Raw genomic sequence first — 65,291 nt, forward strand, 5'->3', positions numbered from 1 at the left:
ACACACACCCCACACACGGCCACTCAGAGAGAGGGAGAGAGAGAGAGAGAGAGAGAGAGAGAGAGAGAGAGAGAGAGAGAAAAGCATCTTCATTTGCTCCACAAGTCCAGTAGCAAGGGACTGCTGAAAACCCCAGGGAAAACTCGGATTGGCCTGTCCTTAGAGGAAGTCATCCTCTGATTGGCCAGACCCAAGTCACGTGTTCATCATTGTTCTCTAAGAGGGTTAGCAGTAGGAATTGTGGAACTGTGTTTAACAGAATAAAAGGCAAGGTTGTGTCTTACCAACCAGAGAAAGTGGCTGGGCCAGCAGGTGCAAAACACAACACTTGATCACATAGCTGCTGCAGGGAGCTGAACAGGCACCCCAAAGTACCTGTATTCATCCATAAACCCCACCTACCTACCCATTCCGACCACCCCAGACACCGTCAGAAGCCCCCCAAAATCCCTCACCCCACCCCCACGTGCTTACCTTTGTCACAACCCTGAACAGCTGGCAAGGCACGCCCCCTGCCAGACTTAGAGTCCTGCAGACAGGTACCTTCTCAACCCCGGCACAAGGGACAGACCAGCCTGGTGTTGGGTGTACCCGTTACTGTGAACACATCCTTGACAGATACACCTTAAAGGAAGAAGGGTTTCTCTGGACACGGAGTCCGAAAGGTTCGGCCCATGCCCTTCAGCTCCCACGGTATATAGCATGCAGAGACAGCAGTTGAGTAGAAGACAGTTCACCTCACAATAGAGAGAAAGCAGAGACAGCATGAGACCAGGTGTTTCCTTCAAAAGCATGCCCCTGTGGCCTGCTTCCTCCAGCTAGATCCTGCCTCCTGAAGTCCCCACAGCCTTCCAAAATAGTGCCACAAGCATGGGCTATGGGAATATTCCTGATCCAAACCATGCAGGATTTTGGACAATTTCTTCCACTTTGTCCCCCCAGGATGGGCCAATGCAAACCACCAGTCAGCACAGACAAAAAAGGAGGGGTGAAGGGTGCACAGTGGGGCGACCTCAGGCTCTGTTGACAATGCCATCAAAATAGGTGACAGGAAAGGAAGGGATGAAGGGTGCACAGTGAGATGACCTCAAGTTCTGTAGACACTTCCGTCAAAATGGGTGCACGGTCAAGAAACAGTACCCAGAGTTGCAGTATCTCCAGGAGCTGGCCAAGGACAGGGCCACAGAAAGTGGACCTTTGGATGCAGAAAAGATTCAAAGGTCTCCAGAAGCTGTCAGTCACCTGGGGACCACACCTGGGGACCTCAGCTTCTTGTGGCCTCAAAGGAGATGTGGTATAGCAAAGCCTTCAATACAGCAATGTCATCTGGGTGTAGATGCCAGAGGAAAGTACCAAGTACACACACAGGCATGCAGAAGACTTACCCAGGATGTGTGTGTGTGTGTGTGTTTATAAAAAGAAAGAATGTGATTATATCTATGCATGAACATGTGTGAGTATAACTGCATTGAGTAGGTGTTTGTGTATGAATGTATGAGTGTGTATCTGTGTGTGTAAGTGTGCGTTGTGTGTATAGACGTGTGAGTGACTATGGGTGGGTGTGAGTATGTGTGACTTATTTGAGTGTAGGTAGGTGTGTGTGTATAGGTGAGCGTGTGTGTATAAGTGTGTGTGTGTGACTGTGTGTGCATGAAGGTGTGTGAGTAGTGTGTACATGTAAATATATAAGTGTGTGTCTGTGTCTCTATGAGAATGTGTATAGGTGTGTCTGAGTGTGGGTGGGTTGTGTATATGAGGGGTGAGTGTGAGAATGTGGGTGAGGGTGTCTGTAGGTGTGCATGTGTGTGTAGGCGAGTGTGTAGGTATCGGTATGTGAGCATGTGTGTTTGTACATGGAAAGGTGTATGTATGTGTGGATGTGTGGATGTACGCACGGGTCCATGTGCAGTCGGAGGCCAGAAGAGAACACCGAGCATTCTGCTATATCCCTCACTCCCTACCTTATTCCGTTGAGTCTGTCGGGGAACCTAGAGTGAGGCTGGCTGTAGCCAAACCCTAATTATCCTCCTATCCACACCCCACCCCCACAGTGCTGGCCCACACCCATCTTTTTTAAGTGGGTGCTATGGATCCAAACACAGTCCTCATGCTTCTTAGGAGCACTCTTATCCACTGAGCCATATCCCCAGCCTTAGAACTTCTACAGAGAGAGGAAAACCTGAGGGAATCTAAATGTCTTTCAGAACTGATTTTAGAAAAAAATATGCTGTGCCACGAAACATGATGTAAGGCTGTTTTGTTTTTTAATGAGGTCCATGCTCCGTATGTACTGACACAGAGCGTTGTCTGGGTTGTTACTGGCGGGGGAAAGGGAGATGCGCAAACATGCATATTGCATGATACCTTTATGTTTCGTAAAACAACCATTAAAAATGCATGCGTCTGTGTGTATGGAGAGGCATGGAAATGGTCCGTGAGGATCACTTGCCGCCCTGAGAACAGCAGTTAGATGGACGGGATTCAAACGTGGGGGAGCCAGGCCAGGGAACTTTTTTTTTTTATTCTAAATTGTTCCACTCTGCAACAAAGAGAATCTATGCACGTAGCACTTGCATAATTGGTGGGTGGGGTGCGTGGCAGCCTTGCCAAGAATAATGGGAGGACGCCCCAAGAACCAGCCGACCACCTAAAAGGGACCCGCTCCGCAAGCGCTGGTGCCTTCAACAAAAGGCTGTGGCAGCTGCTCAGAAAAATGGGACAGATCCAAGTGAGAAAATGTTCTCAAAAGCTGCAAAATGATGCTCAGAGTGCAAGCTGTGGTTTTTTTTTTAAAGAAAGACAGGTTATTTTACACCTGGAAAAAAAAAATACCTTCCAAACCTCTGTGGAGAGGGAGCAGGTGAGCCACCCAGCACTGAAACCAGTGGCCTTGAGAAGCACCCCAATACTCCAGATTCTTTACCTTGCCTTGAAAAGGACACCAGCAGGGATCTGGGGACACAGCTCAGAGGGTAAAAGACCTGAGTTCAGATCCCCAGCACCCACGTAAAAATCCAAGGATGGCAGGACAGCCCTGTTGGGGAGGCAGAGACAAGAGAACCCTTGGAGCTTACTGGGTTCCAGATTCAGTAAGAGACTTTTGTCTCATTCTGAGGGAGGGGACATTTAAAATTCTCACATACTTCTTGCTTGAATTTTAACAGTAAGCTAAGATCAGTGTGTGTGTGTGTGTGTGTGTGTGTGTGTGTGTGTGTGTGTGTGATGCTGGGGTTTGAATTGAACCTCAGGCCTCACCTATGCTTGTCAAATACTCTAACAGTGAGCTACATCTCCAATCCTTTGAGCGACAGGGTCCTACAAAGTTACCCAGGTTGTTCTTGAACTTACAACCCTCCTGCCTCAGTCTTCCAACTCGATGAGACCCATGCCATCAGGCCCCTCCTACTATCACATTTAAAACCCTAATAAAGGGTCTGGGATTGTAGCTCAATGGTACAGCACTGGCCTGGAATGTGTTTGGTCCTGGGTTCCATCCCAAGCACTGTAAAACTAAGTCTGAATACGACAAAGAGACCAACCAACCTCACTGTGCCTGTGATAGCCCTATCCTGCTGGGCTCACCCCCTGGCTCTGTCTTGGCATGAACTGCCATGGCTACACACACATGACGGCTGTCAGCTCCACCCTGACAACACTGCCTCCAAGTCTAACATTGTAATTGTGGAAAAGCATGTATAAAATGAAACAGGCTCCCTCCAAACACACGCCCCCTCCCTGCCAAGGGCTCCGGAGCAAGGGGACCAGAGGGAGGTGGGTGACAAGCACCCTCCTGTCTCCTGCCTACACTCTGTGATTTAATATCATTTTGACATTTCTCCAGCTGAGTGGCAGCCAGGGCTCCAGTCGCATGAAATCAGGCAGATAAAAGCCAGAGCAGAGGGCGCTGAGACCTTGGCTCCCTGTCATTTTGTCACCAGCTCTCCCAGAGGAGAGCCGGCGCATTAAGCCGCCGAAGTCAATAACGAAATAGATCAGGGATGAAGGTGGAAAGAGATTGAGAACCCACAAAATTGCTCTTTGCTCAAGAGTCCCAGGGAGAAGGGCCACCAGGGGGCTTCTGTGCAATTGTGCAGGGGAGACTTTGGGGGTACCATCCCATGAGCTGAGCATCAGCCAGGACGCCACCACAAACAAGAGAGGCGAGGCGCCAAACACCGATAACCATCGTGATTGTCTTAGCTCTCTTATGCTCTTACTACGACAAAAACACCCCTACAAAATCACTCACAGAGGAAAGGGTTTGTTGTAGTTCACAGTTCGGGGCACAGTCCATCGTGGTGAGGACATCAAGGCAGCAGGACCCTGACACAGCTGGCCACGCGGTGTCCACCCCAGTTAGAAGGGTGCAGCGGATGCACACCAGAGCTCAGCTCCTTTTATCCATTTATGCAGTCAGCACCCATCCCAGCCAGGGAACCGTGCCGCCCGCAGCCGACTGGTTTTCCCACCCCAGTTACCACACTCCAGATAATCCCTAATAGGTATGTCCCATGTGGCTTTAGGTTTTAGCAAGTTGACAATTAGCTTCAACCATCCCAATGACAAATTTTGTAGTAAAATAATGATAAGTATGTAATCATCACTGCTTGCTTTTCTATTGATGCCCTAAATTCTCAATATATTTTTTTTTAGTTTCATACTCAAAAAATATCCTCTGAAGGTCTGAAAAGATGGTTCTATGGTTAAGAGCACTTGCTGCTCTCTCAGAGAACCCAGGTTCAATTCTCAGCACCCACATAGCAGCTTCACAACCATTTATAACTCCAGTTCCAGGAGATCTGATGCCCTCTTCTGGCCTCTATGAGTACTGCATACACATGGTACACATACATGAAGGCAAAACACCCATGCACATATATACTTTTTTAAATTTTTTGGTTTTTTAGAGCCAAGGTTACTCTGTGTAACTCTGAAGCCTGTCCTGGAACTCTCTGTAGATCTGGATGGCCTCAAACTCACAGAGATCCACCTGCCTCTGCCTCCTGATTGCTGGGCATCTACCACCACAACCCAGCAAAACATATACTTTTAATCTAAAAAGAAACAAGACGCTTTTTAATACAAAAAAAAACAAAAAATGCTTTTGTAAATACAAAGCAGGAAAAAAACACTTTATAATACAAAAGAGAAAAAAATGCTTTTTATACAAAAGGAATTTAATACAAAAAAGGAAGAAAAACACTTCTGCTAACACAGAAAAGAAAAAAACACTTTTAAAAAATTAAAATAAAAAAAGAATCTCTGAAGTATAATCTTGGGGAAAATGCGAGGCTCTTGGGAGCTAAGAAGGCTCCCGGGAGCTAAGAAGGCTCCCACTGTGAGGCACTCAGCGATAGACAAAGCTTTGAACCCAGACCTGCCTGTCTGTCTACAGCCCATGCTCTGAGCCATGCAGCCTCACTCCTTCCTGGAACCTGAGTCCCAAGACCCCCCTTGAGCTCTGTGTGACTGTGCTTCAATCTCCTGCTACTAGCCTGATCCAGCCTGCTTGGGGCTTCCTTGAGCCAACACTGGGAAAGGTGGGGACGCTGTTAATCTGCCCACTGAGAACTTTGCGCTGAGCTGGGGTGCGGCTGAGGACAGCCGGAGCAGGTGCCTACTCTCAGGGTAGTCCGTCAGGATTCATACACAGAAAACCGGAGGGGGACTGTTTTGGTATTTTTGTTTTTGGTTGGTTGGTTGGTTATGGTTTTGGTGGTGGTGGAGGGTTTTCGGGGGGGTCTTGTGTGTGTGTGTGGTTTCTTTTGTTTGGTTTTGTGTGGATGTGGTCAACCTCAGATGTCCCTCCCTGGAGCCATCAATCTTGTTTATTGAGACAGGATCTCTCACTGGGACGTGGGGTTTGCCTGGTGGGCTGGGCTGACTGGCCAGTGACTCCCAGGGATCCCCCTGTCTCCATCTCCCCGGGAACGTGGGGTTTGCCTGGTGCACTGGGCTGCCTGGCCGGTGACTCCCAGGGATCCTTGTGTCTCCATCTCCCCGGAGACATGGGGTTTGCCAGGGACGTGGGGTTTGCCTGGTGCGCTGGGCTGGCTGGCCAGTGACTCCCAGGGATCTTCGTGTCCCCATCTCCCCAGTGCTGGGATGACAAGCACTTGCCACCAAGCCTTTCTTTTCTCATGGACATTGGAAATTAAACTCAGGTCCCCACGCTTGCGCACTGGAACCACCTCCCCGCCCTGTGTTTGCTTGCTTCTGTTTTTTCCTAGTTCGTGTTTTATTAACATGCATTAACCTCACATACTCATAGGGTAGTCTGACCGTTCCATACACACGTACAGCACACACTCATCAAACTCAACTTTCCCCGCTCCCCCTCCCACCGCCTTCCCAACCTTTAGTGATCACCACCCTTCTACATTCGGGTCCACATTTTCTTCCTATAGATGAAAGCAAACACATCCCACTGGCCTTTCTGCATGTACTTATTCCTCTTAGCATAAAGTCCTCCAGTCTCATCCATTTTGCTGCAAATGTTTGGATCCCGTTCTCCTTTGTGGCTCAATGACAGTCCCTTTGAATATGAGGACACATTCTCCTTTTGCAGTGATGGGCACTTGGGTTGATCCCAATGGCAGCCATTGCACACAGTGCTGTCCTGAACAGGGCCAGAGATCTCCTTAGTTTGCCAGATTCCTTTGCCAAGGTCCCTTCCATGACAGGAGGTAGATTCCCAGAGAGGATGTGATACATGAAAGTCACCTCAACCCTGCCAGCCCGGGGCCACTGCTCCCCCGATCCCTCCTGAGTGTCATTGTCACAATACCTTGGTAGAGTCCTGGGTATGCAGACCAAACCCCACTTTGAGTGACACAGTGTTGGGCTGCTGGTTTGGCTCTAGCTTACTTTGTTTTTCTTCCCAACCAGCTGATCTGACCGCACATCAATCAGCTTGAACTCCAGGCTGCAACTGGTCCTCCATCTCTCTCCACCTGCCAACAGAAGGCTGCCCTGTCAATCCTCTTAGTGCCACGCACTGTACTCTCCCCCAAGCCTGTGTTGGGCCTGCTTTACCCTTCATCCAGTATCCTCGGTGAACAAGCACCCCTAAACTCCAGCAACCTCTGGTTTCCCCATGCTTGCTTTGCTTCTTCCTTCCGGAGGACCCAGGCTGTCACCAGAGACCAGCCTCTGTTACGTCAAGGCCTCATTTTCCCCATCTGTACCACAAGACCCAGACAGAGCCCACCCAGATGTACTTGCCTCCATCACTGAGAAGTCTCCGGGCCTGGGGCTCACAGAACAGGACAGTCCACCCCTGTGCTGCCAGCCCAGGGTCAGCATGTGGGGGGACCAGACTGCATCAGACCTGCCCGCTCCCAGTTCTGCTCATCATCCTCCTTCCTCCCACAAGCGCTTCTAGCACCTTCCACACTCAGCCCTAGGACTGCAACAACAAAGCAGAGAGGCAGATCTTCTGGCCAATATTCTGTGACCAAAAGTCCAGCGGTCAGAGTGACCACAGACTGTGAACCCACTAAGGGGTTGAAACCCTCAGGCTGTGACAGGGAGATGCAAGGAGAAATGAGCAAAGGAGGCTCTGGGAGAGAGTGACGCTCTCTCTGGGAAAGACTTCGTCAGTCCTAAGAAGACACAATAAGACAGACCTGACATCTGTCCCTCCTGTCCCAGCTTGCTCCCCTCCCCCTACTCCTACAAGCTTCTGACACTTCCAAGCTGAGAAGCATGTCCTCTGGCCTGTGCCAGGCCAGTGTCTTTCTCAGTTTCTCCATCACTTGACCCCGAGCCTAGGGAGAGGATCTGACCTGCAGGCAATGGCCACACCCACTTCTGATAGCTTACTGGACCAGAACAGAACACCTGACCCTAGTCCCTACCTGCCATGTGGACAACACAGAGATACGGTTGGATCAGATGGATAGAGTGGGAAAGCCTAGAGCTAGGAGAGGGAGAAGAGGCTGCCCCCGCCCCAAGCTCTGCTGCTTCCTTTACTGTCTCCTGCCCAGCTCAGCTTCTGGCTTTGACAAGACTACACTGGCGGATTTCTACCATGGCAGAAAAGACAGCTCTGCAGGCTACCCATGCTTCTCACCAACTCTGTCTCCTCATCCTGGCTCCCCTTGTCTATGCCCACCATTGTCCTCTCTGGGCATCATCTGGCCATGGCTGTAAATGCAGAATACACTTTTGTTTCCTGGCCATCCAGACCCAAATTATCACACAGAAACTATATTAATTACAATACTGTCTGGCTGATGACTCAGGCGTATTTCTAGCTAGCTCTTACATCTTAAATGAACCCATGTCTATTAGTCTGTGTATTGTCATGTGGCCATGGTGCTGCCTCATTTTCTACATGTCTTGTTTCCGGGCATCTGGCTGGCATCTGCTTGACTCCACCTGTTTTGTCTATATATCTCTGTTCAGATTTTCCACCTGGCTTTACTCTGTTAAGGCATTGGCCAAAACAGCTTTATTCATCAACCAATAAAAGCAACACAAATACAGAAGGACCTCCCACATCACATGGCTGTGAAGGAAGGTAGGGAGTTAAGAAAACAAGATTGCAGCCTGCATGTTAGGAAGGGACAAAGATGGGACAGTGTGGGACAACCAGGCTTGGGGATTGTGGAGACAGTGGGCATCAGCTCAGTTTGAGATGTTTTCTTGAGACATGCACTGGACTATGAGGGGATGCTTAGAGCTGACTCATTAGGTCACGTGACCAATGGAATCTCCAGCACTATGGGATCCTGATCAAAAGAGGAGAAAATGGAAGACTCATGTCTTTGCAGGTGCCTAGCTGGGTGCCCTGCTCCCTGCACCCTCCTACAGCCCCTACAACCCAGAGGCAAGATCTACAGGAAGATATCCTGCCTGTTTGGAATTCCGAGGTCTCTTGCTTCCAGCTCCGGGAGCCCCATCCCACTTGCAACCTCAAGCCATGAGCAGGCCTAGGGCAATGTGTAGAGCTGTTGCCCTGGGAACCTCAGATCTGTACCTAGACACGCAGAGATGGTCATACTTCATCTTTTTCTTCTAATGAATCAGAGTGGCTTTGTCAGAGCAGAACAGCATGGAGGGAGAATATACAGATGTCCAAGCTCTGACACCTGACCTCTGACTCTGTGGGATCACTGGTCCCTCTGGGTCCTCCACCGCCCAGCGGAAGGTTACCCCAGTACCAGCTGCTGCTCTCAGAGCCGTGGGTGTCTGTTCCCAGCACAGACAATAGAGGTCTCTTTGCTCTTTTTTTTTCTTTTCTTCTTTTCATTTTCTGTCTCTTTTCCCTGGTCTTACCTTGATGCCTGTAATCTGGGAGATCAGAGGGGTAGGCCTCGGAATGATGCCACGGCCCTCCTTTAATCAGAACCAATTCCTCTGTCCCAGAGCCCAGAGACCAGGCTGGGAAGGACAAAGACAAGAAGATACTGACCATCATTACCTCTTCTCTGCTCTGTGGAAAACAGAATGTGAGACCCAGGTACATTCTTCCCTGGGAGCTGTAGTAGGTGAGAGCCTGGGGGCAGCTCACCAGGGTCTCCATAGGAAGGGGGTGCCATACCAAGAGCCAGGGAGAGCTTGAGGAAGAACTACGGTTCCCTGGATGGGCTGGAGCCAGCCTGGATCCTCTAGTAAGGCCAATATACTCTAGGCCTTGAAGGGAAGGAAGGAGAAAGAGAAGGGAGGGGAGAGGGAGGGAGAAGGAGAGAAAGAAGTAGGAAGAAAAGAAGAGGGAAAGAGGGACAGAAGGGAGGGAGAAGAGAAGGGAAGGGAGGAGGCGGGAAGAAGGAACAAGGAGGGTCTCCCCAGTGAGAAGGTAGGCAGAGGAGTCCTTCTCTGTGGAATGAAGAATATTGGCTAAGCTCTGGCCACACAGATACCCTCCCCAGCAGTAGGATGACTAAAACCCCTGGGAGACAGCCCTGGCCCCTCCTCCAGGACCCAATCACCCAACCCCTGAGTGACAGACAAGTGGAGCAGAACTCAGGCTTACAACCCTAGGGACACACCTCAGCGCTTCACAGCTCCCAGCATCCCATAGTGATCTACAGGAGAGCAAGCACAGATTGGGGAGAGCAGAGAGGGTGGTTGCCATGTGGTTGGTTGTCAAGGGTTTTTCCCTGTTTCTGTTCAGGGGTGGGGATGGAACTCGGGATCTCACACATGCTAAGCACATTCTGTACCCCCGTGCTGCACCCTCAGCCTTGACCTTGTGTTTTTTACCAGCCTAGGCCAGAGTCACATCTGGGGCCTTTTAGCCTGCCCACAAGCTGGAGAAAAGATGGAAGCATTGACTCAAGAAACCCACTCACCGAGCATGGAGGAGACAAACAATTGTTGCCTTTGTTGAGAGACGCATGCATGGAGGATGGATGCATGAATGGATGGTGTGTGCAAATACGCATGGAGGATGGCTACATGGACGGATGGTGTGCAAGCATGCATGGATAGATGAATATGTATGTGGATGACAGATGTGTGGTTGGATGGATGGTGTGTGTGTGTGTGTGTGTGTGTGTGTGTGTGTGTGTGTGAATGGATGGACAATTGAATGAACGCAGGAAGAAATAATGAGAGCAGGAAAGGATGGACACAGTGAATAAGGGATCGTTTAGATTACTGGATAGGTGGCATCTGAGTGAATGAGGCTAAGTCCCACAGCTCCTCGGAGGCTGAGCTGGCACTATACCATCTGTCTGTGTGGTCCCACTGCCAGGTCTGCCTTAGGCTAATGCCATGGCCCGGGTTCCCAGAAGACTAGGCCTCCCCACCAAACCCTACCCCTAAGCTGACAAAACCCAGGCCTACAGTCAGAACCCTGCTGGATTTGTCATGGGATATTCCTCTTGATTAATCAGTGGTTCCCGAGGTGGTTGGTTTGCTTAGCTACCTGCCACTAGAAGGCTGGAGAGGTACCATACGCATTGGTGGTCTGCTTTGCTTTGGGCAGGACAGCAAAGAAGATGATCAAAGAGGGATTTCCCAAACCTGAGCCCCAGGTGGACCCTCCCAGACATAGCTGGGCCTGGGGACACCTGGTCTACAGTCACCAGGAGTTAGCCCAGCTGAGAGCAGGGGGGAGGTCGCAAGGAGCACCAGATGACCATCTAAGACACATACTCATCCTCACCCACCCACGGAGCAACCCTGTCAGTGACCAGAGAATGAAGACCTATTTATGTCTACTCAGGAGAAAAGTGACCAGGTCATCCAGGCCCAGCCAGTCACCCATCTCTCAAAGTCACTGCCTTCTCAGGGACAGACACAAGGGCCCTTTGCACGGCCATGGTCATGGCGGGACCAGCCTTGAGCTTAGAACCCAGACAATAGCTCACAGCCTCCATGTTCAGTCAGAGCCACCAGAGAACAGGTTGGATCCCTGTAACCTCTTTACACTCCAGGCCCCAGGATGCCAAGGTTGGTACAGTCATGGCACAACCAGAGGAGACAGAGGCAGCTCTTGGTTGCAACAAAGAGGGCAACTCACAGACTCCTGAGCTTTGTAGAATCCCAGAGAACTTCGAAAAAACTTGTTCTTTGGAGGCCTGAGGGAGAGGGGATCCAGGAAATCAAGGAGCTGGGGGAGGTTGCCCCATGAGCCCTACTGGTCACCAGGTGCGGTGTGGCATGCACCTGTATGTTGTCATGTTGACCATCACAACACAATCCCACTTTTCAGAGTGTCTGAGGGATGTGGTGCACCCATCACCAGCTGTTTTGTGGCAAGGCCCAGGTTCTACTCAGGCCTGTCCAGCTCTTGATGGTCCTTGAGCCTTAGAAACCACAGGCAGGAAATGGCCAGCAGCTACTAGCCCCATCAGGCAGAGCACTAGGAATGGGGCAGGACTGAGGATGGAGAAACTGAAGCTCAAACCATGGCATTGCCCTCCTGAGATGGTGTGGCCGATCCACCTCCACTTACTCATCTTTGGCGTGAAGAATGCCACCCCCCCTCCAGGCAATATGAGAGTTCAAGTGACACCTGTGTGCCTGCTTGGCAGAGCGCCATCCAGGGACAGATGAGTCTGGAGTGGAGGCTGACCAAGCCAGGCTTCCCACCATGACATCTGCCTACTCGGAATCTCCTAATCCCCCTGATCTTGTGTGCAAATTTCCCCCATCATCTCTGCCTTTATCCCTTCATCCCTCCTCCCATCCACCCCTCCATTTATCCCTCCATCCCTTCCCCATCACTCCCTCCTTCCTTCAGTCATTCCATTCCTTCCCTGCTCTTCAATCTCCTCCTCCTTCCATCTTCCCTTCCATGCCTCCCATCCCTCATTCCATCCACCTACCCATCCCTCATTCCATCCACCCACCCATCCATCCATCCATCCACCCATCCATCCATCCACCTATCCACCCATCCATCCATCCACCCATCCATCTAGTCTTCCTTGGAAACCCAGGAGTTCTCTGTGCCCAGCACTGAGCAGAGCCCAGCTGGGAGGGAGACTCTGACACTGACCAAAAGGCCTTTCCAACACAACCAGAGCATCTCCAGGCAGGGGGATGACTGAAGGTTGAGACCTTAACAACTGTCACCTTCTCTCTTCCCCTTCTGGTGGAGTCCTGAGAAGGCTCCAGGAGAGCACAGACCCTGGGTAGGCTAAGAGAAGAGCCATGGTTGTGGCTAAGTCCATAAGAGAGAGGCCAGAATGTTGGATGGGGATGCAGACTTTGGGCTTTTCTGAGGACCAGAAAGCTGCCCAGTGTGATTAGACAGTTTCGACTCTCTCCTCATCCTGAGGTCCCCATCATCCTTTCTAGAAGGTGACTTCATTTCCTCGTATGCAGACAGAGTCTAAACTTCTAAACAGGTCACTACCCAAAACTCCAGATACTCAAGATTTCTCAGTTTTGCAACCAAGCTCCACACCCTCTTGAATATGCTTCTTTACCCAGGAACACTGATGGGGGCCCTGGTTATCACATGAGTCAGCATTCTGGCTGCCTCAGCCCAGGACCCTCCTGCCCACCCCTCAGCTCACTCTTCACTGCGCAAAGACTGAGATCCAGGTTCACGGGGACCTCCAAACCCACCCGTCACTCTAAGTCAACACTCACATGGTAGCCAAGAGACCTTTGGCACAAGCCTGTTCCCGTCCCTCCTTAACTCACACCCTGCACAGTCCAGGCAACTTGGAATTCTCCAGCACCTCCAGCACAATGCAGATCCAGGGACCATGGTGTTGATCTTCCAGACCCCCTGCCACGAAGCCACAGTGAGGCTGAACCATCCCCACTCCCTTCCTGCCTCTTCATTTCTGGGCTACTCCTGGTCCTGCAGCCCCTGGCCCAGGTATCTCTTCAGCCAGGTAAGTGTCTATGTTCCCATCCACAGCCTGAGCACACTTTACAGTACATATGCACACTGGCTTCTCTGTACCTCCAAAGCACCACAAAGCCACCAACCGTAGGTGTATTGTTCAGCTCATGCCTGGCACACAGCAAGGTCGATTGCTGGTTAACAATGGTGGAGGGTAGAAGATGGAGGACAGATGGATGGACGGATGTGATGGAGTAAAAATGTGTGAAGGGGTGATTGGGGAGAGGGAGAGATGGTGGGTGTTCAACGGTGGATGGATGGTAGTTGGATAGATTTGGATGGATGGGTGGATGGATGGATGGATGGATGGACAGACGGGCAAATGGACGGGCAGATGGATGGGTGATGAATGGATGGACAGATGGGTGATGGATTGTGGATGGTGGGTAGATAAGATGGTGGATACCCAGGGCTGGTTCCCAGACCCAGACATATCCCTACAGCCACACTCACACCACCCACCAACAGATCTTTACAAGAGGACAAGCTCCTCCCATAAGCCAAAGACGGCCTGCACTCTGCAGAGCTGACCGCTCTTTCTGATGGCTCCTCACAGCCATGTCCCTGTGCAGTGAGCCCTGTGGCCTCCAACTACTATGTCACCACCCAGTAGGTGACAAGTGGACCCTGCACCCAGAGAATGAGGTACAGAGGGGACCCTGGTGGGAACTGCTCTTGAACACTCTGCAGAGAATGAGTGTTGAGTTGCACATCCCTTCCTCAAAGGAAGCCATGGGTGATCTCACCGGGGCAGGCCGACAAACGCCTGCTGCCACCTGGAGCCACACTCCGCCAGCACATGCAGCTCCTACCACATCCACAAGCCCTGCTGCCATCCCATGTGACAGAGTAGGAAACAGAGTCTCAGAGACGAGGCCAGGACCCCAGTCATGGGCAGAATCAGGCTGAATTCAAGCATTTTTCTCTAGGACACACAGACATCACCAGCATTCCCTCAAGTTTTCTGGACCTGCCTCCCCCTCCCCCACACCCTCTGCATATGACACTTCCTGTTCCCTTTGAACAGACCAGAAATGGGCTCATTTTCCAATTGACCTCACCCTGAGCAATAATGTCCATGAAATAAAGCCTTGATGTACTAATTGCATGTTGGGTTTTTCTCTGATGCCCATTAAAATAAATATGTGGCTAGTAAAATAGGAAATGTTTGCCCATGCCTGACCCAGGAGTCCCTCTGCTATCCCCAGTGGGCAGCCTGGGAGGCTCTGGAGGAAGGAGGAGGTAGAGGGAGGGAAGAAGAAATTGTGAGGAGAAAGGGAGGAAGAGGAGCTGGGAGGAAAGAAAGGAGATGGGAGGAGGAAGAGGAAGAGGGAAGGTGAGGAAGGAGGTGGGACCACATGGCAGGTGGACAGGCCTAGCCTTTCCTGCCCAGCACACCCCAGGGCAGCCAGGTTCCTCTTTCTCATGAGAGGGCTCCACCTTGGCTGCTGCTCCTGGTTTGGACCAGCTGAACACAGGCCACGTGAATTAAGGCCTCATGGGGGAAAGGAGTAAGAATGACCGTGGTGGCCCCTGATAATGGGCTGCAAGGACTTCAATACTTCCAGTTCCTGGAAGTCAGAGCCTCTGTTTGCATCAGGAGAGGGAGGGGAAAGGAGAGGAAGCAGCTCTCCCGAGACTCCTGCCTGGAATGAACACAGGAAACCACGCAGAGTGATCTAATACTGAAGAGTTAGAAACCCTCCGGGGTGGCCACCTGCCCCTCTTCCAGCGGTGCCAGGGAAGAAGGAGTCAGGGAGGCCGGAGGAAGGAGGGAGGCTGTGAGCAGCAAGACACCCGTTCTGGTTGTGGCCAAGTGGGACAGGCCCAGGGGCAGAGCCAATAGGGAAACAGCAACAAAACAGGGAAGCTGAGAGGCACGGTTCAAATCTCAGCACCTCTACTTTGTTCCTTTTCCCCTTGAGCCCCACTGACCCTCCTGCGAGACAGGAACACCCCACTCAGAGGGTCTCGGGAACCAATGAGATCAGTGCTTCCTTGAGCATGGTTCAGCAAGCGGAAGTATGAAGAGATTCGTCAGTTTATACTCACTAATTACTATTTATGGAAAGGCAGCATGAGCTGGCTGTTCTGTAACACCGAACGTTATATTTATTTCTGTTGTGTATCTGTGTGTGTGTTTCCGTTACATTTATGCTGTGTGTGATTGCATCTGGCTATATAAATACAGGATGCATTTTACCATATAGTGTGGGTTATAATCTACTGTCGGTAGCTGTTTACAAACCACTTCCTGTCACCGCTACTGAAGGGACAGGGAAGAAAGTGGGCAGGCTCCTCTGTCTCTCAGTCTCCTCAGGTACAGTGATGTCTCACACCAAGACTTGGGACTTAGGTCAGTGCTCCTCCACCTAATGTGGGGTCCCTCAGAAACCCCTGTTTGCCTCAGAGTGAAGGTGTCCTGAAGACACAGTCATTGACCCGGAAGAACAAAGGAAGACAGAAGACATGAGGTTCACCTTCGGGGTGCTGCTTCTTGGGCCTCACCTCGCCTCAGCATTTGGGAGGAAGCCTTAAACTTGCAGTGGTATGGGAAGATCCCAGATACAAAGAGATACCAGATGGGGTACCAGATACTCCCATCCCAGGAACCCCTTAGAGCCAGGGAGAGATGGGAAGTCGTTGGCTGGATGGAGACCCACAGCCATGATACCTTGAGAAGAAATGGCACTGTCCCCCAGAAGCCCTAGCAGGAGTAAAGGGTAAGATGCGGCGTTACAGGTAGGTGCCTGCCTCCCTCTATCAGGACGGAGCACAACTCAAAGACCACACTTGAAGGGTTTCTCCCGCTGCTGGACGACAGCCCCATTCCTGAGCTGATGGTGCCACCTGGTGGCCACATCCTCCATAGCAATTCCCGGCCCTGAAATTTTAAGATCACCTTTGTGTGGCTTCCGGCTGTGCAGTTTGGAGGTTAATGCTTGACCTCTCTGAGCCTGGGGTAGGAGGAACCTCAGTGAGAGAGAGAGAGAGCACAGTGCCCACCACACCTGGAAGGCTGTCTTACTCCTGTCTCTGCTCCGTGGGTCAAGTTCTACCCCCAGCCTCAAAGTTGCTACACATGACCTTCAACTCCAAATCCTCCTGCCTCCAGCTCCCAAGTACTGGAATGGCACTTACTTGGTATCACAGTCGGATTGTGTGCGGTGCCAGAGATGAACCCAGGGCTTTGAGTGCAGCTAGGCAAGCCGTTTGCCAACTGCACTCCGACCCAAGGTTCCTGTCCTCTTTTGTGTTAATCTCTAGGGCATCTGCAACAGATGTGGGACTGGAACCCTGCACTCACCCCTTTCCTTGCAAAAGCTATTTGTCCAGGAAAAAACCATGCAATTAAAAAGAGGAGACACACAAAAGAATCCCGCTCAAGGCCCACCACCCTCCCCCCACCAAATCCATGGACCAATTGCATTTGTGAGAACAGGACTCTTCACCGAAACTGGGTGAGCCAAGTGCTCCAGGGCCAAGAGATCCCACCAGAGCTGGAGCCCCAGGAAAGACAAACTTAAAAAGAAAAGAAATGTACTGGGGCTGGAGAGATGGCTTCGAGGTTAAGAGCACTGACTGCTCTTCCAGAGGTCCTGAGTTCAGTTCCCAGCAACCACATGGTGGCTCACAGCCATCTATAGTGAGATCTGGTGCCCTCTTCTGGCATGCAAGCATACATGGAAGGAATGTTGTATCCATAATAAATAAATAAATCTTAAAAATAAATAAATAAATAAAAGTACTGATTTCTTTAGTCCTGTGCATCTATGTGAAATTCAGAAAAGCAAAATTAGAGGGGATGTGTTTCCCTTAGAAAAACCCCTCATTGCTTGGGTTCTGTTTTTCCGAGGTTTGTGCATAGCCTTGGATTCATCAAATCTAGATTGGAGAGAGACAAGGAAAATGTGGTTGCTATGGGGAGACCTGTAGCAGACTTGGGGAGATGAGAGATGAACCAGGGCCGGGGTTTACAGAAGGAAAACCCATGAGTCTACCCCTGCTCTCCCCAGAACCTGAGGTGGAAAGGCAGGTGCTAGAAACCCCAAGCAAAATGAGTCACACAGGGTCCCCATCCCCACCCAGCAGGGACATCTGTGGCTTCTGCCCTCCAAGTCCTCAGCCTTGGCAAGTGGTGACAGTCCCCTCTTGGTGGGACCACTGCCTAGCTCCTCGGTCCTTACGTGACCTTATGCCCCTGGCACCCACTTCTCTCTACTCTGTGGATGAACGGAGTCCCAGGCCTGCCTGGCCTGTCAGGGCATGGAGTTCCTGACCACGGTAATAGATCGTGGGCAGGTAGAGTGTCCAGTCAGAGTCAGTGAAGCCAAAGCCTGTGAACTTGGGGCTTGAAGGATGTGAGCTGCAGAGCTGTTGGCATCTCGGGGAGAGGGCTGCTCTCCCACTCTCTAGCCCTGGCTCAAATCTCCATGGAGTTCTTTCTAATGCCTGTGGTCCTCCCCTACACAGTAAGCGCTGACTACCAAGGGCCACGGGGCATTTTCCATTTTATCCCCAGCACCTGGTGTGTACTTTGCCTTCCGCGTGGCTTCGTTAAATGTGAAAAGAACTCAGACGTGCATGAGTGAGCCAAGCAATAGAGAATAGGCCGTTGAACATGGCTACTCAGTTCTCCTCCTCCCAAAGTCCTGTCCTCTTGCTGTCCTCCACCCTCCTTCTCGTGCCTCATATCCTGGCTCCTCAAAGGGCTTTGCTGGCCTCCAAGGCTCTTCCACCAAACCCACATGTGCCCAGCAGGTCCTGCCCCGTGTGTACCCAGCCCTTGGCTCTCTGGAAGCCCTGGACACGGGTATCTTGTGAGATGGCACGGGGCACCAGTGGACAGTCAAGGATGCTAGAGTCTCTTCAAGTCAGGGAGCTGGTGGGGAGGGGCATTGATTCACACCCTGGGATCCTAAACCCTCCACCCTCACCTCCCTGTGAGACAGCTCGTGGACACTCGGAGCCTGGTAGCCACTCTGTGCCAGGCACAAGCAGTACTCGTGGGTGCTTCTCTAGCCATTTGATTCTGTTTGGGGTCCTTGGAAAGGACCTGGGTCAAATCTCCATTGCACTGAGGAGGACCCAAGATCTATATTGGCTCGGGATCACACAACATCGGCAAAGCAAGGCTGGCAGCTTTTGTTTTCAGCTCTGCTCTTTCCCTAGCACCTAGACTAAGGCCCAGCCCAAATCCACTGCCTTTGTTGCATGACAGACTGAGAGGCAGTCACTGTCCTAAAAGCCTCCATGCTCTCTCTCCCTGCTAGCTGAGCCCTGGGACCTTCAGGGTGGTGCTTCCCAAAATGCAGATGAGGCTGTCCCAGAGAAACTGCCTGTTGAGTACCCAGGCCTTGGTGTCTGGAAGCCCTGGGCACAGGCATCATGTGAGAGGGTACAGGAGTCTTTCAGAGAGTCCCTCCGTGGCCTAAGTTCCTTATGAGGAACAGACATAGAGCAAGCCAAATGTCCATGCTGGGGTACGCTCCTGGCCCATCCCAGAGGCCCAGCTAGCCCAGCCTGTGCAGGCCAGTGAGCCACGGAAGCTCATCAGAGTTGTTGAGACTAGAGAACGTCCCTCCACATTCTTGGTAGTCCAGGCTACAGGGCTCAGGTGTCCTTTCCACAGCTGGAGACTCAAAGCAGTGACTGGTCTTATCAAGTCACCAGGTAGCTTAGTGGTATGGGAGCCAGAATCTGGGAACTGAAGGAGAAAGCCTCCAGGTCAGAGAGGAGGGGACTGGAACTCAGAGTGTAGCTGGCAGGGCTCAGGAAGAGCCAACATGGAGCAAGGATCCGGGAGGCTATCTGTGCAGGGGTTTCCACTGTAACGGCAGAGCATCAGGGACACACAGGAAGAAAACACACAGGGGACACAAAGTAGCAGAAAACATGAGGGGCCAGGCCAACCCGGGCTCAGTGGACTTGTCCATCACCCCAGGCTCAGCAGACCTCCCCATCACCCCATTCAAATGCTCCCAACCCAGGCTTCCTAGGAGAGACTGGCACCACCTAAAGCCACACCCTTCTCCAGGTGTCAAGATGAAGCAAAGATTCTGCCTCCCTGAGTCCCTCTCAGGGCCACCCTCTCCCTCCTGCCTGATCTGGAGGCCGGGTACACATTCGATACTTGAAAAATGAATGCCTGAATAAGTAATTCCTAACTCGTATCACTTCCCACCCCTGTGACACCATGTTCTTTTGCTGTCCTATGGTCCTGATGCAAGAGCCGGCACACAGATAGAAACCTTGTCGTCCCTCAGCCTTCCCCTCCATAAGGTGGGGATGATGGGTTAGCCTTCTCTGGCTGTCCCTGGGAATGGGACTGGGACCACGGGGACAGATGTGAAGGTGAGCAGGTGGGACATAGGCCGATCTGGTCGTGGTGTGACCTCTGTCAGCTTCTTCAGAACCATGCGGCTGTCCCCACAACCGCCTCATCCCAGCAACCCCAGCACATGCACCTCCATCATCCTTCCTCCTCGCCCCCAGGCACCACTTCCAATTCCATCCGGGGTATACAGTGAACCGCATTTAATTGTTTCTCCTCAAGGAATGGAAGAATCACGGAGTCAAGAAAGGCTAAAGAATTAACTGAAAACAGAAATATATTAAGCTTTTGGTCGGGGAAAAAAAGGTGCACACATCGTCTCTCACACACCCATTTTCTGCATTTCCACCTGGGCACACGTCCCTGCTCCCAGATACACGTGAGCATGCTCGGGCACACACATTCTCACAGATATCATCACACACTCCCAGTAGGCACAAGCACGCATCCCCTCCTGCTCTCAGCCCTAGGACACCAGAGGCTGGGGGAGACCTACGGTCCTTCTCCCCAGGCTACCTCGCTACTGCATCGAAGCCAGACTAACTCCAGCTACAGAGGACCTTCCCAGGACTCTGTGAGCCGCACGTTGGGTGGAAGATGCCAAGGCCACGGGAGCTGTTAGACGATTCTGTTCTCCAGGACAGCCAGCCGCTTGCTCAGAGCTTCCAGTGGACTTGGAGTTAAGGGCAGGAGCGGGTGGTCAGAGCTGGGAGTAATGACCTGACCCCACTTCTGGATTCCCCTAGGAGCGACATCCAGGACTTTCTCTCACTCCCTCCCCCTCCACCAAAGCCCAGGAGTGCTCAGTCCTGGGGAATTCCTGAGACTGGTGAACTGTCAGGGCTGGGTCCACCTCTGAGGTTTGCCATGTCACCAGGTGCCTGAGAAAGGAGCCCATGAGCTCCACATTTGGGGAGCAGGTCCAGATTCCATCTGTGTCCCATCTTTTTAAGTTGGTTTCTGCCTCAGTTTCCCTGCCATATGGGAGCTATTGAGTTTGAGAAGGTTCATTACGAGGCAGGTGCCAGCCTTGCTAGCCAGCCGCCAGGCCTTAGCAGGAGGGGGCTGCCCCAAGCCTATACCTAAAGCCAGACCCTCTGTGGTCATGCCCAGGTATCCTGGCCCTCTGTGCTTCTCCGGCCCTCCTCACCCCTGCCCTCCACAGCCTGAGCAAGGATATGCTTCCTGGTTAGGGCCTGCAGCAGATCCTCCACCTTGGCCTCAAATCTCACTATGGACTCACAAGCACACGGGTCTTCCTCTGTGGCAGAGAAGAGAGGGAGGGAAAAACACTGCTTAGTGGTGGAAGGGACAGGGGTCCGTCACTGCTGGGGCTGACACATGGGAGATTTGGGGATGAGGGGGAGTGGAATCTGGGAGGACAGAAGCGGGTGTCAGACCCACTGGAACTGTAGTTACAGACAGTTGTGCGCTACCATATGGGGGCTGGGAGTCAAAGTCGGGTCCTCCAGAAAGAGCAGCCAGTGCTCTTAAGCACTGAGTCCTGTCTCCAGCCCTCTGGCTGTTTTTTCTTGATTTCTGAGATGGGCTGGAGGGATAGAATGCAGGTCTTCATGCTCGCAAAGCTGTAACATTATCAACTAAGGTCTCTCTATTACCCAGGAGCCCAGACTTTTTACCACAAAGATCAGACCATGGGCCAAGACATCAGTAGAGCCAGGAAGGCAACAGGGTTCACCCCTGGCTCCAACAATCAACAGTGGTCCCAGCCCTCCAGCCTTTGCTTTCCTGGCTACAAAATAGGACCATGATCTTCCTACCAAATGGGGCAAATGACAGAACGTGCAGGCCACTGAGGACAGCGCTAGTCAAAGCTGCGGGGGAGGGGGGTTAGCATGTCTCGGCTGGTACTGAGTTATCCAGCCCAGTGCTGGTGTTACCACCACTGTGCCACTTTGCTTTGCCCAGGCCACACTCGGACCCCGGGTGGCTCTATTCCCCACAGAGCCGCTCCCTTTGACAGCCCCTGGGCTCGCTCACCCACACAGATTTTCTTCTGCAACTTCTTGCCGATCTGATTGATGGTCTTGAAGTCGGCTGTGTAGAAGTAGTGGTCGGCCACCGGCTCAGACGCGATCTCCCTCAGCTCCTCCTCCACGGCGTTGCCCACGCCCACCGCAAACATCTTAAAGCCTGTCAGAGGAACCAAACACAGAAGGCTGGCCTCCAGGGCGGGCAGGCTGAGAGATGGGTGAGTCTCCTGGGGAATGCCTAGACTGCCTGCGCAAGACACTTCCTGGTGGCAGCTGCTGGAATTGCAGGCACAGTGCCTGTACCAAGAACAAATAGATCTGCCATGTTGGCTGAGGGTCGGCTATGTGTTCGGTGATGCTTGTACTGCGAGTGTCATCTGACCCTCAAAACATCTGTCTGATGGTTTGTATTTTCCTCATTTGGTAAAAATGGTATAACCTGTCTTAAAGTGGGGTTGTTTCCCAACAGTTGGTGCATTCTTGGGAATCAACATTCTGCTGGTTGTTGTGGGAACTCCTTCAGCCAATAGCCTTTAAGATACCAGCCCACTTTGGGTGTGGACTCATGTACTATATGAATAGATAAAAATCGTGTGCAACCGCTTTTTCTGCTGGATTCGGTTCCAGTTCCCAGCTCATGCAGAGGACTGTGGATGGCTATCCTTACTATGAGTTTACCCCCAAATAAATAAACCTTTGTTATACTCCTTTCCAGGTTATTGTTGATATCATTACAGCTGGAAAGGTTGAAAGTCTCAGCAACAAAAGGACCTAGAACAAGCTGCCCGGTCCTCCAGAGCCTCAGTTTTGTCATTGGTATAAGAGAGAATTGATCTAGCAAACACCTCCCTATTTGAAGTAATCTAGGCTTAAACGTTTATTGGAAGTCATAGAGCAAGCTACAGTAGAACTGTGCCTATGGGTGTCCCTGGCCATCAGTGGGGTCCAGAAGGCAGGCAGGAAACACTTACCGAGCTCCTTGGCCTTCCTGGCAGCGTCATTAATATAGTCCTGGCTCCGGCCATCAGTGAAGACAATGCCCACCTTCTGGGCGCCAGGCCTTGCCCCGCTGGACACAGTGAAGGAATTATCTATGAGATACTTCAGGGCAGCGCCAGTCATGGTGCCCTTCTCCATGTAGGACATGTTCCTCACAGCCGCCTTGATGTCCTTCTTGGTGTGGAAGCGGCCAAGCGGGAACTCCTGGCGTATTGAGCTTGAGTACTGCACCAGCCCGACCTGGGCCAGCCTGTCTGACACATCCAGGGTGTCCACAATCTGGTTGATGAACTTCTTCACCAGCTCAAAGTTCTCAGGCCGCACACTCTTGGATCCATCAATGAGGAAGACCAGGTCGGTGGCTGAGCCACTCCCACCGCCACTGCAGACTGAGGAGAGCACAGTGACAGGAGGGTGATGCTTGAGGACACGGTCACCCATTGCCACCTTCACCTGGGCACTCAACTGTGCGCAAGCTCTGGACTCGGGAGTCACCCTCTTTGTGTCTCAGGCTTCCCTCTACAAAGCCAGAATTCCTGGCAGCATTTTATGGCATTGCAAGCAGCTGGGGAGTCACACAGCTCAAACTGGTGGCACCAAGACATCAGCTCAGGATCTCTGCCTCGCCCTACCTCAACAACACACCGTACCTAGTGCAATGGAGGGAGTCAGAAGTCGGGAGGGAACCTCCCACTGTTAAGAGGCTCTAGAAAGCATCTGCCTACTTTGCAGATCGGTCCAGAAGCAGAGAACACAATGTCTCGGATGGGTGTCCTTGGAAGCATCCAGGACCATCTCCCACCTCCCTCCCCAGGGTTTTCCCAGGTCCATCCACTGACCATTGCAGGTCTTTCCATCACTGTTAAGGGTGAAGCCCTCGTGGCAGGCACAGGTGTAGGAGCCTGGAGAACTGACACACACCTGCTCACAGTCATGGTCCCCTGTGGCACACAGGTCTGACACCACTGGGAAGACAAGGGAAGGCCAGATATCACACTCACAAATGCTTGCTCATCTCAGCCGAAATGCACCTCCCTGTCCATGAAGACCCAACCCCGGCACATACAAGGAAACTGAGACTCACGCAACCCAAACGGGATAGAGCCCCGTTCCCACACTATCAACCCAGGGTGGCATTGCTTAGCCAGAGCCAGGGTCCCCAAAGAAAGGGATAATGCCGCTAGTGGAAATCAAAGCCCCCTGCAACGGTAGAGGCCATGGGGGCAGGGCCTCTTGCATGTTCTACCCACTCCTGTAGCTGAGTCTCTACAACTCACATGGCAATAAGCACAGAACACACAAATCCCATGATAAAAAGGCTGTTGCAAGCTGGGAGCTAGTGCTGTGCCTTGCGTGACCCACTCAATCCTCACAGTAAGGAACGGGCTCTGAGCCCCATTACCTACATGGGGAAGAGTGAGGCCCAGCCTCATCCCTGGTCCAACTCTGCACCTTGTGACTAGTCACATCCCCAAGAAATCCTCATTCCCCTCCACAAAGGACTCCAAACCTTCCCAGGCCCCTGGGCCCTCCTGCATCATGGAAACCTTTGGTGCTGAGATCTACCTGGTAGGTTGGGTTTGGTTTGGTTTTGTTGTTTTGTTTTTTTAAATTCTCCCCGAATGGGTTCAAGCCCATCCTTGGTCCCTGTAAAGTCATCCTATAAAAAGGGTCTTGAACTTCAGGCTGGGGTATTTCTAAAATCTAGACCCCTCCCCCCATTATTGGTCAAGCCTGGATGTACTACCCCGCCTCAACCTCTTCTGGGTTCCACTCTTAAGTCATGGAGGCCTTACCCTAAGCCTCACCCTGATACTGGTGCTAACAGTCCTTAACACAACCCAGCCTGTCTCTTTGATCTCTCTAGTCCCTAGCCTGTCACCCTGCCCCAGTCCCACCCCTAGGACTAGCCCCTCCCAACGCCCACTCGGCACTGCTACTGTGCTCGGCCCCCAGACCCGCCCTCCCGCGTTTATTCCGTCCCCACTCTTGCTCCATCTCCACCATCCCAGGCCGGGCTCTGAGATCGACTTCATTCTGTCCCATGGTCCCCAGAGTTAGTCAACCCGTGTTGACTCTTAACCCTTCTTCAAACCAACCTCTGTCCAGGCCCCGCCCCCAGACCTGCTCGGCCCCGCCCCTCCCGGACGCGCACCACAGAGGGCCTCCTGGAACTTCTTAGACAGCTTCTCCATGACATTGTAGCTCTCCACGTAATCCACGTGCTCTTCCTGCGGCTCGCTGGCGATCTGTCGCAGCGTGGCCTTGTCCACGCGGCCCACGCCGATAGCGAACAGCTCGATGCCGCTGGCCCGCGCGCGTGCAGACACGTCCCGCACGCTGTCCTGGGGTCTCCCATCAGTCACCACGATGACAACCTGCACGCAGGGGCATATGAGGACCGGCTCCAACAAACCCTCAAGACAAGAGTCTGAAAGGCACCGGAATTCGCCCAGGGGCACAGAACCGGTGGCAGCCAGCATGCGCGCGCACGCGCGCACACACACTCACACATCAGAAAAGAGATCCCACTAGCCATGAAGGCTACAGACATTTTCTGACTGTGGGAGATGAGGGCTGGGGTGTCTCCCTTCTGACTCCAGTCTCTGGAGCCTCCTCCATCAGGCAGAAAGCTGTGGGTCCTGGGGTCCCACCTCCTGAGAATAAATAGGAACTTTGAAAACACCGCCGTGTGTCTTCCTCACACTCAAGCCTTCTGGGGCCTCCAGATGCAGAGAACCACGCCCTGGTGACTGTGGCTTCTGGTCTCCCTGAGGTCCCCGTGGTCAGCGTGGGAGAAAATGTCCAGGCAAGAAACTAACCTTTTGCAGTTCTCCATAATGACCACCAGAGGGAAGCCGAGTCTCATAAATGAAGATGGGGCGCCTCCAGGATATATGTGTTGCTTTGGGCCCAAAGGAAGATCAACCTCCCAAATCCAGAGAACCAGCCCACTAAAGGAAAAATGCCCTTTTGTCCATCCTACCCAGGATGACACCTAACCCTTACAGGAAGAAGAGCCTGCCGACTGCTCCCCTCCCCCATGCCCTTGCTTGGTGCCTTAAGAAGAGGGGCTCCAAGCCTGGCAGTGTCCTGTTGCCTGACTGTGAAGTAGTTAAGGCAGGTCTGGGTCAGAAATGGGGCTCCTTCCCTGCATCCCTCTTTGTTTACCAGGGGTCTCTGCCTCTGTGAAAGGCATGGGGCCACAGGGAGTGAGATGAGTCACCTGCAGAAGCCCCCAAAGGATCAACCGCTATTTCAGAACCATCACATCGTCCCCTGGGAAGTGATTCTGCACATTCCCCCCCTCAGGGACCTAGCTGTGACTCTGAGGTGTCACACTCCACCCAACCCCTGTGGTTTCTAGCTTCTACCCAACCTTGAGACTTCTAAAGGTCCCACCAGGTGTCCACCCCCAGCAGCCCCCCTGTGACCATCAGCCCTCTGAGGCCACCAGTCTGGTCTAGGGAACTGGTTAACTAGAGATCTGCAGGCTGCAGATAGCACGGGTCACCTCTCTCTCCATCAGCATCCACTGGAGCTACCCCAGCCTCTAAGCAAGGCCGTCAGCCCCAGCTCCTGTACCTCGTGATAAATCATTAGAGCAGTATCACGAAGTAGCCCACCAGCGTCTGGTGTCACTTCTCTGGGGACTGGGGATGGCTGGGATTGTGTGTCACAGTCCCTGAACACTCCTGCCGCTGAGAATTTGGACACACTACTGGATCTTTCTGTACCGTTTTCCCTGCCTATACAATGGAGCTATCAACATCAGGAACTGGTCTACAGTGAGCAAGAAGGTGGGCTACAGAGAGTGAGGAAGGGGCCCAGGGCAGGGAAATGGTGGCTTCTCAAGCCAACAAAAGCGGGCATGGGAACAAACTCAGAGAAAGGGCAATGTGGGCAGAAAGCCTGTGTGTCCTCTGTGATCACGCCTGGGGCCCTCTGTGATGGTGACTAGGGACTGTCTCACCTTCCCAAGCACAGGCTGACAAAGTACACAGGTGCCATGTAGGGCATGCTGGGTACCAGGCACCTTGTTGAGCCAAGCTGCAAGAAAGGTTAACAGTACTCCATTCCATAGGTGGGAAACTGAGAAACTGTGCTTAAAAGTAGCGTATCCCGAGTGGCAGTGGGGCATCAAGGGTGCTGAGTCCTTACTGTCCCCACCTGGCCTTCCTTTCTCCACTTCAAAGAAGATTCCTAACCCTGCCACTTCGGCGGAGAAGCTCTGCCACTTACATGGGGTAGTGTTTGTAATGGCCTTCCATCCCTGAAATAGCTACCCCGTGGGAAGACGCCAGGCAACATTCTGAACAGAGAGGCCTGGAGAACTCTATGGCATCAACCCTGAATCCTACTCCAATCAGCCAATGCTCCGTACCTTGCTGATGTCGGGGGATTTGGTACGCCCACCTTCGGCATCACTCAAGGCCTTGGTGATGGCGTATTGCAGGGCCAGGCCAGTCATGGTGCCAGTGGACAGCGGCTGGATGCGGCGCACAGCTTGCAGCAGCGAAGCCTTGGAGCCGTGGGCCCGAAGTGGGAACTCAGGCTTGACGGTGCTAGCATAGTTAATCAAGCCAACTCGGGTGGCATTGGGCCCCACATCCAGTGACTCGATGACCTGAGACAGGAACACCTTCACCTTCTCAAACTCCACGGGTCTCACGCTGCGGGAACTATCAACGACAAACACAAGGTCCGTGGGGCGTGTCCGGCAGAGGTGCCCTGGGAGGGGTGGAGGGGGAGAGAAAGCAGAGAGACGGAACAGATATTAGAGGAGTAGCCTCGGACTCCAGAGAGGTCAGAGTGGGCCTCAGTGGTCCCGCTAGATCCTCAACTCAATGTGTAGTCTCGGGCACGCAGCTCAGCCCCTGGGGAGAAAGACGGGAGACCCCTCTCATCTTGGGCCACGCATTCCCTCTTGAGCCTTCCTCATCTGAGCAGCGGGCTGATGGCACCCCTTTGTGGAATGCTCCGAAAACAAGCAAAGATGCATGGAGGCCAGCGGGACTTGCTGGCAGAACGTTAGGCAGGAGAACAATGAGCGGCCTCCTGGGTGGGCACGGCCGTAAGAGCCAACACGGTACCCATCCGCACAGCCCATTTTCATCAACAAATTTAGAGACACTTCGCTCCCATGGAATGGAAGGAGCAGCGATTCCTAGGGGCACCTTGCCATCTTGGCCAGGTGGCCCCAAGACACCCCCAGGAACATTCTCCCTCCAGACCCCAAGGCAGCACCAGTGTGACCACGAGTGCCAGCGGTGGAAGGAGGCGGGCCTGTGTTCAGTCCCCGGTTCAGCTGCTCTGTGACCCCGGGGCAGGGGCAGCATTTTTTGAACTTCATTTCCCATCTGTGCAGAGGGAGACGAAGCTGAGGACCAGATGTCTTAGCTCTGCAGCCGAAATGGGCTCTGTGACACACTGCCCTGCCCAGCCCCCGCCGCACAGAAACAAGTCCATTCCCTAAGGACACAAGGGACCAGAACACAAAAGATGTGTCAAGGTTCTTCACGAATGACAGCCTGCTGCCTGCCAGCTCAGCCTCCAAATGGGTGGACAGGGGTCCAGAGACACAGAGTTAGCCTTATCCCAGCCTCCTAGTGGACCTGATCCCTAGTGGCTCTGGGGCTATCTCACAGGCCAAGCTGAGGCAGGTCCTCCTCCTACAGCCTCAGTTTCCCCATCTGTACTGGAACGGCTGAGCACCTGAGAGCTGCCAGAGCACTGCACAGCTCCAGAAGGACGGATGGAAGCTGAACAGACACCCGGTCTCCAAATCTGCCCTCACAGAGCCCTGAGCCCAACACTGCTCCCAACTCTGGCTGGCTCTTTGGAGGTCCCTGGTCCCTGCAGCATGTGTGGCCCTGAGGGTCACCTGCCCCAGCCCTCACTGACACCCCCCAAACCCTGATTCCCATTTAGCCTCCATCTGTATCTGTGCCCTGCTTCTCACATCATTTGTCAGGAGCCATGGAGCCAGCATCCCCATTATCCATGGTCCCCTTACCTCTGGGCTGAGGGACGAGGCCATGGCTACCAGGGACCTGTAGCAGCAACAGCAGCAGCAGCAGGCTACAGAGCGCAAAGACTGGGCCAGTGGGGACCTTCATGGTTGGTGGCAACAGGGACAGCAGTGTCACACCGGAGGGGCCAGAGGGACTGGTCTTATCAACCCACTGGGCAGGGGACAGCACCCCTGCCCCAACCCCCGGGGGCGGGGCCAGGCTGAATGGAGGTGTGTGTCCCTGGAAAGGGAGGGTGGAAGCAGTTGGCCACAAGAGCCCCTTTGCCTACAGAAGCAGCTCAAGCCACAGCTGGAATTCAGGAAATCTCAGGTGGGTGGGGGAGGCCGCTTTGGCCAGAGCCCTGCTGACTTGGACCTACCACCCAGGGACACTCAAGCCCTTGCCCTGCACTGCCCCTCATTCCTACCTAAGTCCTCCCCACCCACAATCCCAAACCCGGTTTCCTTGCTCAACCTGCTCCCTAGTCTCCTCAGTGCGCACACCTTCTTCTCCAGCTGTGCCAGTTCTCCCCAGAGGCTGCCGGCTGGACGGAGCAGGGCCATCTTCCCAGCACTTCCTTCTCGCTAACTTCATCCCAGCATAGTTCTCCCAGACTGTGACTAGCATGGCTATACTTAGCGTGTGCAAGGCAGCGCACGGGGTGGTGGGGAGGGGATAATGGCTAAAGGCAGATATGGGAGCCAGAGCATCTGCTGGTGTGACCTCCAGCAACTTGCTGCACCCCTCTGTGCCTCATGCCTCTTCTGGGAGTGGGGACAGTGCCAGTGCCATCTGCCAGAGCTAGCTAGACAGACTGAGGCATTATCTGAGCCAGCCATGCAGGATCACATGGGGGAGGCAATGAGAAGACAGGAGAAGGAAGATGAGGCAGGGGAGTACCACTGCTGCACTTCACTGGTTTCAAAGAAGATCCCCAGACGCAGGTGACCTAGTCCACGGCTGCATCTTCAGCAACCATGGCATCATCCCTCACGCTGTCATGACAACCACGCTTTTCCACACTTGTTCTCTTTGCCTTCTCCCCATTTGGGTTTCATCTGAACCCCAGTTCTCAGCCCTCTGCACCTCTGCCAACCCAGAGGTCTCTGCGCTGCTGACACCTCCCTTCCAATCCTGGGAGGGGGGGTCTGCACAGTCCCCAGAAACTGCAGCAGATATCCCATCTCCCAAACTGTGCTGTGTGGCTGTCCTCGCCACCCCGGCATGGGGGTCCTTTTTGGCTTAGTCCCTTTCCCATCCCTGAGGCCCAGGGACAATGATAAACAAAGAAGTTTGTTAACTAATGTGGTAATGAGTGGGGTCCCATCTGGGTCACAATGGTGACAGCGATGGTGGCCTCAGTGAAAGGTGCATGCTCGGGCTCTTGGCAGGGTGGACAGGGAGAGTTTGAGCCAGCACTCATCCTGCGGCTCAGGGGACAGAGCCTGTTGCTGGGCCCAGCTGGGCCCATGAAGCCGCCCTTTCAGCTTCTTCTGAATGGCCGGTCTGTGCCCCCAGAAGCAGCACAAGCGCCTTCTCTGTGTCGCTCCCCTAGTTAACAGAGTCCCAAAATATGCCCCAGGTAGGCTTTCAGGAATGGCAAGGGTCGCAGAGAGAAGGACGGCTTTCACATTCCAGCATGGGGCCAACAGCTGGGGGCACCTGGAAGTTCAACCTATACATTGAGGACAGAAAAAGAAATATTTGTGTTTTGAAAATGTGAAACATTTTCCCTGGCCTCAAAACCAGGAGCTCTGTGTGCTCCATTCTCATACCCGACAGCCTCCCAGAAATCTAAGGTGCCCAGGGTGGCTCAGGGAGTAGAGTGCTTGCCACTGCCAACGTACGACTCAGGACTCCTTCTCCAGTGCTCACACGCAGGCCCAGCACGTTCCTCCAACAGACGACTGACTCCTGTCTCAGCCCAGGAAGCCTGCCCTGCCTGCGCCCACTGCCCATCACTGACTGTATTATTACTCAATCCCAAAATAAAACTTCATTACTTTTTTCCTAATGTTTTGAGACAGAGTCTCGCCCTCTAGTGCAGAATGACCTCCAGCTCACAGATCCCCCTGCCTCAGCTTTCCAGGTGCTGAGCTCAGAAGGGTGAGCTCTACTCTGTGTGTGCATGTTTACATGTGTTTGTGTGTATCATATGTGCATGTATGTGTGTGTGGAAGATTGAATTCAGCATGAGGTGTCCTTCCTCTATCATGCTCCACCTTAGTTTCTGAGATTGTGTGTGGTGGTTTGAATAAGAATGGCCGCCGTAGGTTAGTTGAATGCTTCCAGGGAGTGGAACTGTGTAAAGGGATTAGAAGGATTAGGAGGTGTGGCCTTGTTGGAGTAGGTGTGGCCTTGTTGGGGGAAATGTGTCATTGAGGATGGACTTTGAGGTTTCAAAAGCCCACAAGTCCTAATATCTCTCTCTCTCTCTCTCTCTCTCTCTCTCTCTCTCTCTCCTCTCTTTTCTCTCCTTTCTCTGCCTGCAGATCAGGATATAGTTCTCAACTACTTCTTCAACCCATCCCCACCATGATGACGGTGGACTAAAACAGAAGCTGTGAACAATTCCCCAATTAAATACTTTCCTCTTAGGATTTTCCTTGATCATAGTGTCTCGTCACAGCAATAGATTAGTGACTAAGACACAGGGTCTCCCAGTGAACCTGGAGCTCACCAATGCAGCTAGGCTGGCTCACCCATGCATCTAGGGGGTCTGCCCATCTCTGCATCTCATACCTAGTCCTGGGGTTACAGGCACCCATCACTATGTCCAGCTTTTATATGTCCATACACGGGCTCAGGTCTTCATGTCTGCATGTCAAGTGCTTTACCCACTGAGTCACCTCCCAGCGTATACAACTTCTCTAATTCCTCCACCTCCCACCTCGATAACTCTGAAACAATTTGTATTTTAGAACTCCCTCCTCCTAATAAAATAACAGCCGTGAAATAGCTGGTTTGAGGCGTGGTTTGTATGTTTACTCTATTCATATAAATTCAGACTAGTTACATCTCAGCTGCCTCATTTGCATATCGCCCAGAACTATCTTACACTATGCCATGGGCCGGGCTCACAGGGATCCTGGTTAGAAGGAAACATCTGAGAATTGATTGGAACTGGGCTTGATGTCCTGTCCTCTTGCATGTCCACTATGGTGGCTTCCAGAGGCTCCGTCTCCCCGGCCCCTCAGTAAAGCTGAGGCCTTCAAGCTCCTGTCACAGACGAGAAAGGAACGCAGTGAGGGCTACGTGGATGCTTGTTTGCTCAGTACCTTCTGTGTTGGTCAGGGGAGATGAGAACACAGTGACAAGCACACCTAGGGTTGCGGTGGCTTAGCACAGGTTTGGGCTCTGCAAGGGCCTGCCCCAGGGCTGCTCATTGTGGTGACTTGCTGAGTCCAAGTTCTACATCCAGACACCTGGCTCATGTCTCAGACAAGGAGCACATGTCCCCTGACTGCCTGATGCCCCAGCATGGACACACGTGGAGTGGCAACAGGCTGAGCCACTCTCTGTCATGGCTAACACTGATGGTCAACTTGAGAGGAGTCTACTTGGAGGCAGGCCTCCAGGCACACCTGTGAGGAACTGTCTAGCTTAGGTCAGCTCTGAGCATGCCTGGAGGGGTTACCTTGATTAGGGTAATTGAGGTGGTGAGACTCACCCTAAATGTGGGCAGCCACCTGGACTGGGGTCCAGGACTGAGTAAAACAGAGGAACAGAGCTGGAAAGTAGCATTTCATTGCTGTTTCCTGACTGTCGATGCAATACGACCAGCCACCCAGAACTCCCGCTGCCATGGCTTCCCTGTCCCAAGTTATGAACCAATACACCCTACCTCTTCCTTAAGTTGAATTTCTTAGGACATCTTGCCACAGAAACAGGAAAAATAGCCAATACATTCTTCTGGGTGAAAAGGTATCTGGGGGCCTAGGTCACCCCCAGATCAGAAATCAGATGGGCAGAAGCTCTAGCTGTCATCCTGGCCTTGGGAGAAGAGGATTGCTTAAACATGGAGCTTGATATAAGCCTGGGTAACCAAGTGAGACCATGTCTTAAAAATAGAAAAAAAAAATGAGGCTTCCTGGTCAACCAAGTGATGTAATACCCCACACCTTGGGCTGTGCAGAAACCCAAAGTTCATCTAGACCAGAACATCCGACGGTGGCTGCACAACCCATCCTGTTGGAGAGCACATGGGCCAGAGGATGCTGGGCTGACTGCCCTGCTGGACCATCTGGACCAGTGGGGTGGCCACTTCACTATTCCCCAGACAGGCTGGGCGTTCACATCCAATTGTGGCTCTCCCATGCTGGCATCTTTGCCCTGCTGGGATATACCTGACAAATAACTGGGCAGACATCCTCCAAGATCCTTGGAAGGACCTGGCTAAGGGCACTGGTCCTCAGGAGCCCAAACTGCCAGGGTGGCACACATGCCTGTGGCTGCAGAGACCCACCCAGCTGCTGATCCCCACTCCACAGAGGCTCTGCCGCCACCAAAGGCCCAGGGAGAGCCCCAGCCAAGCTCTCAGCCTGCTGTTCCGACATGTAAAATGTCAGTGTCTAGACCAGGTGTTTTTAGGTTCTTGGCATCTTGTTCCAGGAACTGAAATAAAGACGCACAGCAATTGCAAAGCAGCGAAGAACCTTTCTTCAAGGACAAAGGGACAGGATAGGTAGCTTTGCTGCAAGTGAGCTGCTGGCTGCCCCAGTGAGAGAATATTGAAGGGCCCTGGTTATTGTTTAGGGATGCTCTTTATGCTGTCCAAGGGAAAGACGAGCTGGTTTCTAGGGGGCTTATCAAGACCGATTCTCTATGTTGATTGACAGGTTTAGGTTCTGTAACCTTTTCCTGATGCTTGTCCCTTCCCATCATGCATCTGATTTTAACCATATGCACGCCCAATTACACTCAAGCAGAAAATGGTAATCGGGGCTTTTACCAGAGGACACAGTTTGTCATACTAAGCATGGACCCAAAGACCATCACGTCTGCATCTGTCTAGTATCGGATATATCTAGGCATATATTTGAATAGAAACTATTCACAAAAGGAATATTTTTCTGTGTATGTGTGTTGTTGTTGTTTTTCTTGGTGTGTGTGTGTGTGTGTGTGTATGTGTGTGTGTGTGTGTGTGCGCACATTCCAGTGTGCATATGGAAGTCAGAGAGAAGCTTTCAGAAGTCAGCTTTCTCCTACCATGTAGGTCCTGGGATCAAACTCAGGTTGTCAGCCTTGGTGGCAAACAACTTCAGCTGCTGAGCCATCTCACTGGGACATAAACGGGGAGTTATTGATGATCGTTAGGAGGTAAATACATTCTACTGCTTAGAGCCGGATGAATGTGCAGCTCAATGCAGGTATGGTCTTGGGTTACCAAGCACATGCTTTAAAAGAGGCTTGAGCACATAGTCCAAGCCAAGCGAAATCCCAGGTGCCAAGCTATTCCCTGTGCTTGCCTGCCTCCATTCTATTACAAACTGGAGTTGCTTCCAAAAGCGATAGGATCGAGTGGAAGCCCCAGTCACCCCAAAGTCAAGCAGAAGCCAGGAAAAGGGGGGGGGGCAACTAGTCAACCATCACAGAGCAAGTCCCACTCACGTGCAGAGTTGTTTGACATCCAGGACCTACAAAAAATGTGACGGACACCTTGCCATGTCAGCAGCGAGAACACTGCCTCTGTGGGATGAAGAGCCATAGGTGATGTCGCATGATCTTGTGTCGTATAAAGGGTCACACCAGCTGGAAGCCAAGTGCCAGATGAGTCAGGGGATGTGCAGGTAAGGCAGTAGCTACCACTATGTTCCGCTAATGTATGGGATCTCCTTCTACCTTGGGGACATTCTCTCCTAACATCCACCCACGTCCACAGAGGGCACACACTTCTCTGCCCCCTGGGTCTGCATACAGGCCCTGTGCAGCAGTCACCCTTGGGATCCAGGGTAGGGTGAGCACCAGCCTGACGTCACATGTGGGTCACGGGCAAGGTTAGGGCCTGCCTGTGTCTGGTCCCCCATATGTTTGTGGAGATAGAGCATCAAAGGGCCCAGGCAATTGGGGGGACATTCTGCCACCGTCATAGTCTCCAAGAAACCTATGATTTCCTGCTCCATCACCCGGCAAGATTCTGCACATTCTAGCCGCCACCATCTTGCCGGCCCTACAACAGCCCCTCTCCCAGCTGGCTTCCTCCTGGCCTCCCACTCAGGCAGCCCCCCGGGGGTCCCCATTCCCCATCAAAGAGGCCCTGTCTGAGCCTCAAGTAGAGCATTGAGAGGCCCCTACACGGACTGCCCAGGCGACCACAGCTCGCTTGACTTGGCTGGCCACATGGACTTCCCCAAAACCAGCTATTTCCTGTCCCTAGGCTGCCCCCTCCCCGCTGCCTGACCACAAGGCACAATCCCACCACACAGCTCAGCACCAAGACTCCCGGCCAGCACTGGGGGCAGAGAGAGAAGGCAGATGTACACCCAAACACGCCTGGTCCTTGGGATCCACAATTTGGCTCATTGGATCCAAAGAATGACAGGATGCAAGGTGGTCTTTTCCTGCAGCCTCTGATCTTGCCCCATCCCCTGCTTGCGGGGGCAACCTGGGGTCATGGTAAACTGGTCTTCGCATGGATCTTTGCAAGACACAAGCTCACACAGGCTGAGGCCCCTGTCCATCTCAGCCCCTCACTTGGGACTGGAAATTAAAGGCTTCCATCTAACCCGAGTGCTGTAAGGTCTTAGGAAAGTCACTTGGTGTCTCTTGGCCTCTCTGAAGTTCCTTTTGCATCCATGTTGGAGTCGCGTGCTATAGGTTGCTTGGGGGTTCTGATTAAAAGCAAATAGAACATACAGGGAAATCTTTCATCCCCAGGGAGCCCTGACACTCCTGAGGCTAGAGTCTTTAGCCTTTGATTTTGTTTCCATGTGGTGCTGGGGATTGAACCCAGAACCTCGTGCATGCTTGGGAAGCACTTTGTCACTGAGTTATGCCCCCCGCAGCTGGTTTTTCAAGACAGGGTCTCACTATGTAGCTCAGGCTAGCGTAAATAACTTGAAATCCTCTTGCTCTGGTCTCCAGGTATGCCACCATGTCAGGCATTTGGTCTCTCTTGGTGACAGATCCTGACTCAAACTATCTTAGCTGTCTCCTGAAGTCCCTTTCAGGCAGGACTTCACTGCTCAGTGGCCCCAGACTGGAGGAGCAAGAGACAGAGAAAGACAAAGAGACACGATGAGGAAAATGTCTATCTTGAACACAGCCATGCCTGAAGCCCAAATTCCCTGGCCTTTTCCCTCTGTGGTAAGACCTAAGACCCATCAGGGCCCCGTTTGGGAACCCTGGGCATGAAGGGGTCGCTAATGCCTCTGTGACTCACATCCATGTCCACAGTAAGCTCTTCAGGATGGGATTGTCCAAGGCGAGCAAGCAGAGAGCCCTGCCCTGCAAGGGGCCATGCTTGCCTCCTCTCCACTCAGCTGGTAGAACACCGAGCCCAGCCCCTCCCACACCATGGTGGCCTGCACATTCTGCAACTTTGGCCTGGACCAGACTCTACTTAGCACAACCTGTCCTTCACTCCGTTTGGTGAAATGTTCCTGAAGAAACTCCATCCCTGAAGCTCTGAGATCATGGACGCTCTCCGTGGCACCGGGTGATGACCACGGTTTATGGATTCATCTCCCAGCCCCAGTCTGGGAGCTCCCAGCATCCAGAGCAGGCCATGACTGGAGGCCATGTCTCTCCTTGTGAGCAGAGTTCCCCCTGGATCAGGGAGTCGGAGATGTGGGGATGTTCACATAGTGACCTGTGGTCAGAAACAGTTTTGGAGAGGTGCCACTGGCAAGCTGAGCAGGGCCCAGGGGATGGGCAGACGTGCTGTGCACGTGTGTACTGGGGTAATGGAGGCTGGAGGCCAGAGGCGGGTCCTCTGTCCCTGCATCATCTGTCAAGAACCACATGAGTCAGAGCAAAGCTTGCAGCTGCTTTATTGGCCCCTATTCCAAGTCACACAAAAGCAATGCCATAGGAGCAGTGGGAACCTCTCTCAGCCCCTGCAGCTCTGTCTACACCACAGGCAGGGTGTAGACCCTTAGCAATAGGATTAATCCTCAGCATAACCCCTAGCCATGGCAAAGCCAACAGAGTAGCATGGACCGACCCTCCCTGCTGCCACTGTGGAACACAAGCCTCTGTCTGGCTCTTCACCCTTCATCGGCTAGCCTGCCCCAGTTGGGCAGCCACGGTGACAGACTGCTCCCCACAGAGAGCCTGACTCCAAGCCTGTCATCGCCTGAGCATAGCCTTGGTCAAAACAGGCTGGACCAATCTGGTTGTTGAGATGTCATGACAACCAGACCCTAATTCTGCCTGTGGCTAAGGTGACTCTTGCAGGGACCTCACCACTGTCTGTCCATAGGGAACACAGAGCCAGCTCTTGACGAAGGTGAGGACAGCTTGCCATCGGCGCGGTGGCTCATGGGAAGAGATGTTTAAAACAGAAGCAACCATTGTTTCCCGCACAGAACAGAATGAACAGGGCAGCGGTGGGAATGTTTGTTGGACTCGCAGCCTCCAGCTGCTAGAGGAACTCAAGCAGAGGCTGGGTACCCACGGGGTACGAGGAAGTGGATAATAAGAGGAACGCCATTTTTTTCCTTCTGTTTGACACCTCAGTTTTTTTATTGGATTTTATCATAAATCCTAGTGACAACAGTTGGCTGAATTGCTATTTAAGCAACCTGTTTGAAGGGATTGTTTTATATGTATACTTTGGGAATATGGGGTTGGTAAATGGGCTCCATGATCATGAACTGCCCTGTAGCCCGAAAGCTACATGTAAACGGATACCCAGAACTGTTGCTTGTCCAAATTCTGTTCCTGCTGCCCCTTCGGTGTTGGCCGCCTGGCTAAACAGATCAATCTGGTAGCTGTTAACCAAACTCACCCTACCAAGTTTGCCGTGACTGTGCTCTGAACAAGTACCATTGCTGATGGGGACAAGACGAGCTGCTAGGCTGAGTATTCTGAGACTCAATGGGTCATTTAGCCCAGGGGTGACTCAGTCGTGAGTGAGGGGTCCCCAGGAGGAGAAGACAGTAAGGGGGTGCACAAGCAGATTGTCCTCTAGTAAGTCACAGCAGCCACCAAAGTGAAGAAGAAGCAGGAGGAGGAAGCTCCACCTCTCCCAGCCCAAGGGCTGAGGCCTGGTGGCATCACACTTCTGAGTATGGGGGTGGTGCAGGGTCTCCCTCTGGATTCTTAGTGGGTAGACACAAGGCTTCCTCATAGGACGGCAGAGCCACCTGGGAGAGACAGAGAAGACAGATGAGCACCATGAGGTCTAACCTGGGGTACAGGGACTCTCCCACATCCATCAAAATGATGATGACAGCAGCTTGCATGCCTATGAGACCCGAGTACGCTTCCTATTCCCACAGGGGATGCACCTGCCTTGGCCCATTGACCTCAATATCCCAGGGCTTTGATAAACATTCTTGGCCCAAATGCTCTCAAAAGAACTGATCCCCATCCCTCCCATCCATGGCTATCAACCTCTGACTGGAGAAAGTAAAGTGACCCAAACTGGCCCAGTCAGATATACTACCCTTCCTGCTGGGGCGACTGAAAGGGTAGGGTGTCAGTCCATGGGTTCTGACAGCTCTTTTGATATGATAGGGAAGGTCTGCCTGAAATTGGGGTACAGACTGAGGAGAGGAGAGTCAAAATATAGGGATCAAACCCCAAGATCAGGACTCAGCCACACCTGCATTGGGCTTCTAAGTGCTACAGGCTACTAATTCCCTCTTGGGACTTAAATCAACAGGAGTTAGGTCTCTGCTACTTGCAACCAGGAGTGTCTTAATTAAAGCAATTTCCACAGTTCGAAGAAAGTAAGCTCCCAACACTTAGCACAGCTGCAATTTTCCATCACTTGACAGTCAGCTGCTGCCAGGAACCCTCTCTCTTTCCCAACCCCTACCAGAGGTCACCTCCTCCAGGAACCAGTCCCTAGTGCACTGGTGTGCCAGCTCAATGGTCTAGGTCCCTGTGTTTCATACCAAGGTGTAAACACATCTCAGCAACTGGAATCACTCTAGACTATGCATACCCATAAGACAGAGGTGACATCTCAGTGTCCTCTACCCTCCAACACTGGGTACAAGGCCAAAGGAACAAGAGGCAGTAAAGGAAGGATGAAGGATTGAAGGATGGTGGACAGATGGATGATGGTTAGTTGGGTGGTGAGTGGTGAGTGAATGGGTGGATGGGTGGATGGATGAGTGGGTGGTGGGTGGATGAATGAATGATGGGTAGATGAGTGGTTGGATGGATGAATGAGTAAATATATGGGATGGATGATGGCCTGATAGACAGGTATATGGGTAAGTGAGTGGGTAGGTAGAAAGATGGATGGATGGATGGATGGATGGATGGATGAGTAGGTGGCTAGAGGGATGAATGAATAGATGGATGGGTGGGTGGATAGGTGGGTAGATGGCTGGATGATGGATGGGTAGGTGGATGGATGATGATAGACGGGTAGGTAGGTAGGTGGATGGATTATAGATGGGTAGGTCGGTAGGTGGATGGATTATAGATGGGTAGGTAGGTAGGTGGATGGATTATAGATGGGTAGGTAGGTAGGTGGATGGTGATGGATGGGTAGATGGGTAGATGGATGATAGACGGATAGGTAGGTGGGTAGATGGATGGGTTAGTGGATGGAATCTTAGACTATTAGAGGTGATGTTGTTTACATTTCTTCTGGTCCAACAATCTTCTTACAAGTACTGAGGCCTGGAGAGGAAACGGAACTGGCCCCAAGTGGCACAGCTAGAAAGTGGTAGCCATGGTATTTGCCCCTTCATCAGGCTCACCTTGAGGAACATCTTGGAGCTGCTGTTCTCTGTGGCTGAATTCGTGTACTTGATGAATCTGTAGCATCTCAACACACACTTGAACATGTAGACCTGGAAAAGAGCCCATTTTGGCTTGGCTTTGCCCGCCCTCCTACTCTCACCTGAGAGGCTCCAGACAGATGTTCAACGCCTCCAGGGAGCCACTGCTTCCTCACCCCAGAAGTCAGCATCCAAATAGCTGCTCAGACACCCCTCCCATTCCGGCTTTGGGCTTCCTCACATGCCAGCTTGGCATGCCTCAGAGACTGCCCATCTGATGCCCACAGCCACTATTCAGCAAGGGATATCCAGGCTTCTGATCAGCCCTCCAGCCTCCCTGGACACAGACACACCCTACTCATCCATCCAAGTGATGGGGAATTCACTATCGGAAGGACCCCACCCATCTGAGGCCTGGAGAGGAAACGGAACTGGCCCAAATAATGGGAAAGTCCTCTTCAAAACTGCCTCTGAGCTGAGATTGAGGGCATAGACTATGATCCCAGCACTTGGAAAGTGGAGGCAGGAGGATTAGGAGTTCAAAGTCAGCCTGGGCTACATAGTGACTTTGAGGCCAGCCTGGAAAACAAAGACACCTGATACATTGTTTTTTAAGAACACAGAACTATGTGTGTAGCCTCCACCCATAGGGCTAAAGTCTAACTTAGGACAGCACATTGGGCGAGTGTCACAAAGAGCTACATGCTGGGCCCAGGCAGCTGAGTGCAGATGACTTCAGAAACCCACAGACTCTAAGTCAGGTCAGAGGAGCTGAGGCAGGTGGGCTAGGGAAAGGTTAGAACCAGGAGGGGACCACAGCACACCTCATTCTGCCTCCTCATAGTCCATTATGGGAAAACCTGAGCCACTGCACAGCCTGAAACCATGCTTAAAACAGAACCATGGCTGCGCAGGGCCACTCACCTTCAGGATGAGCACAGTGATGAAGGCCACTGAGAAGATGATCATCATGTTGACGAACTGGCTGTGTGGCATGCCCTCCTGGCTCGGGAGATAATTCTGCAACAATATAGAGGCACATCAACACCTCAGCCCTGGGGGCTCTAGTCCCCCACCAGTCAGGGTGGCAGGTACGTACACACACACACACACACACACACACACACACACACACACACACTCTCCACCTTGGCAACTCCCAGCTCAAGAGTCCCAGGGAAAATGAGGGTAGCTGGTGCTTCCCAGGTTGGGAACCACCTCATGTCTTCCCTAGATGGCTTCAGGGAGCTGCCTCATCCTCGGAAACCTGGCAGGTCACTCCCACCACCACCAGGGTAGCTCCAGCTGGGACCAACTTGCTTGACACCAGGTGTGAGAGGCACCACCTCTGGGAAAGAGGAGATATGCCCGCACATTCTGTCTGCCTGTCTGTCTGTTGAAACAATCTTGCAACATAGTCCAGACTGGTCTCAGACTCACAGCAATCCTCCTGCCTCAGCCTCCCAAGTGCTGGGATTCCAGGCGAGCACCACTATGCCTGGCACCCCAGACATTCTTTGACCCTCCTTTTCCTGAATTCAGGAACACTGGCCTCTTTCCTGGAGGGTGGGCTAGATTCACTTGGGGGCAATGTGAGCTTTCAGGACAGCCAGCCCGATGCCAGATGAAGACATCCCTATTGATGCCTCCCTTTCTCCTTCCCAACCCGTCCGCTGGGAAAGCCAGCAGCCATACCCTGAGGATGCTCAGGCTGCCCTATGTGAGGTCCACACTATGAGGAACTGCAGGGGGCATCAAAGCTGATATAAGGATCCCTGGGGGAGCTGATCACTCGCCTCCAGCCTAGCGACCATGCTAGCTGTCACCAACTGAACCACCTAGCAAGCCACCACAAAGTTCCTGGTCCTCAGAACTGTCACATAACACGTGTTATTTTAAGTCACCATGCTTGGGGACAGTGACAGCAGTGGACACTTAGTATCATTCCTATAAGGCAGGGCAGGATGTCATACGGCTCATTTTGGCCTGGCCTCCTTTCACCCTAGAAATTCTGTCTGACAGTTGCTCCCCCTGTACATCACTCACACCTGAGTCTCCCCACCCTGGAAACTCAGCCTCCAACCATGACCCCTTCCCAGCGTGGGGAGACACCTTGCTCCCAGCTGCACAGCCAGGATGTGGCCTGGTCTTCCGCCAGCACTCACCATGTGGTTCATGGACTTGAAGTTGAGGTAGGTGGGCACTTGCATGTAGGTGCTGCACAGCGTCAGAATGCTCAAGCAGAAGTCAAGCAGCTGCAGGGTCATCAGGGGGACCTTAGAGGGACCCTTAGGAGGACCAAGAGGAAGCATGAAACCTCATGAGCGAGACACAGAGTAGCCCTCCTGTGGGAGACCATCCACTAGCCACACCCTCGTCAGCTGTACTTAGAGAAAGGGACGTGTGGTGCTCACATCAGGGTGTGCACAGAGCTAGGACCGTGACAGGGGTCTTCTAACTCCCCAGCCCTCCCACCTTCCAGCAGCCCAGCCCTTCGAGGAGCAGAGCTGGGGGTTGTGAAGGCAGGTGTGACAGAGCTGTGCCTATTGCGACCTGCTAGGGCCATCACAGCTCTCCTCCATCCCTCGTCCCTTGGTCTTGACCATCCATCGATCCATCTGGCTGGATTCCGAAAGAGGAATTAGACTAAGACTGAAGCCTGAAAAGGCCCCATGCCTTTATCTCTGGGGTAACCCATGCACTGCCAGTGTGAAACAGCCGTCTCACCAGGCTCGGGGGTCTGGAGACATAGTCCTCTGGTCTGGGGCTGGGGCTGGGGCTGCAGCCCTATGGTGGCATTACACACCACATTCCAACCTCACGACACCCTTATGTGGTCCTAAAGCAGGAAGTGTAGCCTGCAGAAAAAGGATCCTGCCTGGCAGTGGTTTGCAGGAATCAGAGGCCTTGCTGAAGGATATCGAGGAGGAAAGGGACAATGACCTGGCCAGGCTGCCCAGGTAAGGCCATACACACGGGTACTCACAGAGCGGGGCCCGGTGGCAAACTTCAGGTAGGCTGGCAACTCGATGTAGGAGCCCAGCAGCGTGAGCAGGCACAGCAGGAAGTCCATGATTTGAAGGGACAGGAAGGGCATCAGGTACTTCTCCCGGTTCTAGAAGGCAGGTTCATCCTGTCAGGCCCCTGACGTGCCAACACTCCACAGTGCTGTCCTGTCCCCATGCAGTCTGTTCCCTCCCTGGCTTTCACTAATGCCACCAGATCAGTGAGTAGCCCTGCCTGGACCCACACACCTTCCTGTGAGTCACACTGTGGGGACCAGGAAAGGGGCATCGTGGTGTCTCAGAGGACACCAAGGAACCAGCTCTGTACACAGGGGCCGGTTATAGGTTTTGTTTTTCTGTCTTTTGGTTTTTTAAGATGTGATCTCATATACTCTAGGCTGGCCTCAAACTCCCTCTGTCACAGGGATGACCTTGAACACTTAAGTCTCCTGACTCTGCCTCCAGAACGTTTAGACTGTAGGCAAGCGCCATCAATGCCCTGGCTGTGCAGTGCTGGGGCTTGAACCCAGGGCCTTGTGCATGCTGGGGAAGCACTCTATCAACTGAGCCCAGCAAAGGGGTCATGAGATGATGATGTGGGCAAATGGTACTTAGGGGGTGAGCCTGATTAGAGGTTGAAGGTCACTGGGGGTGCTCTCTGGGCTTAGCCATGACACCTTTTCTCCTCTCCCTCCTTCCTGGCTACCATGAAGTGAGCAGCTTTGCCAGCCAAATGCCACTTCCTCCCCACTGTGATGTTCTGCCTCATCTCACACCCAAAGAGAGAGCCAGAACACCGTGGGCTGGAAACACGAGCCAAAATGAACCCTCCTTCTGCAAGATTCTCTTGGATATTTGCATCCCAGCCGTGGGAGCTAGATGACAGACTCTGAGAGCAGAGTCTGGCTCATTGGTTCTTCCTTAAGGACTCACAAGGTGTCCATTCTACAGAGAAGGGCACCGGACAGGGCACCCTAGAAAGAGACACCAGCTAGATCTGTAATTTGTTAGATGAAGGGACTGAGCACAGGGCCAGAGGCAGGGGTACCAGCAGGTAAAGGCCCAGCAGGAGGAGCCTGCCCTGTGTAGTAGCCACCTTTCTCCAGGTGGTCAAGGCCAGATGTGACAGACCATGGAAAGAATGCCCAGGAGATCAGTCAGCGTCTCTCTCCATTGGTGGGAACCCAGCAACCATGCATGTAGTCTGTCATGAGGGGGTGGGGCAAAGTCACAGAAACAGAAGTATCCTGGGGGGGGGGGTGTCTCATAGTTATCTAAGCTACTCAGAGATGATGGAGAAACCCTGTCTGAGTCTTCAGGGACCCCTGCTCTGGGCAGTGTGAGCTCCTGCAGTATCCCCTATAGGCACCTCACAGAGTGAGGACGCAGACACAGCAGAGGTGGCCAGGGAATGAGACACTCCCGGTCAGCATTAAAGCCACCACTTCTGCCTAACCTGCACCCCCACCATCTGCAGGGCAGGACTCTCCCCAAGTGACAAGGTCCACTTCCTACCTGCCGGGGGCCATGGGGCCGATGACTTCTCTTTTGCAGGAAGTAAATTTGCCTGATTCAGTCTCCCCCAGATTCCCCCAAGTCACCCCAACTCTGTCTGGATCTGTATAACCACATTCCCAGGATTTCATGAGCAAGTGTCCTTCTGCAGTCGGGGGGGAGGGGAGAGGACAAAGGCTCTTGTCCCTAAGGAGAAATTATCAATCTCCCTCTACACTGTTGTCCCCTTCCTCTTTTGTCTCAAAGCTCCCAACCCTACTCATAGTCCATAGAGTACCCCGCTACCCCAAAGCCCCCCTGATAACCCGGCCCAGCCCCTTGGAGGTCACATCCTAAAAGGTACTGAACACCAACAGATTATGGAGTCGCACGGGGAACAGAATCTCTCCCAGATGGACATATGGAGATCTGTGGGGTACTCAGGACAGCAGGAAGGCGTTCGCTCCTGGCCCCTCCTCCGTCCCTGCACGGGCCTCACCTTGACCACTCCGTACAGCAGGCTGACGCTGATGGCAAACAGGACTCCAATGAGCAGGAAGCTGGACAGCAGGTCGGCTGTAAGGCAGGGCAGAGACTGAGACAAAGTCTCGGTGGGTTCTGGGGACCAGGCTTTGGGGACCACTAATGTGGGGCTAGGAGTGTGAACAGCAAAGCCTGGGATCAGACCAGGGAAGGAGGTTGGCTCTCCTCAACACCGTGGGGGCTAGGAAAGGCAGAGAAAGAGGCTGGTGGGCAGGACATGTATGAAGTGGCCAATATGGTCTAAGCCTCAGAATCTGAGGAAGGCTTTAGCACAAACAGGGGAGAGCCTCATTTGCAGATTAAATACCCCAGGCTAAAGAGTCAAGCAGGGGTGCACAGGAGTCCAGTGATGAAGACAGGACCACAGCCCCCAGCCTCTGTGCCTTTACCATGCACTGCCTACAGGTCCCCTCCCAACCACCGCTGTCCCCAGACATACCAATCCTGAGGTATGGCATCTTGGAGAATCGGCAGGACACTTTACCGCGGGCCACCTCCACCACGTGCTCGATGAACAGCAAGACGCTCATGACCTGGGGGAGAGTGGATCACCAGTCAGCCAGGGCTGCCATCTAAGCGGGGTACCGTCAGGGGCTGGAGTGACAGCTTGCCTGGTCAGTGAGCATCCTGGGTAAACATATGGTGTTTAAGTGCCTCATGTTGGCCCTTCCTCTTCCTTGCTGTGTGACCGTGGACAAGTGACCTGACTTCCCACGGCCTCAGTTTCTACGTCTGTAATTAGGGTTCATTCAGAAGCTACCTTAGGTACCACAGGGCAGACTCAGAGTGGACACCCTGCTTCTGGGCTGAAGATCAGGCAGCCCAACTGCACCCCTTCCCTGCACCCTCCAATCCAGAACAGGCTCTGGCTGACATGGAACCTTAGTTATCACACCCAAGCATCATGGAGCTTCAAGGCCGTGGGCTGTCCGTGGAAGAATAAGACGCACTGTGGAGTGCCAGGACCGCAGTGAGCAGTTGCAGGTCACCACAGCTCCAGGAGAAGCTGATAACACCAGCCTCCTAGACTGTAGGGGGCCAGACAGGATGGCTGACCAAAGCACAGGACAGATAAGAAAGTTCAGTCTGCACAACAAGGAGCAGGTGTGGCCTGGACCGCCGCCTCCAGCAGGGAAGCCTGGGTCTCTTGTTTATTTACTGACGTGGCTGTTGCATTTAGAGAATGAATGAATGAATGAATGAATGAAACCTATCCCTTGGGGATCCTTACCATCCGGGACAGACAGAAGGTGTGATTCTGACAGGCCTAAGTATTGGGTGTCCCAGTGGCCAAAATTGCAGCTTGAAAGGATGTCAGGGGTCACATTTTGTCCACCCAGCAGGCAGAAGAGAGCCCGACACCACGCAACCTCACGGATCTCACACCCTGCTACATGTCTGCCCATGGAGTTTGTGCCCCTTCCCTACTACAACACACTCAGCTCTCCAGGAACAATCTCCCCACACGGATCAGCATCCCCCTCCCTTGTGTGGGTGCCCTATCTCTATCAATACAGCCTAAGATCGCATTTGACCACTATGGCAGGTCATACTGAGTCAGAAGGCAGCCAGACGCCCTCCATCTGCTTCCCCTTGCTAACTCCGGGGGATTGGTCAGTTGGTTGGTTGGGGTTTGGGGGTGTTTGTTTGTTGTCATTAGCATGTCTCAATTTACCAGTCTCAAGCTATCATTCTGAACCTCCAGTTCAGGAACACAGAAAGGACAGCACAGGAAATGGATGGAGAGATGGCTCCAGGATTTGGGTCCAGATTGCTGTGTGTCCTTGAGAAAGACGCTTTACCTCTCTGATTTTGCCCATCTGTAAAGAGGCAATCACAGGATGCAGGAGGCACAGACTGCGCAGTGTTAGAAAAGCCCTAGGGGGACCTGGTAGGGGCAGAGGCCAGAGCCAGCCTTGGGCTGGGCAATCACTCACAGCCTCTTTCTAACTGCTCCTCCACCTGATGTCCAGGGATCCCCTTCTTCATCCTGAGAGGCAGCAGGATCAATGGGGTGGGGGGTGCTGAAAAAAGGATGCAGACCCATCTCCAGGCCTGAGCCCAGGAACTTTGCCAGGTGAGATGATCCCAACTTCCCACTGCCAGATGAGCCCTGGGTTCTCTTGTGTTATAAGATCTCTCTGTTTATGTCATAAGTTCAGAGAGACTGGGGGTTGTGCCTGAGGCCACACAGCAAGGCAAGAGCAGGGTGGAGACAAACATTCAAGTCTGCTGTACTGTCCCCATACTTAGCCGTCTCCAAACACACTGAGCCAGGTCTGTTGGCCCAGACCCCAGAATGAGCCGTCACCATAGCCACATACCAACATCCGGGCAACCTTCAGAATATGTCTGCATTTCTATGCTGTGTGCAGGGTACTGCAAACATCAGAGACACATGCCGAGACCTTCCAGAGATTAATAAAGGAGACGGTACGAACTTCAGAAACCCTCACGTTGGGGCTGGGGTACAGTGTGCATGCAGGACACCCCACAAGTCCCGCGTGCTACAGCGTTTTGTAATCCTACTTTCTGAGAGGTGGGGGCAGAAAGATCAGGGTCATCTGCTCTAAGCTATGGAGTCAGTTTGAGTTCAGCCTGGGCTGCATGAGACCCTGACTCAAAGGAATAAAATAAGTCTCCCTCACACTGCATCTAAGGGCCCTGAGGACTGCCTCAACCCCACTACAGGGAACTTGGCTCCTCACCGTCCTCACGGACTCCTCAGCCTGGAGCTGTGCTCTGAGAGACACCGCCACTCAGGTCCCAGCAGCAACCCTTGGGAGTAGCCAGTGACCCGGAAAACAGCAAGAAAGGGCCATGCCAGGGTCAGTCTTTGTACTCTGGCGCCTCCACAGACCAGGCTCACAGGTCGTGGAGCTTGCTCAAGGCCTTCCAGAAACCTCTGAAAACCTATACCAGGCTGTTGGTCTTCACCACTTGGCTCCCTGTGTAAAATAAAAGTTTCTGCTAGCTCTCTGTCACCTTGGATCTCTACTCAGTAGGTTGCTGAGGGCTGGGGGGAAGGGTTGTCCTTATTTGTCATTTGAGAGTCTGGGGCTCAGAGAGGGCAGATAGCAGCCTAAGTTCACACAGCAAGGCAACCGAGGAGTGCGCTCAGCAGCAAGGAGTCATCCTCAGAGCCCACCATCTTGTGCTCCCCGAGAGAGCAAATGGCAACTCGTGAACTTACTGACCCCACTGCGCACTCAGACTTGAACACAAGTTTGGCCTACAATTGCCCGTGGCCCAATAAACAAGACAAAATGAACCAGCCCAGGCAATGGGGACCGAGAGAAGAGGGGCTGGTCTGCTCCTCAGGACACATTGGATGGAACCTTGTGCCTCGGTTTCCACCACCAGGGCTCTTCTCAGGGCTGGTAGGTCTGTTCACAGCCTCCTCCCTCCTCCCTGGGAACTGGGCCCCCGGCCCTCAGATCTGCAGACTCTGGATCCCACAGACTCTCTACCCATCTGTGTCACCGTGCTGGTGACCTCTCCCTGGCCACTCCCACACCTCAGTTTTCACCGTGGGAAGGGTCTCTTCCATGGGCACCTGAGACCACTGAAAAAATACAGGAGGGCCACAGAGCAAGGCCCCACATCAATGGCCTTCCACCCACAAAGCCTCCAGCTGCACCAGCCCGGAGGACACTGTTCCGCCATGGCCAAACGCCTCAGTGAGCAGCCAAGCTCCCAAGAAGCAATTGGTTCTTTCAAAGCAGCCATGAGAGGACAGAGGACAGAGAGGGGGGATTTCCAGGCTTAGCCTCTCCCTCACTGACCCTGGACTCCACCTGGCTACAGTCCTGAGACTCTCCCAGGCTTCAGGAAGCTGGCTGGCGGTGTCTTGGGGATCGGAGCTGTCCTCTCTCCAGAGGCGAGCCAGGCGGCATTGAACCTGCTGTGCCACCCCAGGAGCCTCTCACCACACAGGTGACCTTTTGTGGCTATGAACGCTGCACCCTGAGTTAGCCACTGACCTCTCTCGGCTTTGAAATGAGGACAGACACCTTCCAAGGTTGCTGCAGGGTCACAGGGCACACGGGGTACAGAGCCCGTATACAGCTTGAGCAGGTCTGGGCACCCACATGGGAGGGGCATGAGGGAGAAGGCAGGCCAGGGACCGAGGGCCGGGCATAGTGATGAGAGAAGGCGTCAGGCTGAGAGTGCCAGCCACGCGGGTGAGAAGGGGCGGCCTCACTTTCCTGGCGTCAGCCTGGCATAGGTGACGGGGCTGCGGCAGGACCGGTGATGGAGCAAACACCAGTGGGCGTGCTGGGAGGCAAGTAAGTAACGACTGTGGTCGCCGTGATGAAAATACTACCACTGATGACATGGATGGGGGATGACAGGGCCGTGTTCAGATGCCACGGTGATAAGAGGAGGGTGCGCATAGTGGGCGGGGTTACTGGCGTCAGACCTCTCGCTCTGGGTTCAAATAAGGCAGGACGAGAAGGGGAAGGTACGCAAATGGTGGGGCTGGAAAGATGCCTTCATCTCCCCAGAGGACAGCTCCCAGCATCCACAGGGTGCTCACAACCACTGTAACTCCAGTTCCGGGGGACTGGCTGCCCTCTCCTGACCTCTGCGGGTGCGCAGATATACATACAGAAGAAATATCCATACGGGTGGAAGTAATAAAAAATAATTTCAAAACAATTAAGAACAGCTGCTTAAGGCCGCTCTCCCTTCCCAGCTGGAAACCTACAGTTCTCTGGGGCTCTCCCGGGAGCCCCGTTTACAGGCAAAGCCACATCCTAAACCCCCATGGTATCTCCTGGTTCTTCCTGAGCAGATGTTAATCCCACCCCAACCACCTCAAGAGCCACCGCATAAACGACTCATCTAAAGGAGAAAGGGGAAGTGGGGAGGTCTCCTAGCAACGCTTGGAGATGAACTGGAGATTCATGCCTAGGCCTGTCCTCACCCTTCACCAACAGTGAGTCCCTGGTGCCACCCACACCCTTCCACCATTGACCCATGGGTACATCAGCCCTGACTGTGTCCTGCCGCTCGGCCTGGAGCCTTAAGAAGCTGCAGAACACGAGGCCTAAATGTTTATCCCACCCTGAGGAACCCAGATCGAGGCATCTGTGAGGACACAGAGGAGACAGAAGTGTCAGCAGCCTAAGGAAGTTCCCTTCCCCTTGCCTCCTTCCTGTCCCAGCTTATCAGGGTGCGTGAGTAGGGTCACTCCCCGTAAAACACTATCTCCTCTGCGCACCCCCAGCCTCCAGACGCCACCGCAACACCCTCGCTCTGCTTGCCCACTCCACTGTGCCCTGCTGGCTCCCTCGCAACCACCTCTGTCCAGAGTTACCAGAGCTGGCTCTGCTCCCCCAGCCCTGATCGTCCTCCCCAGCCTTGATGGTCCTCCCCACCCCTGTCCCAGTGTCATTAACTATCCCCCCCCACTGCCTGGACTCTCTCTAGGGGCTTAGAGGTCCCAGATGTGGTGGTGCATGCCTATAATCCCAACACCTGCCAGGAGCAAGCAAGAGGATCAGGAGCTCTGGGTTATCCTTGGGAACATACAGAGTCCAAGGCCAGCCTGGACAACAGGAGACCTTGTCTCCAAAAGAGAAGGAAAGACAGGAAAAGGAAAGAAAGGAGGGAATGAGGGAGGCAGGAAAAGAGAGAGAAAAAAGAGAGAGAAGCCGGGCGGTAGTGGCACGTTCCTTTAATTCCAGCACTCGGGAGGCAGAGACAGGTGGATCTCAGTGAGTTTGAGGCCAGCCTGGTCTACAGAGAGAGTTCCAGACAGGCTCCAAAGCTACAGAGAAACCCTGTCTCGAAAAATGAGAGAGAGAGAGAGAGAGAGAGAGAGAGAGAGAGAGAGAGAGAGAGAAGGAAAAACAAAAAAGAACCCCAGTATAGTCAAGTCCTGTGTGGGCCTCACCAGGCCACTTAAATTTCTCTGTACCTCAGCTTCCCCAAGATAGGAGAGCAGAACCCTCCCACCTCAGAGAGTCATTGTGAGGAGAAAATGAGGACACATCTATCTGCCACAAAAGATGATGACCCCAAAAGATAGGCTGATTCCCAAAGAGCACCTGTGCAAGAACAAGAAGCACAAGCTACGAGTCGGGTTAACTAGAAGCCCCAGAGCCCGAGCCACCCCGGCCCTGTCTTCCTTCACAGGGAGGCAGACAAATAAACACCCAAGAGGCTCGCACTGTGAGACCCTGTGCAGCAAAGGAGAGGCCAGAGGGCTAAGGTGACCTCAGGAGTCAAAGGCCGTGAAGCCACCACCCTGGAGCGCTCCAAGCACTGAGGCAGTCACAGGCAGCCACAGGGCAAAGCAGTGACCAGAAGGACACCTAAGGGGACAGTTGCTTGGTGAGAGTTGGTCACGATTTGGGACGGAGATGTCTGTAGGTTTCTAGGGGTAAGTAACCAGTTAATGGGTTATAGAAATGAAAGTCACTAGGGCCTGGCTGCCACCTGCTGCCTGCCAGGCCTCAGTACTTACGAAAGATGACTCAGGCCAAGCCAAGCGCTGTAGCAGCTGCTGAGGCAGAGCACAGAGACATAAAGTGCAGATCTAGGGACACGAGGGGAGCTCGGAGACTGTGGGGACTCGGGGGAGGATTCTCAGTGGAAGAGAATATCCCTGGAAAGGGCTCAGTCATAGCAGACAGCACAAGGGAAGGACAGAGACCCCACCCAGGAACAGAGGCACCCCTCTTAGTGATCAAGATTGGCAGCCGTCCAATCACACGGTGAAATCCCCCCACCCCATTAGTGACAGCAGTAATGTGGCTGGGGACGGTGTGGGACAAGCTGGGAACACATGACGGGCGTGGAGCCATCCTCCAGAAGTCAGGGCACACACAGAGGCCCAAGCAGCAGAGCTGAGGGGCGTTGATGACGTTGATGATGTCTGACACAGTTTACCACCGGTGGCCCGGGACATGCTGGACCCAGAGCGCTGGCAGCCAGTTCCAGCTCTCTGGAGATCCCCTTTCCCAGCAAGGCTACCCAACGGAAGAGAAGACAGGAGGTGGGTCTGCCCAGAGACACAGGAGGCAGGAATGGACAGAATGCCTGAGATGCCCTGGGATAAGGGTCCACCCAACTAATCTCCCTTCAAGGGCAGCCTTGTGAAGCTGTTCTCGCTGTTCTCCAGGCTCAGACCCTGACCTGGTTGCTCCTCTTTAACTTCCTGTATACCCACCACAAGCAGTTCCTTATACCACCACTTCCTGTTTATCTTGTTAATTGAAGTTAACAAAAACAAACAAACAAAAAAACCCACCTCCTCAAAACACTAAACACAACAACACATTAAACTACAAGGCTGGAGGATCAGGTCCAATGACTGTGAAGAGCTGGAACGTTACAGGCCCCAGTCGGCTTGTAGAGGCTCTCTTTAGCCCCTAAACAGCCATGTATTTCCCATCTCGGTGTTTAAACCTGATGACTTTGCCATTGTTGGATAAACCCTTTCAGAATGTGCTAACAGACCCCAAGCCTCCACCAGCCAAAGGCTAAAAGTGTCCCAGATAAGCCTCAGTGGCCCGTGGCCACCACTGCATTTGGGAAGTCTGTTGATTTATGACTTTCCTTGTTCTGCTTCTATAAATAAAAAATAGCACAATCCTGTTACTGCATTAAGACATGGTGCCCTTGCCGGGCGGTGGTGGCGCACGCCTTTAATCCCAGCACTCGGGAGGCAGAGGCAGGTGGATCTCTGTGAGTTCGAGGCCAGCCTGGTCTACAAGAGCTAGTTCCAGGACAGGAACCAAAAGCTACGGAGAAACCCTGTCTCGAAAAATCAAAAAAAAAAAAAAAAAAAAAAAAAAGACATGGTGCCCGAGTAACCTGAACACACGTGTGCCCTTCTCAGGGCAAAGACCTCCAATAACAGCAGTGAGTGTTATGGCACCTACTGCATGCCCAGGTCCTCCCCTGAATGCTGACCTAGGCCCTCCGAGGTAGGCTCTGTCAGGATCCCCACTTTCCCCATGGTGCAGGTAATGATGAAATTGAGTCTTGACGTGTGGGTTCCATGTCTAAGATTATGTCTGCTGGGAACATCAGCCCATGGCTGCTGGGAACACCACTGTGTCCCCTGCCTCCATCAGGAACCCAGGCTCTTTTATTCTTTATCTGATGAGCCAGTTGGCCTGTCCCCTCAGCAGCCCTTTTTGGCTTCCCTGTGCCTCAGTTTCCTCTTCTAAAGAACTGAGGGCTTGTGTGGAGATGACTGCTGTCTGGGGCTCACGCTGGGGACACTGGCTCCCCAGGCAACTGGGGGATCCTGAGGGTCTGTCCTGAGGTTCCTCGAGATAGGATCAAAGCCGGGTGTCTCTGGCTGCTTTCTTGGGGTTCTGAGCCCCCTTCTAAGGCAGGTGGGTTTCCTGGGAGACTCAAGCTCAGAGCCAATCCCTTTTTCTGGGTCACTGCTCTAGGCTGAGAATAAAAACCTTGATTCTTGGGTCACTGTGTCCAGGTGATGGCAGAGGAACCGTGGCCTGCCAGCAACCTGCCTTAAGTCAGGGCAGCTCCCACCCCGCTAGTGGAGAGGTGTTTCAGTGCCTCCCTAGCCACACCCTACTCAGGACTGGAAGACCCTCAAATAAGATGCCCAAAATGATGAGGAGGAGGGGCCAGGCCCCTGGGGTAACCCTGCTGGCCTCTCCACTGCAGACAGGAAACACAGAGGTGGCTGGATCTTGCCTCTGTCCAGTCCAGGGTATCAGGCAAGAGGCGCCAGACTCCAGACCTTAGTTGAGAATTTCCCTACTGAGACAACGGGCCTGATTTTTAGATCCCTGGTGAGCACATATGCTTTCAAAGAGGGAATGACCTCTGTGGTTGAGCCCCATTGCCAGCCACAGACACTCACCCACATGTCAGCCCCATGGACACCTAGGACTACCAAGCTGAAAACCTACAAAGAATCACCCTTGGCACAGGGACCATTGGCCTTGGCTAACAGCTGGAAACACTGAGGCCCAGATGGCAAAGATGGTCATGTTTCTGGTTGGAACGTGACACATATCAACTCACTACCCACAGCATGAAGTTCGAGGAGGAAGCCTGGAGTTCTGAGGCAGGCAAGCCAGTAGGGCTTCCTGGAAGAGGAAGCTACCTGGAAGATCATAAGAGAAAAAATGAATTCCAGAAGACCGAGGGAGGAAAGGGACCTCCCAGAAAGACCAGCTGCCCCAGCCAGGGCCTAGCAAGAGACCCGTTGCTCACTGTCTACACGCTGCACACAGTGAAGGATGTACCACCTGGTTTTCTGTGTACAGCGCAATGCTCTATTGACACATTAAAGCTCCTCTGCTGGTAGACACAGTACCTGTGAGTCCCCGCCCTATATGCTTATAAGCCACTCACTAGGCGTGGACATGTGAATGGATGGCTGTCCTATGAAGAAGCCCCAATCCTCTGTGTGTCTAGTCTACCCTCCAGAAAGCGGAACCTCACTCCCAACTCCAACTCCACGCATATGAGTTGGGCAATGAGCCACTCCCCAAAGGGAAAGGGAAGAAAGAAAACTCTGCAGAGAAGATGCCTGCCAGGGGGTCAATGTCACCTCTGTCCCCGTCTGAGAGACGGGTAGTACAACCCCTCTACACAGTGCCTTAAGCATACTGATCCTCCTCCCTGGTGCACAGGAACCTGGGCTCTTTGTGACAGCCCACCAGGCAACCCCCAATGAGGCACAGTCCACAAAATGCCCAACAGAGAGCCTCAGAACCATCCCAGCTTCAAATCCAGGAGACTCTGGGAGCCCTGAGAGCCTGCTGCTGCCCAGAAGAACCCAAGAAGGATGGCACCCACTGTGATGGCCCAGAGAGACGCTGAAACAGAAAAAGGATAAGGACAGAAAGAGAAAGCACAGCGTGTGGGTACTGACATGCAGTTGCCACAGGTGTGTCCCACTGACGTGAGACACAGGCAGCACGGAAGACAGGAGGGGGCACTTGGGAGTTCTCTGTGCACTAACTCTGCCATTTCCTCTAAGTCACAAACTGTTCCAAAACCAAAATGCATGCTTTAGAAAGTAGTCTATGTGCTGGGTCTAGTAGCTCAGGCCCTTCATCCAAATGCCCTGAAGGCTGAGGGAGAAAGCACACAAGTTCCAGGCCAGCCTGAGCAACTTGCAAGACCCTGGGACAAAATAAAGAGATGGCTGGGGATGCCATCCCTGCCAGCGAGTTTCCCTGGCATGTGTGAGGCTCTGGGTCCCAGCCCATCCCAGTGACACAGCTTGGGAGCAGGGTCTGGTGGAGCACACCTGCAAACACAGCTGTGGAGAAGCCGAAGCAGGAGAATGAGCTCCAGGCCAGCTCGGGCTTCATAGAAAGACCTTGTCGCAAAGAAATAAAATAAAATAAACAAATACAGAAAAAGGTGGGGAGGGCCGGGCGATGGTGACGCACGCCTTTAATCCCAGCACTCGGGAGGCAGAGGCAGGCAGATCTCTGTGAGTTCGAGACCAGCCTGGTCTACAAGAGCTAGTTCCAGGACAGGCTCCAAAACCACAGAGAAACCCTGTCTCGAAAAACAAAACAACAACAACAAAAAAAAAAGGTGGGGAGGGACACAGAGGTTTCACAGTCCACGAGCTAATAGCAGCCCAGTTGCTCATTATATCAGCCCCACCGCAGGTACCAGCTCCGTGCCCTACCCCATATCAGGAATATGGAATACAGCAGGGGAGAGCCCAGGAATGTCTCTAGCAAAAAGGTCTGCTGGGGTCTCCTCCTCTCTCCTTGTCTCCTGCCCCCGACTTAGGAGGACTCAAGAGACCAGTGAAGAGCACTTTCACTTCCGTGTGCAAGCCTGGGAACCTGAAGCCTCCATCCAGACCACAAGCCACGCTGCCAGGCAGGATCTTCCCGTAATTGTGCCCCACGGTTCCCTGAAGCGTGGCCCTATCTCAGGCGTCAATGGCCCAATTTAACCCTCACCCAAGTCCACAAATAGCTCTCAACATACAGAGTCGTCACCCATGGCTGGCTCCAGATGACAGCACCATGAGTGACTGGTACATCTGGCCGTGGCTTCTCTTTTTCTAGCCAGATGTGTGAGCTCCTGCTGGCACACCTGCCATCTACCTGCTGCACCAAAGGAAAGACCCCAGCCCCTTTTTTCTGGGAAGAAACAGGAGTCTCGAGCCGAGAGGGTGGGGGGCAGGAAAATAAAAACTGTGTACCCTAACCCAGCCCCTGGGATGGGTGTCTGTCTTCCAGGCTGCTCCCCTGCTCCTCTGCCCCCTGTGGCTCTAGAACATTCCATGGCTCTGCATGTCTCACATACCAAGCAGCGGTTCTACAGCCGGCACAATCATGACCCCCATCTAGGGACTCGAATGGTGGCTAGGGGGTGACTCCTGGCAGGCAATGCAAAGACCCACCCAGCCCCAAATAGCAGCAGAACACAGGAAGAAAGGGTCGAAGGCCCAACCTCACATAAAACTGTTGGCACTTCCTCCTCCCCAGCCTCCCTGGCAGCCTCAGTAAGGCCCTTGTAGCAGACACACCTCATCTTTGCACCCTAACTTCTCATGAACACTTCCCCAACCACACTGAGGCCAAAACCTGCCCTTCCACCCATGGAGCCCCTTCCAGGAAGCCTTCCTGGACCACTTGGCCCACAGTCTCCAGGTTCCTATGGAAATAGGATATCAACTCACCCATCCATAGTCAAGGAGCTTGGATGGCATGAACAAGAAGAAACCTCAGTGGTCACGCAGTACAGCCCACTGGGGTGTTTTTGTTGTTTTTTAATATATTTAATATATTCTGAGACACCAGACGATCAGACGGGAATGTCCTTCTCAGAAAGGCAGGACCACAGCCACCAGAGCAGCCACCAGAGCAGGCGGAGCAAGGGTCCCCGCTGCCGCAAGCCCCTCCACCCCCCTGAAGCCACTTAGAGACCTCTCGGCACTCTGCCAACATCTGAGTTAGAAACCCCCAGTCCACAGCCCCCAGTCCCCACTTTAGAAAGGGAAGCAGCCCCAAGTCAGATTTTCTCAGAAACTCAAACAACTGGCTAGAGCAGAGCTGGCGTAAGGACCTCGCCACATCCTTCCCAGAACACTGTGCCATCCCCGAGACGACAGCCTGAAAGACTTGATGTGGAGACAAAGTGCCACCGCCCCTGTCAGCTCCCTCTGAGCTCCCCCTGATGCCAACCTCTGGATCGGAGGTTCTCAACCTGTGGGTCGCGACCCCTTTGACAAACATCTATTTCACATATATATGTTTGTGTATGTGTATATACATATATACATATATATATGATTCATATCAGTAGCAAAATTACAGTTATGAGGAAGCAATGAAAATAATTTTATGGTTGGGGGTCACCGCGACACGAAGAACTGTACTTATTAAAGGGTCACAGCATTAGGAAGGCTGGGAACCGCTGCTCCTCATGGACAGGTTGGGGCACACATAAAAAGGCAGTGGCTCTCACGCTTTATAGATACCCATTTCACCCACACAGCAGCCTCCCTCGCAGCTCTTATCATCCTTATCGTCTTTTGATCTAAGGAAGCAGGCTCGGAGAGGTTACACCAGTCACTCAAGGTTGCACAGCAAAGGCTGGGAAGGGGGGAGGGCAGGGAGACATACACAAGAGCCTATGGACAGAGCAGGCTCTTACCACTGCCCAGCCACCCTGCCTGTGGCCGGAAGCAGATGTTACCAGGCTCAGCAGCCTACGGATTTAGGTTGATTTTGAGGAAGCACTTCCAGGCCCAGGAGAGTTGCTAGCCACAGGCTCTGTCTGAGTCAGTGAAGCAGGAAGATGCCTGGGCCTCAGGGAGCTGCTTGTGGCCAGGGGCTGGGGGTAGAGGGGTGGGGGGTGAGGGGGTATAGATCTGAGCAGAATAGAACAGAGACCTGACTTTGGGCCTCTGGGAGCTGCGTGTGGCCAGGGGCTGGGGGAAGATGTAGATCCAAGCAGAACAGAACAGAGACCCCAGCCTTGGGCCAATCCAGAGAGACTTTTCCCTGGGGACTGTGACTTGCCCAGGGTCATGATGTGGCAAGCCTGGAGTCACTGAGTCATGCTGGCTGCACCAAGCAGTTCCCCAAAGCTTAGAACTTGAGCTGCCCTGGAAGGGAGAAGCCAATGGTTTGACTGAGCTGTGAGCTGAGAGGAACAGGGTCCCCTGAATCTACTGGAAGCCCAGTAGGTGTGACCCCAGATCCCAGCCCTAAGATAGGGCCCAGAAAGCCCTGCATTCAGCCTTGCGTGGGACCCACATCCTGGAACCATCCCAGCCTGCCCATCTCTTCGCACACCGACAGCCTTAAGGGCACTGTTCTCATTCCATCTGGCAAAGGGCTGCTGAGCCCAGGGCAGCACAAGGCTTGTCCAGAGTCCCACAGACAACTGATAAGTAGTAATCCACCCCTTGGAAGGTCTCAGTGGGTCATCACGCATTGACACATGCACATACATGCCCACACATACAACACCCCAGACACCCCAGTACTCACTATGTGGTAGATGGCCAGGGCGGTCGTGGCGACTCGGACGTTGAAGCAACAGCATGTCTGCCGGACCGGTGCCGTGCGGGAGGCCATGGTGCAGGGTCCCCTGTTCCGAGACTCTGAGCAACAAGGAGTCCTGGGCTCACAGCAGGGCAAAAAAAAAAAAAAAAAGAGGAAGCTGCCGGCTGCCCGCCTCACTTCCGCCTTGCCCTCAGACAGTGGGGGCCAAGTCTGTATGTCTGGGGTAAAACAGCTGCAGTGGGGGGGAAGCGGGGAGGGTCACATCCGACCTCAGGGAGCCCAACTGAGGCATCTACCACTCCCAGGGGCACCAGTGCTCTGGGGCTGGGCTAAGCATTCATACACACCACTTCCTGGATGCTAAACACCACCCTTAGAAGCGCATTTCTAGAAAAAGTATCTGCCAACCAGAGAAGTCAAGACTTTGCCCCCAATGAAACAGTATTTCTGATAGCAGGATTCAAACCCAGATCTGCCTAGCTACAAAAACAGCAACTGTCTTTGCTCCTCACCTGGGCTGTTCCAGGGACGTGCTAGTCTTATCCCCATTCTACAGAAAGGAAAACTGAGGCACGGGGTGAGCTCATTACTCGCTTGCTGTTGCCCAGCTAGTCTAAAAAAGGAATGAGGATTGGAACAGAAGCCAGGGGGGCTCTAGAAGCCACCCCTGAAAATGAGATCCTCGCTCATTTCCACCTCCCCCTCAACCTGGACTCTGAAGGAGAGAAGAATTGTCACCAAGCAAAGACATGGTTTTGAGCACGGGCTGGGCCCTGTAATAGGCTCCCCCTTTTGCAATCTGTAACCCCTGGAGGTGATTTGGGAGACCCCTGGCCGAACCTGCTTTGTGAGATCTCTGAAACAGAAAACTGGGATTGCATATTCTTCCTGGGAAACGTTGGAATTAATAAGCTCAGGGCTCTTCCCTGACTTCTCAGAGGATAGGGGACCCTCACAATTAAAGGAAGGGACGTGCAGCCCCAAGCGGACAGCAGGGTAGGAACCGCTGGGAAGCCCCGCCTCCTGTGACATTCTAGAGCTTGGATTGGCTACCATAGGAGTTCATCATTTTCTGTCCCAGGAGAGATTTTAAAAGGCCCTTCAGCACCCCGCCCCCCATCTTGAAAAGGATTGCCCGACAGAGCAACAAAATCCGGCAGGGTGAGGGCTAGTGTTCCTCACTGAGTTCCTGAGTTCGGCTCCCCAGCGTCCATGTAAAACGCTGGCAAGGCGGCCCACCTGTAATCCAGTGGGTGAGCTCGGGGCTCGGGTGAGAGACCCTGCCGCCAAGCCGGAGAGCCATTGAGAAAGACACCAGTGTCAACCTCTGACCTACACACACACACAAAAGCTCCTGGGAGACCGAGACAATCAATCCTCTTGCTACCTCTTTTGAATTGAAAGCTTAGCTGAGCCCTGACTTCAAAATGATCCGGGAATTGGGGACTCGTGACCAGGGCTCAAATCCTGACAACTTCCGGTTGGGTAACCAGGGCAGAGGGTCTGGCCTAGGGACTGAGCAGTGCTGGGAGACCTTAGACAGCCCTGGAGATCCACATTTGATGGCTGGAAAGGTGGGGGAGGGGAGCACGCAGGGACCGCTGTCAATACTGCTGTGGTCGGAAGAAGCAGTGGCAGAGCCTATCCCAAGGAGAGGGATTGTGTGGCATCGCTTTATATAATCTGTGGATAGACTTTTTTTGCTTTTATAGTGATAAATTATATTTTAATGTGCCTTATAAAAACATGTATAACCAGCCCATGAATTCTGTGATTTCCCACTTATGGGAGCTTATAAAGCTCCATTTTAAGACAGATACATTGAACTACAAGGCGTTCCGTGGATTTAAAGGACATAGGAAGGAGGTCTTGCATGCACGACAATGTAGCGGCTACAGCTTGGCTTGACATCCCAAGGCCTGGGAAAGCCTGACCCCTCCCAGCAGCTGTGCCATCTCAAGAAGAGAACTTGGCCTCTCTGAGCTGCTGTTTCCATCCTGCAGAAGCCACAGGGCAGATGAAATGAGGTCACTGGAAGCACCTGTTGGCTTCCTCCATGGTAGCTCCACCCCCACCTCCATCTACACCCTGCCAGAGGGCTGGGACAAGGTAGAGATGGGATTTGAACTCTGGTCTGCTGGATCCCAGATCCTGGGCTGGGTCTCACATTCTGCCACAGATACACATATTCTCTGCACTGCTTACCTGCCAGGCCCTGGCTGGGTCGCCAGTCTTCAGAGGCTAGGGACACCCTGATGGAGCCCGCGGTCCCCTCTGGAATGATCTTGACCTGCATGTCCCCTCCCAACAGCTGTCCTTAGGAGTAGGTGACCATTGTCTTCAAAAGTCAACTCTCCCCAAGGCCACCGTGTTGGCAGGACAGAGCACCCCACAATACACACCTAGTCACCCTAAAACCTGCAGCTGCACTTATTTTATATGGCAAAGAGACTTCTAGAGAGGGGAGGGGTTACTGATCTAGAAATCAAGAAATGGTCTCAGACGGTTCACACAGGCCCCGTGAGTGAAGGAAGGGAATAGGAGCCAGAGACAGGAAGACAACACAGGGCTGATGGCTCTGAAGGTAGAGAGACAATGGGTGTGTGAGCCCAGGAGTGTAGGCTGCTTTTAGGAGCTAGAAGAGGCAGAGGAGGGGATCAGCACCTGGGGGTTCCTGTTCTCAGAGTTTAGCTGTGGGGAACCCACTCGGGGCTCCCAGCCCATAGACTATAAGACAACAAACTTAGGTTATTTGGGGTGACTCACTCTTAGTAACATATGCCGATACCTCCTACCCCCTCCATGGAGACCAGCCTCCCTGTTCATATGCGTGGAACCCTCAACTCCTGGCTGTGACCTTGGTTGGGCCTTGATGGTCTACGAGCCTCTCTGTTCCTTCATGCACAGAGCAGTGGCCAGGACAACCTCAATTCCCAGGGGAGAGTTTCGAACGAGCAGAGGACAGCAGCACCTCCTGGGCACCCTCTGTCAGGCCTGAGTTTCTCCCCAGCACAGCTGCACCCTCCCTGCTGGCCGATGGAGACCTCCATAGCTCAGACCCTCTGCAGTCACCTAGGTTACAGGGCATGAAGGACGGGAGGTTTCAATCTGCTCACAAAACCGTCCTTGCATCAGGTTTGGCAGAGCAGATCTACGATCCCAGCTGCCCAGGAGGCGGAGAAAGGAGAAACAAAGGTTTGTGATCCATCTGGGCTACACAGTGAGTTCAGGGCTAGCCTGGGCAACTTAGGGAGCCATTGTCTCAAAAAGACAGACCTGGAGCCTCTCAGCTCAGTGGTAGAGTGTTTGGGTAGCATGTGAGGCCCTGGGTTCCAACCCCACTGCTGAAAAACGAATTAACTCAGTAATATAAAAGTGTCTCTGCAGACTTGCTACCCGGTGAGACTTCTGAGATCCTAGCTCATCGTTTCTCCTGAGGAGACTGAGTTCCTGGCAGGGTTCCAGTTCTGTCACCTGCCACAGCCTGCTCCAGAAGCCTGCACCGAGGAGCAGCGCTCTACTCAGTGCCTGCCACTTTCTCCACGCGGCCAGAGCAGGCTCAGAACATCCCTCTCCACCCACACGCTGGGAGGTAAAAATAACCCTCACAGCTCCGCCAGCTTTCACACGCATTTCAACAATGAGTGTGGGAGTCTGTGTCCTTTCGGCCATCCCAGATGCAGCGGCTGCTGTCGTCTCTCCACGTGGGACCTTCTGATCGCTATTGTTGCTGCCTCCTGTTCTGTCCTTGATAGAGCCCTCCCATGAAAGTCACCCCCAGGCCCAGCTGGGAAAGGAAGGCAAGAGGGGTACCGGTGTGCTCCTAGCTGACCTCGACCTGAAGGAGGACACACAACAACCTGGTGGCAGAATCCTTCTAGGAGGTGGGTCCTTCTCAGGACCATGTGGGCGCCGTGCGTGGGGCAGCTTAGCGAGGCTCCGGGGGCCTCTTCTAACCCTAGGGTGGCCTCTCTGGGGCCTTCTGCCTGTGGGGCTTGGAACTGAGACCTATAGGCCCAAGGGTAGAGTCACAGGAAATATGAGAAGCCAGAGAGCTCCCTGTCCCTCTCAGCCCCGCCCAGTGTTTTGGCCCAGGCTTGCCTGCGCCTCCATTTTGCTGAAGACGCATTGCTCTGAGAGTTGCCTGGGAAACACAGCCTCAGACCCAGGCCCGGAAGATCCTGGTCTCCAGTGAGTTTCAGGCTTTCAGAGGACCCTGCTCTGAGGTGTTGAGCCCTTCATCCTCCAGGCTCGTCACCAGGCAGTGCAGAAGCCACAGCTGCCCGGGAGGCAGCATTAAACACGCACTCACGTGTTGAGACCTCCATGGGCCCTGCAGACGGGAGGCCTCAGGGCCGCCATCCCGCGGTTGGCAGGGACTCTGTGGTAAATAATCTAAACAGCCCAGCTGGTGTCCTTGGTTGAAGATTGACGCTGATCACCCAAGACCCAACATAGGCGTGTGGTGGCCAGTGCTATGGTAGGGGAGCAGAGCGGAGCCCCAGACCTGGAGATAAAGCTCTGACCTAGGGAGTAAGATTGTCACACCGCATCCCACCACACACACACACACACACACACACAACATGCGCTGTTACCCCACCCTCCTAGGAAGTGACTGAGGCAACACCTGTAGCTCACAGTCTAGTAAGAACTGTAAGAATTACCTCACAGGGCATTTCCCCCACAAAGGGGATTTTTATTTAACCAAATAAAACAACAACGGCCACTAAACAAAAATAATAGGTCCTGCCCCTGAGAGAAGCTAAAAATAAAAAAGCAAGGCAGAGGGCTATTTATGCTTTAAACAGCCTGCTACTCGGGCACTTCTAGGAAGCCTGCAGTTTTCTGGTCGAAAAAGCCTGGCTTCCATGAGCACAGGCCCTCTGACCACTGTCTGACCGCCCTTCTTCCCAGAAAGGCAGCTGCCATGTTTGGAGGAGCGGCAGCCCTTTTAGAAACGTAAGAACCAAAGCTATTATCTCTGGAGGGATAAGACAGCCCAGGTCCCTGGTGACACCCAAAACTCTGTCTCGGGCCTGGACAGCTTCCCCTGGACATTTTATACTAAGAAGAAGAGAAAACTGTCCAGGTATTCTGACTTCCTGTGTAAGTTCAACAAACAGCTTGTTTTAGTACCAGCAAGATGGCTCAGTGGGTAAAGGCGCTTGCTGCCAAACCTGACGACCTGGGTTCAATCCCAGGGACCCATGTGACGAAAGGAGAGAACTGACTCCAGCTATAGTCCTCTGGCAGCCACACATGCACCAAGGCCCGCTTTAGCTGCTCACGTCAGGACCATAAAGAAGATACACAGGGTATATGGTTAGTTTAGTTAGCTTAACAGAATCTAGAATCTTCTCGGGGATAAGGCTCTGGCATGTGTGTGAGGGATTAGCTAGGTAGGTTAGGCTAATAAAGGCAAGGTGTGCACTGGGGTCCTGGACTAAACATAGAGGAAGGAAGCTGAGCATCAAGCCTTCAGCCCTCTCTGCTCCCTGTTGCCAGATGCAACGTGACCAGACGTCTCATAGGCCTGCCTCCACATCTTCCCTGCCGTGATGGACCACACTCCCAAGCCATGAGCCTAAAGGAACCCTTCTTCCCTTAAGTTTCTTTGTCAGGTGTTTGATTTTGTCTGAGCCATGAGAAAAGTCATTCACGAGGTCACTGCTCCCGGGGAGACAGCCTACAAAGATGTCCATCCATGAGGGCCGTGTCCTCAGTCGGAATTCACTGCTCCCAAGCCTGGCTTCTGGTCTTTACTAGACTCCAGAACTGATGTGCGACTTTGGGATTTTCACTTCCCCGCTCCAGTCTCTATTTCCCCATCTGTAATGTCAGGGAAGCTCCAAGCACCCCCAAGTCTATATTCTCTGAGGTTCTCCTGCTTAGTGGGGCCCATCCCTCTGCACATCTGTGCTCAACAGCTGGCTGCCCTCCAGCAGGATGGGGCTGATGCTGCTCTCTGATTTCCTGGCTCTGGGTAAACAGCCAGGAGGCCCTGCTGCCTGCCAGGCCTCTGGCCAGCAGCTCTCTGGAGATGCCAATAAATCTCGTCAGGTGATGAAAAAGCTGGCTCCAGCCAGTAAGCCATGGGCTGAAGAGCCCTATTGTGGCTAGGCCTCCCTCTCGCAGGGCCAGGCACAGCCTCTGGGCAGGTTGCAGGTCCAGACTTTGAGGAAGCCAGCTCTAGTCTGGGTACTCAGTTATAGCTAGCCCCTGCTAGGCCATTGCTGGGCTCTAACTCCCTGCAGGACACATACTCATGTGTGTGTGTGTGTGTGTGTGTGTGTGTGTGTGTGTGTATACGTGTGTGTGTGTGCACACACACACATATATGCATAGCCCTGCAACCACGGAGCACTTGATACATCTCAAACTGACCCCTCTAGGGATGAACGCCTCTTGCTTTTATTGCTGGCCAGTCTGAGATGGCGGACTCAGCTTCTTCTGCCTTTACCTCCAACTTCTCTCTCCATTCACCCTATGGCTTCTGAGTCCTTCTCATGTGCCACTGTCAGGATCCAGCCACATCAACTGTCCCTGTACCCCAATATGCAGCAAGGTGGGGAGGGTTAATGGAGAGAAGACCGCATGCTGGGCCGCCTCCTGGCCACCACATACAGCTGTCTAGACAAGGAAGGAGCTAGGCCCAGGGAGCTGAGGGGTTGGGATCTATTATGAGACCCTGGCCAGGGACTTCTGGGTCTAGGGAGCAAGTAGTTGGACTACCACATCACAACAATACATGTGATCAATTAGTAGTTTTTGACAAATAGACCACTGTGTCCCACTTAAGGGCTACACCAACCCCAGATCAACTCAGCCCCATCCACAGGCATCTATCAAGATCCTAGCTGGATATGGACCAACCTCATTGCTGAGGGAACTTGGTCCTTGATCTCGCTCTTACCCAGGATGACATGGCGAATGTGCTCTTCTGACCTGTGCTGTCATCACTGGGTGACTGGGTGCTCACTGAGTCTTTATGAGGACCTACTATGTCTAGAATCTAGATACACAGCAGTGACCCACACAAGGTTCTGCCTACAGGCTGTCCAAAGGTCCCGATCCCACTCACCGAGGTCAAACAGAACCTTAGCAGGGCCCAGGTGGCAGCCCCCAGGACTCAACAGAAACCCTGCAGGGACAGGTGGGGACTAGAGTCTCAGCTTTAGTAATGGCTCCCAAGACAG

The 65,291-nt window shown here is 53.1% G+C and overlaps 2 protein-coding genes across 2 annotated transcripts; both read right to left on the bottom strand.

Annotated features, from left to right (window-relative positions):
* Positions 1-19,863: 19,863 nt before the first annotated feature.
* On the bottom strand, positions 19,864-29,219 carry Matn1 (matrilin 1). The gene is made up of 9 exons (XM_041652943.1): positions 29,160-29,219; positions 28,659-28,896; positions 27,027-27,373; positions 24,798-25,020; positions 23,482-23,607; positions 22,615-23,031; positions 21,651-21,803; positions 20,830-20,910; positions 19,864-20,317 (listed from the first exon to the last, which is right to left on the bottom strand). Exons 1-9 carry the CDS (start codon positions 29,217-29,219, stop codon positions 20,268-20,270), a joined length of 1,695 nt encoding a protein of 564 aa, XP_041508877.1. The 3' UTR covers positions 19,864-20,267.
* Positions 29,220-36,631: 7,412 nt separating this feature from the next.
* Laptm5 (lysosomal protein transmembrane 5) lies at positions 36,632-58,207 on the bottom strand. Its single transcript, XM_041652167.1, has 8 exons — positions 58,078-58,207; positions 45,042-45,135; positions 44,559-44,635; positions 42,547-42,675; positions 41,726-41,848; positions 40,485-40,580; positions 39,540-39,632; positions 36,632-37,964 (listed from the first exon to the last, which is right to left on the bottom strand). Exons 1-8 carry the CDS (start codon positions 58,162-58,164, stop codon positions 37,875-37,877), a joined length of 789 nt encoding a protein of 262 aa, XP_041508101.1. The 5' UTR covers positions 58,165-58,207; the 3' UTR covers positions 36,632-37,874.
* Positions 58,208-65,291: the final 7,084 nt, after the last annotated feature.

Source organism: Microtus oregoni, unplaced genomic scaffold (assembly GCF_018167655.1).
Source record: "Microtus oregoni isolate MIOR12 unplaced genomic scaffold, Mior012 000005F_ref0000423, whole genome shotgun sequence".
Classification (NCBI taxonomy): Eukaryota; Metazoa; Chordata; class Mammalia; order Rodentia; family Cricetidae; genus Microtus; species Microtus oregoni.

Excerpts from the sequence above, each read along its gene's own strand:
- Matn1 (XM_041652943.1), bottom strand. The coding sequence starts at position 29,219 with ATGGCCCTGCTCCGTCCAGCCGGCAGCCTCTGGGGAGAACTGGCACAG. Across the intron at positions 27,374-28,658 it reads CCTCGTCCCTCAGCCCAGAG|GGCACCTCTGCCGGACACGC; the intron begins GTAAGGGGACCA and ends CACCCCTCCCAG. Across the intron at positions 25,021-27,026 it reads AATCCCCCGACATCAGCAAG|GTTGTCATCGTGGTGACTGA; the intron begins GTACGGAGCATT and ends CCCTGCGTGCAG.
- Laptm5 (XM_041652167.1), bottom strand. The coding sequence starts at position 58,164 with ATGGCCTCCCGCACGGCACCGGTCCGGCAGACATGCTGTTGCTTCAAC. Across the intron at positions 44,636-45,041 it reads GATGCCATACCTCAGGATTG|CCGACCTGCTGTCCAGCTTC; the intron begins GTATGTCTGGGG and ends CCTGCCTTACAG. Across the intron at positions 41,849-42,546 it reads TTGCCACCGGGCCCCGCTCT|GGTCCCTCTAAGGTCCCCCT; the intron begins GTGAGTACCCGT and ends GGTCCTCCTAAG.